At 41.8% G+C, this 62,337-nt stretch overlaps 3 protein-coding genes across 6 annotated transcripts; 2 read left to right on the forward strand and 1 right to left on the reverse strand.

Annotated features, from left to right (window-relative positions):
* Positions 1–14,550: 14,550 nt before the first annotated feature.
* LOC121651162 (mitochondrial carrier homolog 1-like) lies at positions 14,551–25,572 on the forward strand. 3 transcript variants are annotated; one of them, XM_042003109.1, is made up of 12 exons: positions 14,551–14,883; positions 15,783–15,867; positions 15,951–16,057; positions 16,462–16,524; positions 16,640–16,697; positions 18,204–18,255; positions 20,606–20,665; positions 20,755–20,848; positions 22,452–22,499; positions 22,582–22,649; positions 22,963–23,038; positions 23,816–25,572. In XM_042003109.1, the coding sequence occupies exons 1-12, from the start codon at positions 14,731–14,733 to the stop codon at positions 23,888–23,890; spliced, it is 939 nt and encodes a 312-aa protein (XP_041859043.1). In that variant the 5' UTR covers positions 14,551–14,730; the 3' UTR covers positions 23,891–25,572. The 3 variants fall into 3 exon arrangements, 2 of the variants coding, with proteins under 2 accessions (XP_041859043.1, XP_041859044.1); XR_006012401.1 differs by lacking the exon at positions 23,816–25,572 and having other exon boundaries at positions 20,755–20,919; positions 22,963–23,036; XM_042003110.1 differs by lacking the exons at positions 20,606–20,665; positions 20,755–20,848 and having other exon boundaries at positions 16,462–16,531.
* A 1,369-nt stretch (positions 25,573–26,941) lies between these two features.
* On the reverse strand, positions 26,942–28,943 carry LOC121651163. Its single transcript, XM_042003112.1, has 5 exons — positions 28,911–28,943; positions 28,732–28,822; positions 28,607–28,657; positions 27,879–28,073; positions 26,942–27,773 (listed from the first exon to the last, which is right to left on the reverse strand). Exons 2-5 carry the CDS (start codon positions 28,793–28,795, stop codon positions 27,379–27,381), a joined length of 705 nt encoding a protein of 234 aa, XP_041859046.1. The 5' UTR covers positions 28,796–28,822; positions 28,911–28,943; the 3' UTR covers positions 26,942–27,378.
* Positions 28,944–35,948: 7,005 nt separating this feature from the next.
* Positions 35,949–57,170, forward strand: LOC121651160 (renin binding protein). Of its 2 annotated transcripts, XM_042003108.1 has the most exons (12): positions 35,962–36,016; positions 37,902–37,953; positions 38,042–38,147; positions 38,231–38,306; positions 38,382–38,457; positions 47,096–47,274; positions 48,987–49,214; positions 49,879–49,960; positions 50,046–50,221; positions 50,307–50,438; positions 51,428–51,515; positions 56,445–57,170. In XM_042003108.1, the coding sequence occupies exons 3-12, from the start codon at positions 38,047–38,049 to the stop codon at positions 56,516–56,518; spliced, it is 1,212 nt and encodes a 403-aa protein (XP_041859042.1). In that variant the 5' UTR covers positions 35,962–36,016; positions 37,902–37,953; positions 38,042–38,046; the 3' UTR covers positions 56,519–57,170. The 2 variants fall into 2 exon arrangements, with proteins under 2 accessions (XP_041859041.1, XP_041859042.1); XM_042003107.1 differs by lacking the exon at positions 37,902–37,953 and having other exon boundaries at positions 35,949–36,016.
* The last annotated feature ends 5,167 nt before the right edge of the window (positions 57,171–62,337 follow it).

Raw genomic sequence — 62,337 nt, forward strand, 5'->3', positions numbered from 1 at the left:
TTGCATAAGAGTCATAATATCCCTGCAGACATGGTCAGTTTTAGGATAAGTTGCTGAGTTGCTGCTGTCAAAGTCAAGATGAAGCAGTAAAAGTCCCACTTTTATTATTTGATATATTTTTTATGTTCTGTGTTGAGTTAAATAGCGTATAATATCAGTTCTTCTATAGTTTCACTAGAATTTGCAAAGAAAATGGAGGGCATGTCTGGTTTTTCTGCCTTGGCTTACAGTCAGATGGCAGCTTGTCTGGGCCTGGAGCAGAGCCAGTAAAAGTCAGTCTGACACTAACCCTCTAACTAACATTCTGTCACTCTGTTTTTTCTTTTACTTGCTTCCTCCGATAACATCCTCTTGCATTTATTTCCTGAATCAGCCATGGGTGAATGGGTACTAGAGCACCGTTTGGGATAAGTAACACCTCATGGAAAAACACATGTACACAATGTTGAAGTAATTACCTGTAGCACAGTCATCGCTGAGGTCACTGGATCCGCTCACACATTAAAAAAATGTCTCTATGTCTGAATAATTTTGGCCACTGACTGCCACCATTTCTATCCCCATCTTCACCACTAGATGTCAGCAGTTCTTACACACTGTACCTTAAAATAGAATCATATTTAAGATGAGATTTATATTAAATGTTTTAACTATTACTTTTTAAAGAGAAAACAGTTGTAAAAAGCTTTTTACTTGTCTAGTGTTTGTAAACCAAAAGTTCCTGCATTTTCTTAAACACTTTACAATAAGGGCCACAAAATTGGCTTAGTTACTCAGTGATTAATGAGGAATGACTCATTGAATAAATGAGAAATGACTCAGTGACTAATGAGAAATGACTCAGTGAATAAATGAGAAATGACTCAGTGACTAATGAGAAATGACTCAGTGAATAAATGAGAAATGACTCACTGACTAATGAGAAATGACTCAGTGACTAATGAGAAATGACTCAGTGAATAAATGAGAAATGACTCAGTGACTAATGAGAAATTACTCAATGACTAATGAGGAATGACTCAGTGACTAATGAGAAATGACTCAGTGACTAATGAGAAATGACTCAGTGACTAATGAGGAATGACTCAGTGACTAATGAGGGATGACTCAGTGACTAATGAGGAATGACTCAGTGACTAATGAGAAATGACTCAATGACTAATGAGGAATGACTCAGTGACTAATGAGGAATGACTCAGTGACTAATGAGGGATGACTCAGTGACTAATGAGGGATGACTCAGTGACTAATGAGGAATGACTCAATGACTAATGAGGAATGACTCAATGACTAATGAGGGATGACTCAGTGACTAATGAGGGATGACTCAGTGATTAATGAGGAATGACTCAGTGACTAATGAGGAATGACTCAGTGACTAATGAGGGATGACTCAGTGACTAATGAGGAATGACTCAGTGACTAATGAGAAATGACTCAATGACTAATGAGGAATGACTCAATGACTAATGAGGAATGACTCAGTGACTAATGAGGAATGACTCAGTGACTAATGAGAAATGACTCAATGACCAATGAGGAATGACTCAATGACTAATGAGGAATGACTCAGTGACTAATGAGGGATGACTCAGTGACTAATGAGGGATGACTCAGTGATTAATGAGGAATGACTCAGTGACTAATGAGGAATGACTCAGTGACTAATGAGGGATGACTCAGTGACTAATGAGGAATGACTCAATGACTAATGAGGAATGACTCAGTGACTAATGAGGAATGACTCAGTGACTAATGAGAAATGACTCAATGACTAATGAGGGATGACTCAGTGACTAATGAGGGATGACTCAGTGATTAATGAGGAATGACTCAGTGACTAATGAGGAATGACTCAGTGACTAATGAAGGATGACTCAATGACTAATGAGGAATGACTCAGTGACAAATGAGGAATGACTCAGTGACTAATGAGGAATGACTCAGTGACTAATGAGGGATGACTCAGTGAATAATGAGGGATGACTCAGTGATTAATGAGGAATGACTCAGTGACTAATGAGGAATGACTCAGTGACTAATGAGGAATGACTCAATGACTAATGAGGAATGACTCAGTGACTAATGAGGAATGACTCAATGACTAATGAGGAATGACTCAGTGACTAATGAGAAATGACTCAATGACTAATGAGGGATGACTCAGTGACTAATGAGGGATGACTCAGTGATTAATGAGGAATGACTCAGTGACTAATGAGGAATGACTCAGTGACTAATGAGGGATGACTCAGTGACTAATGAGGAATGACTCAATGACTAATGAGGAATGACTCAGTGACTAATGAGGAATGACTCAGTGACTAATGAGGGATGACTCAGTGACTAATGAGGGATGACTCAGTGATTAATGAGGAATGACTCAGTGACTAATGAGGAATGACTCAGTGACTAATGAGGAATGACTCAATGACTAATGAGGAATGACTCAGTGACTAATGAGGGATGACTCAGTGATTAATGAGGAATGACTCAGTGACTAATGAGGAATGACTCAGTGACTAATGATTCAGTAATTTTAACCTAAGCTTTGCATCCCTGTGAAACCAACGAGATTAGCTGCTGGTTACTGAATGAGTGCTTCATAGTCAGTAAGTCATAAAATGACGGGAAATCTAATCAGGAACTAATGATTCATTAATGATTGAATAGGTAATGATAAATTATTTATTCCTTAATGAAGGCTGTTTCACCTCGTTTCTGGTGGGTCAGGTTAACCAGCTGAACAACTGTACCACATCTATAACTACTTCCTTTTACTATGTAAACGCTAATTTTAATCACCAGTAGATCTGCAGCACTAAAGTGAAGGGAAAACTCAGAATGAGTAGTTAATGAGTACTGAATCATTACCTCATCATCAATTCACCATTAGTTAACCTTTCTGAGTTCTTTATTGAGGTGAATCATTTATTGAAGTCAGGAACAAATTCCAAACTATGCACATTGTGCAAAACTAAACTGAATCAGAAGCGGGGAATGGGTCAGCTGGTGTAAATCCTGCAGTCAGTGTGGACGGTTCTGGTCCGGCTCCGAAGCTGCAGCCTGTGCTGGTGTCGTCTCGAAGCTGCAGCCTGTGCTGGTGTCGTCTCGAAGCTGCAGCCGGTGCTGGTGTCGTCTCGAAGCTGCAGCCGGTGCTGGTGTCGTCTCGAAGCTGCAGCTGGTGCTGGGACAGCAGTGGAGGAGTTCATGCTGTCCATGAATCAGGCAGATGAAGACGCCTCACATGCATATTGTAAGCAATACAAACATGTATTTATATTGTTTCGTTGGTACTCAAACAGATCAAGGTTGTTCTTATTTGGCTTTTTTTTTTTTCTTTTTCTTTTTTTTTGAACAGATGAAAGCTGGGGATCAAACCACCAACACTGTGACTGGTGGACAAACTGCTCTCTACAGGGGCCGCCTCGTGTATCACTACTGAACTTCAATCTGTAAAACTATTGCAAACTTGTTGTTTCACCGTGTTTTCATGATCTAAAAGTTGAGGTTCTGATGTCGGGCGAGCGTTTTATCAGTAATTCTGCTTGCGGTCTGTAGTTCAGTGTCTGTCATGAAGATGCATCTTTTCATCCTCTTCAATCCATCACCTCTATCATGTCTTATAAAATGTGTGTTCATCACTTGAAACATTTGAACAGCGAGTGCTTGTTCAAGCTGCTTCATATCAATTTGCGCTCCAGACTTTATTTCACGAGCCACCGCTCAGACACACCAATGATTTATACACCAAAAACAGCAGACAATCAGAACCTGCATTTAAACCTCCTTCTGAAAGACTCAAATTTCTTTTATAACCAGTAATTTAAAAGAAATGTCCATGATAAATTTACATTGTCACTTTTTTTTTACTGCATGCAGACAGAACTAAATAATTTTTGCAGTCATTATTTTGTGTATTTGATGCAGTTTTTATTGTATGTGTGCACAGTTTGAAAGAATTAATTGAGCAGAATTTTATGGCACAAAGCCATGCAAGCATTAATGATCCAACAAAAACACGCAGCAGTCCACACCTGAGGATGCCACGACCTCACACTGAGTGAAATTTATTTAAAATTACTCATCCAAACCCTGCCCAAGTGATAAAACTCATGAGCTGCATCTCATTTAAAAAATGTCTCAGAGATTAATAAAAGATGAGAAAAGGAGAGCCTTTAATTTAAGTGAGTGAAGAAAATATAAACATTACCCCGCTCTGCTGAATTAAACGAGCACTGAGAAACCATCACTTTTATTTATGTGGAACAAACAAAAGCACAGATTAAATTTGGAGTTGTAAAGCTTAAATTTAACATCTCTGTTTACCCGACGTCCTGCTGGGATTAATCAAGCTATCAAAATGTGACTGAGTCAGCAACATTAGGAACATTCAACACAATCACTATTTGAAACAGACCGTTTGGGCTTTTAGTAACTTTAACTGCAGACCTGAGCCTGGCAAACCAGACCAGTCATGCATCTATTTAACTGGCATGTCATCACCCAGACCCAAGGGGAAACTGGTGCCGTCTGAAATGCTGCCAGGACAGGATCCCAGCAAAGGTAGCAGACAGCTGCATGGCGTGAATGTTTAACAGAGTTTCAGCTGAGATTTATTCACCTGCTGCACTGTTTTTTAATTTACTTTAGGGAGTTCATTTTTTTTTTACTGTAGAACAACTCACTTCTAAGTCAAGAGTTGGCATTAGTTTGGTTTGAAAAACAGGATTTTCTAAACCAGAGACAAACAAGGTAGCGTGCAATCACCAGCCACGTTATTAGGTCCACCTGTTCCTTTTTAACACAAATCTCTAATCAGACAGTCACATGACGCCAGAGGGGCTGGTTTGTGTTTGCAGAAACTGCTGATCTACTGGGATTTTAAATCTATGACAGTAAGAATTAAAGCAGTTCTAGAAGAACATTTGGTTTAGTCCAGTACTAGAAGGTGGATCTGATAAGGTCAGTGTGTTTATATTACTGTTCCTTCAATAATAAAACACAGGTTACTGGTGCTCATCAATCTAGAATAATCTCACTCACTGCGGACAGGGCCAGTGTGTTTCCGCTGCAAGTCATCATCACAAATCAAAACAACCAATGTGAGACTATAACAGAGCCGAAATATTAAGAGAACACACGATTATCTACAAGATTATCTGTGAGAGAAACTTACAAAGTCCAGATAAAGACGTGTGACTGTAACAGACAGAAAGCCAAAGAAATACCATAAAAACAGATGAAGAAAGAAAATTCTGCAAAATGTTCATATACAGCATAATACATAAAATAAGCTGTCTTTTAATGATCAAAGACTGTAGTGTTGACGATATTATAGTGTGAGACTAGATGAACCAGGACGGGGCACTGAGCTGTGAGAAAAAGACGACTGAATCTTGAAGCCTCTTTCTTTTTTATTTCAACCACTTCATCACCTCTCGGGCAGCAGCAGTACGAAATAACTGATGAACACGTCTGCAGTGTGAGGGCTCATGAGTGTCTGTGTGAATGGAGGCAGTCAGTAGGCTGAAACCAGCATCTGCCATGACAGTAAATCAGCCGACCCACAGCCTCTGCCCATTAAATGTTCAGAGTACACAGGACTGTTTGTGTTATGAGTTCCCCTCCTTCTACTGTTCTGTTTTCTATTCTGTTTATTCCACACAAATCACTTCCACGCCTCATGACAAGCATCTTATTAAAATCAGGAAATTAATGTTAATTTTATTTTTGCATCGCAGACCTGCAACACATTTCAAAATATGGGATGGGGGAGGGCACCTTTGGGCTTGAATTGAGGTTAAAATAGTGGTATTATGTCAAATCCAACAGGCGATTTTAATCATGGTTTGTCATAAAAAGGTGAGTCTCAGGATAGAAAAGGTTCACCAGTCTGTCACCAAACGTGTGAGAAAATCATTTAAAAGTTGAGAAACAGTGTTCCTTAAAAAGTTTGCAAGTGATTTCAATTGTCATAAAAAAATCCTGTAAATCAAGGTGCTGTTTGAAAGTTGTGATTTACCTTCACATTCCCCCTCTAGAAGCTTGTCTTCCATGAGAGAAACACAGCCAGTTTAATACCATTCTTATTGAGCTTGTTATTACTGTGGTTATCATCAACCACATGTAAAAATCCGACCTTGGCTGAGTTGACTGAGCCAGACCTCACAGCACAGATGTGCAGAGTAAGTCCACTTTCAGGCCAAGAGCCCCATCTGCTGGAATTAAACTGCATGCTGACATAAAATGCTGAATAATGAGATGAATGTTGGCTTCAGTTTTTCCAGATCCAGATATTTGTATCTCATGCAGTCCTATAGCAGAATAAAAGGTTTTCTGCCCCATCTGTCATATTTTCCAAATATGGGTCAATATTTAATAAATTCAGCAGAGTATCGATAAAGACCCCAACTGTGGGGTCACCATGGCAACAAGCCCTTTTAAAAACTTGCACAAATTGTCAGTAAATGAGTATTTGGTGGATTATTTCTTTACTGTAACAATGCTTCGTGGCAATAAAGCTCAAACCGTTGGAGAGTATGTTTATTTTCCTTTTAAGGCCCATTTATGCTCCACGCAGAAGACGGATATGCAGACGGACAGTTTGTCCTTCTTCTACATTGATTACATAATTTCCGTTTTCGGGGAGCTTAGCTATCCGTTGCTTGACGCAGACGATGGAGTAATACCGAACCGAAACCGAAAATCGTAGGGGCAGTGCTGAGCAGAGTAGCTGACATGTGACCAGAGAAAGAAACAACTCTGAACTCTGAAATTATTTATTGAACTATCCTGTCCAGCATGGTAGCAAACAGAATGATGGTCTGGCTGCTATGTTGTGCCAAAGAAATTTGCTTTGCCAAGAGGAATAAGACTCCTCTTGATAACCTTATTTATTTATTTATTTATTTGTTTGTTTGTTTGTTTGTTTGTTTGTTTGTTTGTTTGTTTGTTTGTTTGTTTATTTTGATTATTATTATTATTATGCTCTGGGATTATTATCAATCCCAGAGCACAAACCCAAGCCACTCCACCACGAAGACTATCCCGGACCCACCCAGAGAGTGGCAGAGGAAGGCCCTAGCCAGAGCCCCTGCGGTCACGGGGAACAGGCACCAGTGGGCCAAAATCAGTAGCCACCGACCCAGCCAGGCACCAGCCATTCAAGGACGACCTGAGCAAAGGGCCCAGGGCCCCAAAAGCCCAGAGCCAATTACCATGTCACATTCACCCAAGTCACCTAGTAGATACATTGTGGGGCTTGCAGGAATATTACATTTAAACCATGTTGACATGTCTTCACATACCTTAGATAATAGTCTATAAGTTTTTGATAATAGTTTTGGGGCATTGAGATTTCTGCTACCCTAATAGGTAGCTGTGAGTTTAATTGATTAATGGTATATTTTTTACATATAATAGATTTAAGATGGTGATGTTCTAAAAAAATGAGTGCTGTTGATTCTATATTGTGAAGTCAGAATATTAAATAAGAAGAAGTTTCCATTATCTATTGTGTTCTAACTGTTTTGTTTCTTTATTTTTCCATTGAGTGAAATTAATCCTCTTTTTGTTTTGCAGGATGTCAGGGTTGTTCCAAATGGGTGTAAGCTTACATGGAAAAAGTGAAGACGTGGTTATTTTTAAAAATTCTCACCAAGCCATTAAAGAGGAACTGATATTAATGCTTTTAAAACACTTATGTGGTTTGATGGCTGAGCTGAGGAATGGCAGGTCAGAGATATCTAGATCCTCACACAATGCTTACTCTCTCTGTCTCTTTCTCTCTCTCTCTCTCTCTCTGCCTCTCTAACTATATATATATATATATATATATATATATATATATATATATATATATATATATGGTACCCAAGGCTTGCTCCTGTGCTGCCATGATTAGTGCCTCTGTGCTGTCCTTTAACGCAGCCCTCTCTAAGCATTGGTAGGACTTTTTTTTATAGCCGCCCCTTCAGCTATCTGTTGGTAGTACATCCCATGCAGGGGCTTGTCCTCCCATGATGGTTTCTCCATTTCAATGAATGAATGAATGAATGAATATATGAATGAATTTTTTGTTTCCGCTCAACAATTACATCAGCAATCATTGACAGTGAAATTCTTAGATCCCAGGTTCTCCTAACAAAGCTAAAAAGAATATAAACCTCAATAAAAATAGTCAAACACAAAAAGCAAGAATACTGCAAATAAGTTATACAGTAAAATATATAATAAGCAATAAGAAGATGTTATTTAAAGGTGGCGATGCTGCTAACACCATTTAGAAGTCTTATGGCCTGCGGTATGAAGCTGTCCCTGAGCTGGTGGGACTGGCTTGAATTCTGCAACTCGATTGGACAAACCACTGCTGAAAGGTCCATGACACTTCAATTTCTGTCTATAGGAAGGCAGCAGCAGAACTGAGGCGTTATTAGATTTTCAAAAAGGAGATCGAGGGAGGGCCTTATACGTGTTTGTGTAAGGGGTGTAAACATGATGGAGTGTGTTCTTGCCAGCGTAGAACAGCTGATGTGTTGGTGGTATCTCGGCAGGACTTTCCTCAGGTTGGCGTTTTTAAAATCCCCGGCTACAATAAACACAGCCTCCGGCCATGAAGTCTCTGCCCTGTTCAAACAGTGTGTGACGGAACACACACTACTGTCATGACAACCGATGTGAACTCACATGGAAGATAATAAGGCCAGCATCTGATTATGAGGTGCTCCAGGTCCGGAGTACAGCCCGTAAAAATATTTCCCACATCTGAGCACCACTTGTTCACTGTTATGGCTACTGCCAATTGCTGGCAGCTGCAGCTCGTTACTGCCATTAACTGCCTGTGTGGAGGCTCTGTCTGGAGTGGCTGGAGCCGGCACACCTCAATCTCCTCCCTTCTGACTGGTTAATCATCGGACCAATCAGGCTGCAGCTTAGAAGAAGCTTATGCTGAAAAGGCTGCAGCAGAAGCCAGTCAGGAGGGGGAGAGCCGGAATGGCTCAGGCCGCTTTCCCGCTCATGTTGTGCACTGGGTGTGTGTTGTGGTAGTACCTTTGTCACCGTGGGTGTTTTGGTGCTAACTTTCATTTACGATTAGTTTCAGTGTTGGGCTAGGTTAGCGTTTGTTATGTTGTGACGACGGTCACTTTTGTTTATGGTTTTATTTGGTTTTAGGTTTCACCCCGAGTTGCAGCTATGTTGTGGGTTGCACTCGGTGGATTTAGGGATATGTTTTGGTTTGTTTCTTTCAGCAGGTCCGCTAACCCCAGCACTTGTTTATTTTGTGTATTTTCTGTTACAGGTTTTCACTCGCCGTTCACGGGTTTTAATAAAAATGTGCTTATTATAGTTCACCATCTGTCCTCAACGTTATTTTTTGTTGCACCCAACCATACCCCTTATTTTGGGTCGTAACATCACCATGAAACAGACACCACCTCCCTTGCTCTTTCATGAATGTAGAGTCTGGTCCAGCCAATAAACGGAGAGTTCCTCAGGAACAATGGCCTATTCTGGGATCGAGGGGTCGAGCCAAGTTTCCGTTAAAGCAAAAACGTCACAGATGTTAATCTCCCGTTGAAACGCCATCCTGCTCCGAAGTTCATCCAGATTGTTGTTCAATGACTGAACATTTGTCAGAAGAATACTCGGTAGAGGAGGCTGATAGCCCCGTTTCCTCACCCGGACCAGGACTCCAGCTTGTGACTATCTTCTCCTCTGCTGCCTCCGCCGCTCGGGTACAACAACTGGTAGGCGCCGCCGTGGAGATTCCCCGCTGTAAGCTGGTGGCGGTGATGCTAAAAATCTTTTTCCACCACCGACCTGATGCAGAGTAATTATCTTTATCATATTGTATGATAGGGCTTACTATAGCAGGTTGCATAACTAAGAAAAAAAAGAATAATAACAGACTAAATAAGGAAAAAAAAATAAAGTTAGGAGAGAGAGCTTGAGATGCAGCAGACATCCTTGCCGCCATCTTCAATGTGCTTAATTTGACATTTCAACATTCCATTCTCCTCCAGGTTCCATTGCCTGAGACATTCACTCAGTGATTCATCCTTTGGGGCCGTCTTTCTGAAGTATTCATGGAGCTTGTTTCATCTTGGATAGTGGCTCTGATGCTCACTAGTCCTCGATCTCCCTCTTTGTGCTTAGTGTGTAGTCTCTGGACACTGGATTTGGGGTGGAACCCTCCATGCATGGTGAACAGCTTCCATGTTTTAACATCTGTGGTCTGAACTTCGTCCTTTGACGAGCTTATTATCCCAGCTGGGTATGTGATCACTGGCAGGGCATAGCTGTTAGTTGCCCGGATCTTGTTCTTGCCATTGAGCTGACTTCTCAGGACTTGCCTTACTCCTTGCAGATAGCTGGCTGTGGCAGCTTTCCTTTTGGCTTCTTTGTGGCTGCCGTTTGCTTGCGGTATGCCAAAGTACTTGTAGCTCTCCTCAACATTCTTTTGCCCTCTGGGAATGTCCTTTGTATGGACAATCTGCCCTCTCTTTGCTACCATTATGCCACATTTCTCCAGTCTGAATGACATTCCTATTCCCTGCTGTAGATCCTGGTGGTGTGGATCAGTGAGTCAATGTCTCGCTCACTCTTAGCGTACAGCTTGATGTCATTTATGTAAAGGAGGTGACTGATGGTGGCTCTATTCCTGAGTTGGTAGCCATAGCCAATCTTGTTGATTAATTGGCTGAAGGGGTTCAGGCCTATGCAGAACAGCAAAGGGGACAGAGTATCTCCTTGGTATATCACATTTGATGGACACCCAGAGTTTATCATGAAACAAATCAAAGCACACACACTTAATCATATTCTCTCACGCACAAGTACCACCCCCCACCTCTTGACCCTACTCTAAAATAAACTGTCTCTAACTAAAAAATAACAGTATAAACAAACATTTGTCTTGGTACAAGGTGAGCAAACTATATCCTAGGTGTCCACCCACCCTGAGAGCCAACCCAACCAGCGACCACAAATGCCGTCACCATGGGAATGACCCAGATTAGGCCAGACTGGGCCCACACCACTGCCATAAGGCTGCATTGCAGGGCCTCGACAACCCCTACAAGTACAATCCCCATGACAAAAACCATGCAGCCAGAGCAGGCATAGCTGCCAATGCAGAGAACCCCTATAAGGAAAACACTGGAGTGGAAAAGATAAAACATAAAACAAAGCTGAATTCAATCTAAAACTGTAACAACAAATGAGACCAATAAAAGCTGAATTAAAATAAATAAGTAAATAAATAAAATACAAAGTTTAATAACTAATCAAAAGGTAAAGATAGTGTAACGTTCAGCAGGACGTGTTGAAAAACAGATTCTGAGTTATTCTGCAAACAGCTGCTTTATTGAACAAATAATGGTTACTGTTGGCTATAACCACACCGAACAACCAGCAACAGCAAAAAACAACAAGGCAACCCATCAACCCCTTTCCAGTCTTTCTCTACTTCGCCCCTTTACTTTCTGATCCCACTACATATCCGTCTTAGCCCCACACACACTCAGTGTTACAGTCTGCCAAATCCATAGAACATCGAACATGTAACATTATAGATTAATTTAAAAGTGAATAAATTACGTAAAAATTTGTTACAAACTAAGCCAAAAAGATAGATCTTGAGCCTCTTTTTAAAAAGATCAGTAGTGTCTGCAGCTCTGAGGCGCTCAGGCAGGCTGTTCCATAGACAAGGACCGAAGTGATGGAACAAGGCCTCACTTTAGGAACAACTAACAGGCTGGTCCCAGAGGACCTCAGGGTCCTCAAGGGTCCTCAGGGTCCTCAAGGGTTTATAATGGCAAAACAGGTCCGATAAATAAGAAAGCCCAAGATCGAGTTAAGTTAGCATGCTTATTTATTTATTTTTAAGGTCTAATTTTCATTTTCCCCACCCATCCAAAACCAAACACAGACTATTTTGACTGTATAATCACAAGCCCTTATTGCAATGAAACTTGTCACGTCACATGAAAAACTTACCATTAATAGTATAATATACTTTTATGTGTATTATCAGGACAAATATTCAAGGTCTGTAAACTTTTCATAAACCCATTTACACAATTTTAACACACAATAACAAAAAGGTTCATATGACCACTATATCTGCATCAAAGGATTATTTTCTGTCTTATCACTCATATTTTGCGATACGGTCTGTGTCAGCTGACGTCACACTCGCAGTCGATCGCCATATTGGTTGCACCCTCGTTGTAAACGACTGTTTATCGTCTTTGCTGCGTTATAATCTTTGATAAAATGGGAGTCTCATGTTGTGTGAAAGACTGCCATTCTAAGTCACACAATTTAAAAAAAAGGTAGAAAAGTGGACACAGCGTTAGATTTTTTTGGGTTTCCTACCTTTAAAAGAGGCTTTGGACAGCAGGTTGAGGATATCACTGAGACGTCAGATGGTCTGGATCGCAGCGGTGAGAGGGAATCATTTCCAACACCATCTCCCTTCATGCGTGTTTGCTCTCTGCATTTTCATAAAGGCAAGTAGGAGAGTTTTTGTTGTTTTTATTGTGTAAGTAATGTTAATGAAGATACTTTATTTGGCTTTTTAAAGTCACTATATTCACATTGGCTAACTTCACTTGTAAATTAGAGGCAAAGAGGGAGGGAAATAGAAAAGGGTTCATCTGTTTGTGTTTGATCAGTTTTTATTTTATTTAATCATTTTATATAAAAACATCACAAAGGGAAGGATTTTAAAGATACAGGTAAATACCAAGAGTGCTCTGTGAGATCTGATGGGATGTTAACTGGTTGGATTAAGTGGTTAAGATTGTGAAATGTAATGGAAGCATCCAGTGTTAACTAGTTTTTTAATAACACCAAAAATGTGATTGCAGGTCAACCAGCTTAAGAAATGATGGAGGCTGGTTTAGATTGTGCACCATCCCTGCTTCTAGGACACACATCAGCTACACCCACAAACGCTGCACGCTCTGCAAGACGAAGAAGACGGATCAGCTGAGGAAAGAGACGCTGCAAGCAGCAGAGATGGAGTCCACCAGGATGCAGACCCTGGAGAGCTACAGACCATGAAGAGGACACCTGATGCTGGAGAAGATGGTGATCAGCTGATCAGAGGAAAAGACACATGATGACAATGATGAAGATGATGTGTGTGTACAGTCAGACAGGTGGAAGTTTTTTTATATTATTTGTGCAGCAAAAATGTGCTTTTTTTGTTTTTGTACATGGCTTAAACATGAATAATAAAGTGTGTCAAAGGCATTTTTAAAGTATTTTGACTTTTAGTTGCCTCGTAAGCACATAAATAACCAGTGTCAGTTTTAATAATGAAAATTACATTAAATTTTAATTACATTTAAAATCTTGTGGAGATAAACACTGAATAGAAACATGATTGTTAACCAGATGAGAAGCTGGACAGTTTCACTTTTTCATTTAAGTTTTTATTGAAATTCTCAGTGAGAATAAACAGTAGCAGCACAACGGTAAACAGATAAAATTTCAATAAAAGAAAATACAGAATATGCACACGTAATATAATAAAACACTGAAGTTGTGTCAAAATATCTTCAAGTAATGTAGTGAGAGAATTTTACATCTTTGATGGCAATTTCAACACTGAAGCAATATAATGTGCAATTATGCTAAAAACTGCAAAATATGTGCAAATTTATCAACAGGAGGAGCAATGAGAGCAGATCCAGATGTCTTCTTTATCTGCTGCAGGCTGTAGACCTCCATGATGACCAGAGCTTCAGTGGAGAGTCGGTCAGGTGCTGGGAGTGCAGGACCTGTAGACACACACTGGCAGACAAACAACAACCGTTTACAACCATGTTCAACCGTTTGCTTTATTTAGCTTCATTTATAAGGACGTTTATATTATTACAGTTTCTGGTTTACAGGCTGATGCCAGACTGACGTGTTAGCTGAGTAATTATGTTGTATGAACATGTGGTAGGATTATTAGATCATTTAAAACTTTTTCTAAGTTATGTAATATAAATATGAAGCTTCTTTTGCAACATTGTAATTCACATTAACCATTTATGCTCCGAGTTTAAAGAAGTAAAGAAAATCAGACAAAACAAGTAAAGTAACCCTAACCAGCATCATAACTTCACTAACAGCAGGTGAGCTGTGACCTTTATAACTAATTCTGCAGCGTATTGATAAGGTCATTACGGTGGGTCGTTGGTCACCATGGCCAAAAACTTTTAGAATCGCTTATTTGTTGTCATTTTATTAACAAGGTGAGACAGTAAACATTTGAGATTTACGCCACTGTTGTTCAAACGTTGTAACAGTCTGCCTGTCCTGTCACATAAAACAGATTTTCAGGAATTTTCTAGCATTAATTCTGGCGTCTGCTTACAACTGGCCATCCTGATAACAAACGTCTGTCTGTGTGAGATTAGTTTTAGACTTCCGCGTTGGTTTATTCGCGGCACGTGCTTAACCCCGCCCCTTTGTTTTGGTACCCCTAACAGATGACGTGCTACTTTTTTTTTTTTTTTTTTTAGCCCAAATAGGTTATGAAACCAGAATAAAAGAGCGTCTCTGCTCTTTTACGGGAACACAAACAGTCAATACGGATCACAGCTTCATCCGGCTCTGTAGCTGAAGCAGGGGCTTTTATACTGAAATCTCAAAGCGGAAGTTGTACCTCTGGCAGTTCGGGTTTGACGCCAAGTGATGAACCGAGTCTCTTCCTCGCGCTAATTTAACATGGAAGCGCCTGAAAACCTGCCCGTTGAGGCTGTCAGCATCGCTCAAGATGCTGCATCGAGCCCCGTGGAAGTGGACGCCGCTGTGCTGCTGCTGGGAGCGGGAGTTACAGCCATCACACACCCGCTGCTATACGTCAAGCTGCTAATACAGGTAGCTGATGTAGCTAGCTGACGCTGCACGCGATCACAGCTGCTGTGTTGTGTTTAAAACCCACATTTAACTTGGCTTGCTCTTAATTCAAATCATGGCTACACAGATGCAGCAGGATCAGTGTTGTTGTTTTCGGTCGGTGTCTCAGTGGATATGATTTTCCTCATCAGTCTGCATCATCCATGCACCCAGCCTGCGGTCTCAGGCAGCCTGAACCTGCTCCGTGTTAAATCTAAATCTCTGCTGCAATCCAACATAACTTTACCTGAGTATGGGGGTGCTGTGGATCTGACCTCCCCACTTGTAAAGTGGGTAGACGGTAGCAGAAACTGCTGTTTTAGTATTGTTTTTCCTGTGTGGAACACACAGCTGCAGGGATGTTTGTTTATTTACGTAAACAGTACATACAATATCTACATATATGTATTGCTCAGCTTAATTAAAATGATTTGTTTGCATATTTTTCTATTGGTTTGAGCTTGATTTATTGCTGGTTTATGTGCTTTTTATTTTTTATATATTTTCTTTTTATTTTAGTCTGGTCTTAGAGACAGTTTAGTTTTTTCTCATTATAGTTTACTGAGTTTAGATTGGCAGGCTTTATATTTATTTATTTATTGTACTTGACAAACTGAATTAAAATAGAGTTCACACGATGAAGAGCTTTGAATACTTCCTGAATCCATTCTACTTTGATTGGTCACAACTTTCAAACCCAGTCAACATTCCTGAAACTGGATCATGTTTGGGCTGATAAATGCCTTTGAGCCTTTAGTGCATCAGCATGGATCTGGAGGAGCCGGGGAATGATATACCACTGACCTTTCACATTATAATCCACTGTACCAGGTGGATGCAGAAATGAAGAAGTGTTTAATCTCAGTCTCTCTTTTTTCCAGGTAGGACATGAACCTCTTCCTCCAACTGTGGGCACCACCATGTTTGGAAGAAGAGTGCTATACCTGCCCGGCTTCTTCTCCTATGGTAGGTAAATTGGTGTTAATGAACATGTTCCTGTCTGACTGGACAAATTAAGAGCAGCTGACTGGAAATAAATTTATTTTCAGCACAGCATATTGTGGAGGTGGATGGAAAGGGGGGTCTGTTCCGCGGCCTTTCCCCTCGCATCATATCCAGTGCCATCTCCACCGTGGTCAGAGGGAAAATTAAACAGGTAAGCAAGGACTGAGACAAATGTTTGGACTTAGATCTGTCCCAAAATGTTTGAATGAACCTGAAATAATCATGCAATCCTTCAAAAGAATGCCAGTATTATCAAGTAGTAATCCCGAACTGGAACCGTTACAGTTTGACACAGTAAACAGCAGCAACAACTTCTCTGCAGGTCCACGCAGCTCCCTTAAAGATCTCTGTCTCTTTGGAAATGCAGATACAACCAACGTGCAACTAGCCCTTTGAGATGATGCAGATTTTTAAATGTGTGCATGAGAAGCCGTTAAATAAAAGTAACCTGACCTTCATTTGGGGGGGGCACTGCAGTTTCTGTTACCGTCCTCATGTTCATGTCACAGTTCGTTTTTAATCTGTGATGTGAAGGTTTATTTATTTATTACTCAGCAGGTGCAGCTTCGATCAAAGAAAGACGAACAGCAGACTTCCCTCGGGAAAGTGATCAGAGAGGTGAGAGGTCAGCGGCTCCCGAAGAAATTAAATCTGCTTCAAACTTCTTTAGTTTACATTGTAAGTGAAGTGGTACAAAATTCTGCTTTTACGCGTCTTTAAATTGTTTTCTCAGACCTCACACGAGATGATCATCCAGTGCCTGTCCAGAGTGGCAACACATCCTTTCCATGGTATGTCCTCAAAGTTTGTCCACCATAAAGTGTCCTCTGAGCTTGTCCTGAATCCTGAAACGATCAGTTGGATGTTGATCACAGTTCTGTTCACATCAAAGCTTCACACGTCTGTTTGTTTCTTCCTGGTTAAATGAAGTTTTCACCAAGTTGTGTAAAGTGCAGTGAGGCCACTTATTACTTTACTTAATTCTCCACCATATATCTATAGAATAAATGTATTACAACTAAGGATGCGCTGACACCACATCTGTTCAAACCAAGTACAAGTAATGATATAGTACTAAAAAATCCCATTAAAGTTTACTGGTAAGGAGCGTGGAGCAGAATGTCAGACGGACGACTGGCTGGTTAGTTGTGGGATATATCAGATGTTTCATCCTGCAGCACCCTCTAAATGTCAGGCTGGAAAACTGTCAGTCTTCATCAATAAGGAGGATAAAGGGGTTTCTGGTGGGTTCGGTACCCATCTCTCCCCGAGATAAGTCAAACTTTTAATATGACATGAGTAATAACTTTGTTGTTTATGTGTTAATAAAAACTAATGTTACAAGGGCACAGATGAATCTCTTTGCCTTAACATGTTAATTTTGACATCTCTAATTTTTTACATTGGTATCAGGAACACTTTTATATGAATACCGAGTACGAGTAAGCAGGAATCGGCCTGATACTATTTTGGTATCAGTGCATCCCTAATTACAGACTTCCTCACCTAATGACCGTAGAAAGTAGCATAAAACCAGTCGAGTATAAAGTCGAAATTTCGATATTTATTAAGGAGCAGCTGTTAGCCGAGAAGCAAACTGAAAGCCTCACACAGAGCTCTGATGTCTGGCTTTTGAGTCCAGTGTGAAAATCTTTAATCAGCTCCAGTTCTTTATTTCCATTAACGGGAACACGATGCCTGGGTGCACGCGCTCATTTTTATACGAGATGCTGCAAATGATGCCGCAAGAATGGACAAGGCTGGATTTTCCTTTACAGAAACTCATTTCCCGACATTAACGTCTCAGCTGGAGGCGCTGAAATGTTCATGAACTCAGACGGACGTGTTTTACCGCCGGCTGAGCAGCGTTTCCATCCACAGTTCACTCCAAAGTAATGAATACGTCATCACCAGACGCTGGTCCAGAGCAGCTTGTTGATTATACTGTAGTGCCACCACTTTATGTTGTCATAGCAACAGGCTCCTCCAACGGGAGGTTATGGTATAATCTGGCAAAATCACGCCTGTAATGACGTGTTTTTATTATTGATTGCTGATGAAATGCAACATTTTGTACAGTAAATCTGTCATTTGGTAAAACTTCTTGATAAAGTTGGACAAATAAAACCATTTAAAGTCTCATAGAACCGATAAAGTCAGAAAGTTGTGTCTTAAATGATTAAACCTCATCCATCTTTTTCTGTCTCTGCTGTGGTTTTCCGTCCTATTAAAGCTAATAATACAGGAGACATAAAGGTCATCATTCATCTTATCACCTGTTTTCTTTTCTTGGGCAGTCCTGTCAGTTCGCTGTATGGCCCAGTTTGTTGGCAGAGAGGTGAAGTACAGGTGAGACATTTTATAACCCTTACATTTCTTTTTATTACAAAGCAAGAACTGTAGTAAAACTTCCCATGAAACAGCAAATTTAGGCCTGAATATTTATGGTTTTCCTGAAAAATTACAAGCAAAATTAAACACTCATCAATAATTCAGACAAACATAAAAGACTGATCCATAATTCAGAGTTCCTACTTTCCAGGAATGAAATCTGCCCACGTTTCACAGGTTGAACATTTTGATGTGAAGCAGCAGAAGCAAATTATCCCTCTATGTGAATATTACCTTTAATGCTGATAGTTGACATGAATCTTGAATCGAAACTGTTAAATATTAATATTAGTGCCAAAGATATTTAATATTTAAATGCTATTATAACTAACCCTGTCACGTATGAAAATATTCCTGATTCAACGTTTTAAAAAAAGAGATTTTAAAAGGTAAAATGTCCTCATGTTGTTGACTATTTTCAGATCTACACTCATCAGCCACTTTATCAGGTCCACCTTCTAGTACCGGGTTGGACCTTTTTCCTCCAGAACTGCTTTAATCCTTGGTGTGATGGATGTAAGCAGGTGGTGGAAACCTTCCTCAGAGGTTTTCTCCATATTGACAGGCAGTGTTGGGAGTAACGAGTTACAGTAACGATATTACTTTTCTGGGTAACGAAGTAAAGTAGTACATTACACTTAAAATATCGGTAACAAACTGACTTTACTAGACTACAGTAACGTGTTTTTCTGCGTTACTCGAGCCGTGTTTGCCTGTGTGTAAAGTTCTGATCTGTTTTAAGTGGTACACGCATGCTGCTGCCTGTGTGTGTGCTTGCCTGGACACGTTGCCATAGAGATCGATTTGCGTGATGTAGCTGATTGTGAGACAAGTGTGGCCATTTCTTCCCAGACAGGGACGCTGTTCTTATGGTTTTAAAGTCATTTTGTTTACAGTAAACACTCTGCAGACAGGCAGCGATGGTTCGGCTATGATGTTTGTCCATGTCGACACGGTGAATTAAGAAATGGTAAAGTAACAAGTAGTGAAGTTACTTTTCAAATGTAGTAACGAGTAGTTTCATTACAATTTACAGAAGTAATGAGTAACTAGTAACTAATTACTTTTTTAGAGTAACTACTCCAACATTGTTGACATGACAGCATCACACAGTTGCTGCAGGTTTGTCGGCTGCATCCATGATGAGAATCTCCCGTTCCACCACATCCCAAAGCTGCTCTACTGGACTGAGATCTGGTGGCTGTGGAGGCCGTTGGAGTCCAGTGAACTCATTGTCATGTTCTAGAAAGCAGGTGGAGATGATCTGAGCTTTGTGACATGGTGCATTATCCTGCTGGAAGTAGCATCAGAAGATGCTCCACTGTGGTCATAAAGGGATGGACATGGTCAGCAACAATACTCAGGTAGGCTGTGCTGGTTAAACCAGGTCACGTTGGTACTCAGGGGCCCAAAGTGGGCCTAGAAAATCTCCCCCCACCATTACACCAGCAGCAGCCTGAAGCGTTGATCCAAGGCAGGATGGATCCATGTTTTCATGATGTTTCCAGCAGATTCTGAGCCGAGCATCTGAATGTGGAGCTGAAATGGAGACTCATCAGACCAGCAACGTTTCTCCATCTTCTATTGTCCAGTGTTGGTGAGTGTGTGTGAATTGTAGCCTCAGTTTCCTGTTCTTAGCTGGCAGGAGGAACCCGGTGTGTCTTCTGCTGCTGGAGCCCATCTGCTTCAAGGCTGGACGTGTTGTGTGTTCAGAGATGCTGTTCTGCAGCTCTTGGTTGGAACCAGTGCTGATTGGACTTCCTGTTTCCTTTCTATCATCTCCAACCAGTCTGTCCATTCTCCTCTGACACCAACCAGACATTCTGGTCCAGACAACTGCTGCTCACTGGATATTTTCTCTTCTTCAGACCATCTCTGGAAACCCTGGAGGTGGTTGGTGTGTGAGAGTCCCAGTAAATACTCAGACCAACAACCATGCCACGTTCAAAGCCACTTAAATCTCCTTTCTTCCTCACTATGATGCTCAGTTTGAACTTCAGAAAGTCGTCTTCATTGTGTCCACATGACTACATGCTGCCCTGTGATTGGCTGGTTGGATATTTGTGTCGACAAGCAGCTGAACAGGTGGATCTGATAAAGTGACTAATGAGTATTTTTCCAAACATTTTGGCTAAAAAAACGTTTCATTTAAAATTTGCAAGGGAAGGTCCATGTAGTCTAAAGGATAGAAGAACCATTCTTTCCATATCCTACATGGAAATTCCTTTCCCGTTCCGATGATCGGAATATCGTATTAACTTCCATTTAATTATTCTGCTTTTATCTGTGTTTGACTACATGTTTGCAGGGGGATGTTCAGTTCTTTTATCAAGATTTTTAAGGAGGAGGGCATAGCTGGATTTTATGTGTAAGTCAAACTCCATCTTCACATTTCACCTTCACCTCCATCTTTAACTCCCACACCCACCAGTCCGACCAGTGCTTGTGTGTTCGTAGGGGTCTCATACCGCATGTACTGGGAGAGGTCCTGTTCCTGTGGTGTTGTAACCTCCTGGCACACTTTATTAACACCTACGCTGTCGACGAAAGTGTAAGTCCACCAACTTCATGTGAGAGATGCCGAGCTAACGGCACAGGAAACACTCAACACCAAGTCCAAACGTGTTTCCAAGGAGACGTAATAGCCACTATTAAACCGACCATCTTCCTAATAACAGTCTGGTTCTCCTCTCACAAAAAAACCTCAGTAACTGGATTTTATGGTATTCACAAAGACAACAGAAAATTCTAATTTGATAGAATTTAAACTTTATTTATAATAATTTGAGCAGTGCTTCAGCCGTCAAACTGAACCATCTATCAGACTTCATCATTTTCTCCACTGAGGGTCAGAAAAGTGTGAAGGAGAAGTTAAATCATACTTTACTGATCCTGAAGAGTTTCTATGGAATTAAGAAAAGAAATAAGTAGAAAACAGTTCATTATAATTTACCAAAACCTTTTTTGTTTTAAATAAATTTTAAGAAAAATATTCATGAGAAAATTAAATGGAGAATAATTAAAGTAGATAATTATATTTTATTAATTTGATCAATTAAAATGTTATTAAATGGTATTATTAATAAATGAATTACAAATCGATTTCCCACCAAAAGGCAAGTGTAAGTAAAACCTCTGCAGCGTTTACTGAGGCAGCAGCGAACAGTTTCCAGCTGTTTATTCCTGGTCATCAGCTGATTCCAGCGCTGGAATAAACGCGCCACTGGTCGCTCTGTGGGAATAAAACTCAGAGGAAATTATCGTAAAGATTCGTGTTAGCAACAAGTTCACTTATTCAAAAGTTTTTCCATTTTAAAAAGTTCTTCCTGTCCGACGGACACAAACTTCACTCAGAGATGGAAATTCAGTCTTAATATTGTTTATTCCAAACATGATGACTTCATTTCTGTTTTAATAATCAGTTTTATGCTATAAATGAGCTCCTGTATCTTGTATCTGTTCATGATTTCCAGCTGTGAGAAACATCAAATACACAAAGAGCCAGGAAAGCAGCGTTAATGTAGACCTGCCTGCTCTGAAGAAGATAGACTGTTTTATTAAATTACTAATACTTTAACCCCTTAATTTATTTACAGTGATATAAAAAAAGCAAAATAAATACAGTAAAAATAAGAAAAAGCATAACAAAAGAAACTAATTGAATAAAATAAAATAGTTAGCTGTTGCATAGGTTATTATTGAACAAAATAATTAAAATAAATATATGAATTAAAATAAATTAAGTTAATTTATAAAATAAATTAATTTGATTAAAAAAAAAGCTAACATTTAAAAAGTTTCCGAAGCTTTTTGGGTTGAATCTGCATTCTGTCTCATGACCAGCAGGGGGCGCCGCCGCTGTTCTAACAGGCGTTAAATGCATCACAGTCATGTGTAATTACAACATGAATTAAACTGGCAAGACATGAAATATCTGGAATCGCTTCCGTTTGCAGTCAAAGTCAGAATCACTGCAGGTTGTTTTTGTCCCAGACGTTTCTGGTTTAAGGTTTTAAAACTGATAATAAAGGAGGGTTTGAATTAGCACAGGCTAGCAGAATAAATTCTAATGTTAAAGTTAATGTGATCCACTTGAAATCAAATCATTTGCCATCAAGTCTCCTCTGCGTGAAACTTGTGTTTTTCTGTTTCAGTTCAGCCAGGCCTCGGCAGTAAGGAGCTACACTAAGTTTGTGATGGGCGTAAGTTCACCAGTAAAACTGTCATTTTTCAACATTTTCTCTGATGAACCAGCAGCTGTGTTAACAGAGTGTGTTTCTGTAGATTGCAGTGAGTGTTCTCACCTATCCGTTCATGCTGGTTGCTGATGTGATGGCAGTCAACAACTGTGGGTGAGTTATTTACTTCAGTCTAGCGGCTCATTCTAATTCAGTTTTACTTATATAGTACTTTTCATACCAAAGAGCAGCACAAAGGACTTTACATAATAACAGAAATACCAGTCCTGTTTTACGTAAACACACTCCAACCCCTGGTAACAGGCTTGATGCTGCTGTGAGGAAGCCATATCTAGAAAAAAAAACTTGTTTGTAGAGAGGTGGATTATGGGTGATTTTAGTCCGGATCACATGTGTTTGCAATCAGCATATCCAAATACGTCTCCTAAAATGCTTGAGTCTGATTGGTTGTGCTTTATTGTGTCAGTCTGGCTGCAGGTCTTCCTCCTCGCTCTCCTGTCTTTAAGTCCTGGCTGCACTGCTGGAATCATCTAAACCACAAGGTAAACTGGAGACTCCCTCAGTTTCCTCCGGTTTGTTGAGATTTTCTTTATTTTCACCCTCATGCCCTCCTCTGGCATTTTTATCAACTTTTTTTACTTGTTGAACGTTTCGGCCGTCTTGCAGTGACGTGACATTTTGTATGAACTCGTCTTTCTGGACAAATTTTTAAAATCCAGTGTCTTTTTCTCTCATGTGTCTTTTATGGTAAATGGTAAATGGTCCGTATTTATATAGCGCTTTTCTGTACCTGGGATGATACCCAAAGCGCTTTACATTATACATCACATTCACCCATTCACACACTGATGGCGGAAGCTGCCATGCAAGGCGCTCGACCACGACCCATCAGAGGCAATTAGGGGTTCGGCGTCTTGCCCAAGGACACCTCGACATGAACTCGACTTGGCCGAGGATCGAACGGGCAACCCTTGGGTTACAAGACGACCGCTCTACCTTGCTGAGCCACGCCGCCCCTGATGAATTTTGTGTCCTCTGGTGAAGTTTTTAATCATCAAACATCAGTATTTTGTTCTGCCTTTTTTTTTACAAGTCATTTAAACACCTACCAACCTGATCTAAACCACCAAACAATCATTTTTAGGATTTTAACCTTTTAAATGCCAGTTTGAATATTTGAATTACAAATAATTAAAATGGAACAGAAAAATATTGATGTTTGATGATTTATAGCAGTTTTTGTGCGTCGACACTGACGCTCACCAGAGGGTCCTAACCGTGAGGAGGGCTCAAGGGTTGATGATGTCATTTCCTGTCAGGGTCACCTCTTCAGAGGATCCAGCTTCTTCTTCCGTCGGGTGCCCATTGCCTCGTTGCCATCCATGGAGGAGTGACGTCGTCGTTATCCCCAGCCGCCGGGATGTCCTTCCTCGCCCTGCTCAGAAACATGCCCCCTCCCTCCGCTGCCAGCCAGACATCCAGATGTAGCCGGCAGCACCGCTCATGGAGTGCCAAAGCAGCTTCAGTCCAGTTCAGAGGACTGACGAAGGATCTGGTTCTTTCCAGAAATCAGGGATTGATGCAGAATCAGTTCAGAAACTTTTTGTTTTTGTTTAAAACTGTGATCAGACATGCAGCTGAAGCTCGGTGCAGTTCAGCTGCACAGAGGCACAAATTCATCCTCATGTGGCCTCAGCCAGTTTTTACTTTTGTCCCGCAACTTCTTACCTTTAGAGCCAGTAGGCAAAAAAAACTTGCAGAAATATTCTCATTTATTCATCAACTAAACCAGCCCATGTTCAGATGTGCCAGTTGTACATATCTTTAACCTCTTCTTGATGAGACCTAATATTTTTTTACTCCTGTCCAAAATAATATACCCATATATAGTATATCTTCACAACTACAAGGGCTGTTTGTATAATCTTGGTGTCTACACGTGAGAGATTACTACAGAAGTGTCAGAATCAAGGCGTGCGTTAATTCACCCGGAACGCAGTAGAGCTGCTTGGTAGAGTCTTTTAGCTGAGTTTCTCCTCTCATGTTGCTATGCTACATGTTAGCATTGGTTCTTCTAACCATGTGCAACGATTCTCTGGACTGCTAGCATCTCATGCTGCCCCCTGTACAGGAGGCTCTCGTCAAGAAGAGGTTAGCCTAGCCAGTCGTCTGCCGCCTTAAAACCACCTGTAGCTGAGAGAGCGAGATCCTGAGTGGAAGTGGGGCGAGATGGGCTTCCATCCGCATCAGAGTGGCTGATTTCATGACCAGTACTGCCAACAATGAGAAGCTTTGTGGAAGTTTTTAGTCGTAGATTTATGAAAGAAAGGAACACACTACGTCTCAGGAGTAACAACAAAACTTTCAGCCAATCAGGGCAGAGCTTTGTGGCCACAGGGACGCTGTACCCGGAGATCTGCTGCAGTGCCCGACATGTCCCGTCTGCAGCCGCCTTCCACCCACACTGTTTTTAACCAGCATGCATTGCTTCCAAACCATCATGCATCACTTAAGTTCAAGTGAAGCTAGATGGTCTGTGTCAGAGTAGCATGCATGAGGTTGGAGACCCGAACTGTTCCAGCAGACTGTGATCAGAACATGCTCATCACTGACTCTGTGGTGGTTTTAATGCTGCTCATCAGTTTCTGTTTAACTTATTGGTGTAATTTGGGTTAATCAGCTTGTTAGTCTTACTGCGAGTTTGCAGTGTTGACACACAGATGAGTCTCCCAGTGTGATCTTTGGTTGCAGCCTCAGCCTTTGTAGCACCATCAGGCCTCTCCTGTTTGTGAGGACAGAAGGAGTCTGATCTGCTGCTGCTTCACATTTTATGTCCGTCAGGTGGAAGCGGACTGGTTTCTGATTATAACAGAGCTGTGCTATTTTTTATTTTAAAAGATTTAACAATGCTAGAGTATATGAGATAATATATGTGTATATGTATTATATAGGGTGCATGGAAGATGAATACATATGATGGAGACTACTGAAACGCTGTATTACAAGCCTGTGTCCATTGGAGATGGGTTGAAATGTAAAATATGAATGAAAACCAAATAAAATGATCAGAAAATCATTTAAAATCTGAAAGGCAACATCATTAATTGTTTTTTAAGTGTATGCGCTTATTTTAAATGTTATGTCAGTAACATGTCACAGCAACAACACATTAGCATGACGGAGCTTCAGAGAAGCTAATTTTTTTCAGAGGTGAAGATGGAGAGATGTTGATCACAAACACTCACTGGCAACGATATCAGGTCCACCTTCTAGTACCAGGTCAGACCCCCGTTTTCCTCCAGAACTGCTTTAATCCTGGTCTGATAGATGGAACCAGGTGGTGGAAACCTTCCTCAGAGGTTTTCTCCATATTGACCTGACAGCATCACACAGTTGCTGCAGGTTTGTCGGCTGCATCCATGATGAGAATCTCCTGTTCCACCACATCCCAAAGCTGCTCTACTGGACTGAGATCATGATGAGACACTTTATTCAGACATCCTAAACATAGAAAATAGTAATAAATAAACAATGACACCATATAAATGTCTAAAAAAGAGTGGGGAGAAGCCTAAGCTTATTTAGCCCACCCCCAATAAATAGGGGGTGGGTCTGGTGGCTGTGGAGGTTTTGACTTTCAGTCTTGCCCTAACGCACAGAGATTCCTCCATATTCTGTGAATCTGTTGATTATGATACACTGTAGACCAGTGGTCACCAACTCTGGTCCTCGAGCTCTACCATCCTGCAGGGTTTAGTGTTCCCCTGCTGCAACACACCAACCCAAATCAATGGCTCATTAACAAGCTGCCGAAGTTAATGAGAAGTTGTTGTTTTTCATTCGAATCAGGTGTGATGCAGCAGGGAAACACTAGAACCTGCAGGATGGTAGCTCTCTTCTTCAAAATCCTTCAAAGCCCACACAGTTTTATGTTAAGGAACATGTTTCTGACATTGTTCCACCGTTTATAGACCCAGTTTATCTCTGGTGAACCTTTGCCCATCTTTACAGAGACTGCCTCTCTGAAACGCTCCTTTTATACTCAGTCATGTTTCTGACCACTTTTATCAAATGCCCATCCAGTTTCTGATTTGTACCTGTTACTTTTCCAGCCTTTTGTTTCTCCTGTTCCATCTTTTTACAGACGTGTTTCTGCCATCAGATGCAAAATCAGCTCATATTTCCTATGAAATGGTAAAATGTCTCAGTTTCAACACGTTTATGTTCTATGACGAAATAAAATGTGGGTTTGTGAGATTTGCAAGTCATTGCATTCTGTTTTGGGCCTGTGATAAACTGACACCCTGTCCAGGGTGTATTCTGCTCTTACCCAGTAGCTGCTGGGGTAGGCTTTAGCCCCCACGACCCTGCATGGGATAAGCAAGTATAAATATGGATGGATGGATGGATGGATGGATGGATGGATGGATGGATGGATGGTGGGTTCTGTTTTTATTTGTATTTTACAAAGGGTCCCAACTTTTTTAAATTGGGGCTATAATCACTTTGTACACTTACACACTGTGTTTGCTGCGTGTTAGACAGCTCATACATATTCACACAACCCCATTTAAAAACACAGTCAAGTGTCCCTTTAAGAGCCCATTTGGACTTTCAGGTTATGTTCAGCCCAAACAGGACTGTTTTCAGTTCTCTATTTGGTGTCAGGAAATTCTTAAACTTCCTTTACTGTGTGTTGAAATAACTAACTTTAAATGATGCAATTTAAAACTTCAGTTTCCAAATCAGAAAAAGTCTGAGCTCTCTTCACTTTTCAGGTTGCGTAAATCATACACTGCTGTAAACACTCACAGCCAACAAGAACCTGGATCCGACTTTTCCAACAAACAGCTCCAGTTTCAACATTCCTCTTATCAGGAATTCAGGTTGTGGCATATTTGACACACTTATCTACAGCTTCCATCAAACCCCATACACAGAGGATCGTCACCAGGATGAGTCCTGCGGCCACGTAGACCAGCGTGGTGGTCCAGAAAGCAAACAGGTACACGGTCCTGCTGCAGTGAGGCGCTGCAGCTGGCTCCTGATCTGAATGCTTTCTGTTTGTCTTCCTGTTTGAGCTGCTGGGGCCCGAAGTTTGAGTAAGATTCCCTGAAGTCTGGTTGTGGCTGATGCTCCAGGTCTGGTTGAGGTTCAGAAGGTTCTGGTTCCCTGAGGTGAGGCTGAATTTGCTGTCAGGTGCAGGAAGACTGGAGCTGTTGGAGCTTGTGTTCCTGTCATAGTTGGGTGGATATATGGAATAAACCTGGTAACTTCCTGAGAGCAGAGACACAAAACAGCTTTATGAAACAAAGCAGCTTCATCACCTTTCAGGCCTTTTACAGCCTCATACTGGTAATAACGTAGAGATGTTCATCTAACCAAAGAGGAGCCAGACAAAGAAGAATACGGACAGGATGATGATCCACACAGTCCAGACCACGTGAGTCGGAGATGCCGGGCAGAGGATCTTTGGCAAAGCCAAGGAAGCCATCATCACCAGGGCCCAGATCCCGAACACCATCACATACACTGGGATAACTGGTGCTACTGGACACTCATGCATGTACACCAAACCTGTTTACAAAGAAGTGTTTTATTCCTGGGTTATCACTGAACTTCCTTCCATCTGTTATCCCAACCGGCTTCATCCAGTTCAGTCATCCACAGAAACAGTCTCACAGCTTCAAGCTGCTTTTTTAGTTTGAAATGCATTATTAGCACAAATTAAACAGCCTGTAAAGCTTCTGACAACCTTCAGATTCTCTCCAACTGGGAAGAATCTGTAAGTACTGAAGACAATCAAATCTCTAACTTCCCAACACAGCTTCTCAAAAGACAAACACATGCCAACTCGAAACTCCAGTTTCAGTAACTGACTCACAATCTCCTCCCTGGGCTCTGCTTCAAGAAATATGAGTATAAAATCTCCTCCTTCAACCACCAGGAGAAGGTCTCCTGGAGGCCAAATATGGCATCCTTTCAATCAGAAAAGATTCTAAACTTCTCTTATGAGCAGAGAGGATTTTCATACCAAAAATAAAGATGCACCACTAAACTGTAGTCAACACATTTCTGCAAAACTCTCAGAACATATAAAACGGACTTACCTAAAGTGATCTGTGCAACCGGGAAAGTTAATCCAAGTACAGCGAGGAACCCTACGGAGAAAGTTTAAAGTCTGTGTCTGTAAATGAAGTTTCTCTCCTTTGATTCATTTTTTTACAGTACGTACCCGCCGTGCATATTCCTGAGAGGAGAATGCTACATTGACAGATTCCCTGCATATTTCCTGCCATCGTGTCTCAGTTTGTCTGAAAGTGTTGCTGCAAAGCAGAAAGAAAAGTCTGTCAGCATCCAGGTAAAACACCAGGTAGCTGGAAAGTTTGTGTCTGCTGTTTGAGATCAGCTCACTGTTCAGGAAGGCGGGATGAGCCACTCTTTTTCTGTTAAGTGAACTCCAGCATGTCTCAACGCTGCAGAGTTTAAAGGAAACCATTACAACACCTCAGAGAGCATGTAAGTGTGGGTTTTCCTCTGCTGAGTCAATATCATTCATGCATCTCCCTTTTCACCTGACTGGTGCAACGCCCTCATTACTGCTGAGGAAGCACCAGCATTTCTCTCCTCTTCTCCATCACTCATGAACAAGACCCCAACTTTTCTCCTCTTCAGGAAGGGACTCATCCACCCAACACTTTTCCAGTTGTGAACTTCAGATTTGAAGGAGCTGATTTTCTTCTTCATAGTCAGCTGTAAACCCACCCATCGCTCAGAGAAGATGACTGAACCACATCATCTGCATATAAATCAAACCCTCCTGACCCTCCTGACCCCCACTAGACCTCATGATTCTGTCCATGAAGACCCCAAACAGGATGAGTGACAGTGGACAGCCCTGACGGAGTCCAGCATACACCGTGAACGAGCCTGATGTTGTACCAGGACTGTTGTTTATTTGTCCTCCACAACATTCTGTAGTTTTGTGAAGCCATGGTGTGGTTGACAGCTTTTCCTCTTCTCCGTGTATCCTTGGTTTCTGTGACATGGTTACTTCATCATATGACGATCTTCTTCTCTGGATCATGCTGCCATTTTGTATTCAATTCCTTCAAGCAAGTGTGACAACAATCCTTTCAGGGACTGGGAGGCAGTCCAGGGTTCAGTGTCTTTCCTAATTAGTCTTACAGTCAGGGGAAGCCTGGAATCGACCTTCCGGTTGGAAGACACCCACTCTTCCTCCTGAGCCACAGACGCCCCATAAAGCAAAATGGTCTATATCTAAATCATTAACATGATAGTTTACTGGTGACTACAAATCTGACAACTCTTCAGACAACTGAGTAATTAATATTACAACATCAAAATGTAATGTCCATGTTTGTCTGAATAGCCCATTTTAAAGATGTACATAGGTAAAAAAAAAAAAACATAAAAAAGAGCTCCAGATGCCAGCCTGATGTACAATAAAAAGATGGTTTTATCACAAAAAGTGACATCATATGCATCTCTGTGAGGTCTCTCAGCTGATCTTTAATCTAAATTTATTTATTTTCCTAAAATAGAATTCATTAAGGCTTGCAAACCATTCCTGTACTCTTGCTTATTGTCTTACACAATGGTTTGCAATACTCTCTTCTGAAACCAATTTTAACAAAAATTACAGTCAGAGGACTTCTATATCTAAGATATTCCATAATTATGATTGACACATCAGACAAACAGATTCTAAACTTTTCTCCGTGATAAAGCCCAGTCTTCCTTCCTACCTTCTGCAATCAGATGTTGCATCTCCTCTACCTGTGTCAGAGCTACTATTACACACCTGGTCTAATTCTGTCACCTTTTCCATCACATTGCAGTTATGTATCTTTGCATACGTTGAACATGGTAAATATATAGGAAAAAAATCATAGGTGTATATTATTATCATTATTATTATTATTAGCATATACTATTGCTGCTACAATCATATGCTGTTATTATTACACTGTCACTTTTACTATTATTATATTATCATCTCACAATTGCCCTTAAGTGTATCTATTCTATTTTTCTACTTATCTACTTCATTTTATTTTGCTTTTTTGTGTATTTTTGTGTATTTTGTGTACTATACCAGAATTGCCTGTAGGACCCAAAGTCAAGGAAACACATTTAATCACCCACAAATGGCAGAAAGAAAACACAGCCAGTTTATCTATTTAACAACAGGTGACTAAACTGCTATGACAAAATAAAATCATAATAAATAATAAACCTAAATTGCAGTCAATTAGTTCCAGAAAACATAAGTGCAGCCTAGCAGATAAGGAATGCAAATGGGTTTGAACCGTCTAAAATGAAATATTAAACATGGTAATTCTTTTTTAAAAAGCTGAGTATTCCATGGGTGGTGGTTGGGGCATTAAAATTATCGACTGAATCAGAATTGAGTATAAGGACCACAGAAGGACCACTGATTTAGTTTCCACCCAGTGGCTGGGACCACTCGTGACAGTGGTCCGGACCATTGACTAGTGGCTGGGACCACTCATTACAGTGGTCCGGATCATTGACTAGTGGCTGGGACCACTCATTACAGTGGTCCGGATCATTGACTAGTGGCTGGGACCACTCATTACAGTGGTCCGGATCATTGACTAGTGGCTGGGACCACTCATTACAGTGGTCCGGACCATTGACTAGTGGCTGGGACCACTCATGACAGTGGTCCGGACCATTGACTAGTGGCTGGGACCACTCATGACAGTGGTCCGGATCATTGACTAGTGGCTGGGACCACTCATTACAGTGGTCCGGACCATTGACTAGTGGCTGGGACCACTCATGACAGTGGTCCTGGGCAGGGACATTGTATTTATAAAATAAAGTGTGTGCCATGACACTCAGATGCATTACAATAAAGTACAAGAATGAAAGTGCAATACATTTAAAATATAAATCACCATAATCAAACATTAAAAACAGTAAATCAATTTAAACGATTGTGCAGCAGATTTTATTTTCTCTTTATTAATACTGCTAATATGTATAATCTTTTGTGACGGACGTCCACTATATAAATGTATAGAATGCACCGGATAAGCCAATCCAGTTATTTGTTATTTCTCTAAATTCCCATTAAAATAAAAATGTTGATAACATCAGAGAAATTTGGATTTAGGTTAACTATAAAGTAGGCATAATGTCAAAAGCCTAAAGGATGGAATATTGTATATCTTTATTGACAGCCACCTCTGACATCAACCCAGAAACGGGTTGACAGAGTGCAGGAAAAAATGCTGTAAGGATTCTATTGCAACCTTACAGAAAGAGCATTTACCTTAAATTTAAATCTACATTTTAAAATGTCTGAAACTGGATAGATTTTATTTATAATTTTATTTATAATTATTTATAAAAACTGGCCTCCAGTTGCAGCACGCATCAAATTCAAAGCTCTGCTTCTGGCTTACAAAACAATAACCCAAACGGCTCTGGCCTACCTCCACTCCTTAATCGAGAGCTACACTCCCTCTACCTCCACTCCTTAATCGAGAGCTACACTCCCTCTACCTTCACTCCTTAATCGAGAGCTACACTCCCTCTACCTTCACTCCTTAATCCAGAGCTACACTCCCTCTACCTCCACTCCTTATTCCAGAGCTACACTCCCTCTACCTCCACTCCTTAATCGAGAGCTACACTCCCTCTACCTCCACTCCTTATTCCAGAGCTACACTCCCTCTACCTTCACTCCTTAATCCAGAGCTACACTCCCTCTACCTTCACTCCTTAATCCAGAGCTACACTCCCTCTACCTCCACTCCTTAATCCAGAGCTACACTCCCTCTACCTCCACTCCTTAATCCAGAGCTACACTCCCTCTACCTCCACTCCTTAATCCAGATATACACTCTCTCTATCTCCACTCCTTAATCCAGATATACACTCTCTCTATCTCCACTCCTTAATCCAGATATACACTCCCTCTACCTCCACTCCTTAATCCAGAGCTACACTCCCTCTACCTCCACTCCTTAATCCAGAGCTACACTCCCTCTACCTCCACTCCTTAATCCAGAGCTACACTCCCTCTACCTCCACTCCTTAATCCAGATATACACTCTCTCTATCTCCACTCCTTAATCCAGATATACACTCCCTCTACCTCCACTCCTTAATCCAGATATACACTCTCTCTATCTCCACTCCTTAATCCAGATATACACTCCCTCTACCTCCACTCCTTAATCCAGAGCTACACTCCCTCTACCTCCACTCCTTATTCCAGAGCTACACTCCCTCTACCTCCACTCCTTATTCCAGAGCTACACTCCCTCTACCTTCACTCCTTAATCCAGATATACACTCTCTCTACCTCCACTCCTTAATCCAGATATACACTCCCTCTACCTCCACTCCTTATTCCAGAGCTACACTCCCTCTGCCTCCACTCCTTATTCCAGAGCTACACTCCCTCTGCCTTCACTCCTTAATCCAGAGCTACACTCCCTCTACCTCCACTCCTTAATCCAGAGCTACACTCCCTCTACCTCCACTCCTTAATCCAGATATACACTCTCTCTATCTCCACTCCTTAATCCAGATATACACTCCCTCTACCTCCACTCCTTAATCCAGAGCTACACTCCCTCTACCTCCACTCCTTATTCCAGAGCTACACTCCCTCTACCTCCACTCCTTATTCCAGAGCTACACTCCCTCTACCTCCACTCCTTATTCCAGAGCTACACTCCCTCTACCTTCACTCCTTAATCCAGATATACACTCTCTCTACCTCCACTCCTTAATCCAGATATACACTCCCTCTACCTCCACTCCTTAATCCAGAGCTACACTCCCTCTACCTTCACTCCTTAATCCAGATATACACTCTCTCTACCTCCACTCCTTAATCCAGATATACACTCCCTCTACCTCCACTCCTTAATCCAGAGCTACACTCCCTCTACCTCCACTCCTTATTCCAGAGCTACACTCCCTCTACCTCCACTCCTTATTCCAGAGCTACACTCCCTCTACCTCCACTCCTTATTCCAGAGCTACACTCCCTCTACCTTCACTCCTTAATCCAGATATACACTCTCTCTACCTCCACTCCTTAATCCAGATATACACTCCCTCTACCTCCACTCCTTAATCCAGAGCTACACTCCCTCTACCTCCACTCCTTAATCCAGATATACACTCCCTCTCCACAGTTAAGCTCTGCCAGTGAAAGACGCCTAGTGCTCCCACCACAAGGTGGCGCCACATCAGTAGCTAGACTCTTCTCCTCTGTTGTTCCCCGGTGGTGGAACCATCTACCAAACTCCGTCCGATCTGCAGAGTCCTTATCCACTTTTAAGAGCAAGCTAAAGACTCAGTTGTTTAGGGAGCATTTCCACACTTAGCTTAACTCTTCTACTCAGAGTGAGTTTGAAAGATTTGTCCAGACCTTTGGCTCAACTCAGTACTGAATAAGCTGCGTGCACTTATGTCCAAGATGATATTGTTTGATGAAATTGTGATCTTGTATTTAAACAAAATGACTCACAAAAAAAAAAACTTTTTAAATCTAAAAAGAAAATAAAATTATATGCACTGCCTCTAGCACTACATGACAGCACCTGAGTCCAACTGGATTCAAAGCAGTCTGACTACCACTTAATGATGACGTCCATCTTGTTTGAATTCATGCTTGTGTTGTTCTTACTCTCAAATGTAAGTCGCTTTGGATAAAAGCGTCTGCTAAATGACTGTAGAATAGAGTACAATAATTTCAAAATGTGTTTGCTTGACTTTGGATCTTACAGGCCATTTTATAAAATTGTGTGAAAATTTGTAAAAAATAAATAAATAAATAAATAAATTTAGCGGAAAAATGTTGATAAAATATTTCCATTTATGACAAGAAAGTCCATTACAAAGATAATGCCTTTTTCATTAACATTGGCTTCCTATTAATCGTAATCACTCTATTATTCCATAAAGTGGAAGCATGGGGAGAAAACTTGTGTGAAAATTAGAAAAAAAAAAGCTTTTAACAAATTAATTTTAATGGTACCTACCAATGACTATAAATCTAGCTCTAATACTTCATTTTTCATATTAATTTACCAAACTTCTTTTTTATTCATGATTAATTTAGTTCTTCCATTAAAAATGTTTTAAAAAAAAAAGAAAGAAAAATAACAATAAAATAATATGAGCCTTTCTTATATTGGTATCTGAAGTGTTATGCAGCCATCACTGATTTAAATGTCTCCTACTTACAGGAACCACTCATTACAGTGGTCCGGACCATGGTCTGGACCAGACCACTATTTTCGCAACAACCCCCTCTCCCAGGAGGGAATCACATCATTATTAAGTGTGGCTTTACATTTCCACCAGGTTTTACACCGACTCATCAGAATCTGGAGGATGAATGAGTTTTTATTCTCTCATTTGTTAGATCATTATACTGTAACACACAAATGATCCACAGCAGACATTTACTTCTAATAACCACCCGCTCCTGTTTCTGGACGCTCCACCGACGTTTCATCACCGCTTCTTCTTCGTCTTTTTTTACGCCCCTGTTCTGACTGTCGGGATTCTTGTTTCTGCTTTTGTCAGAGCTCATCTGTTGGTTGTTGATCGTGTCAAACATGTTTGATATTGTCGCAGATCCAAGACTGGAGAAAGATTGACGTTAAACCGCGCAGATTACCAGCTCCATCGGGAGCGCTGTGACTCCAGCAACACTCCTAAGATTTCCTAAAGACTTCCGTTTTTAGTCTGCGACCGTGGAAATCGTTTGGTGTAAGCAGCATAAAGAGTTGTCAGATTTGTGGTCACCAGTAAAATATCATGTTAATGATTTAGATATAGACCATTTTGCTTTATGGGGCGTCTGTGGCTTAGGAGGAAGAATGGGTGTCCTCCAACACTGGGAAAGACACTGAACCCTGCATTCAGCCACTGGAGATGTCAAGCTGACTGGAAAGGCGCTGCATAAGTACAAGTCCATCTACCATAAAGATGAAACGTCCCAAGAACGAAAAAACTGTGTTAAAAGGTTTATTTCAAGTCCAAATCATGACACATTAAAATGACATCTATAACTCCAATACTGACATTTCTGCATAATTTACATCTTATAAGATCAAACTGCATGTTCAACCCAAACCATTGTTTTGTATACAGCGGGGGTTGGGGGGAGTTCCCTTAGTCACGCTACACAAACGGTTTATTTTAATCCTAAACTTTTCCAGGAGCTCCGACACGACAGGAACACGGAGACGTGTCTTTTTATATTTTAAACTTGCCACTTAATGCTAGAATAGATCAGCCAGGAGGAGATTTTGCTGTGATTGGCTGTCAAGTTTGACGTCCTACTCTTTGACTCTGCTGTGATTGGCTAGTACGTTTGACTTCCTCGTCTTCAGCTCTGCTGTGATTGGCTGAGCGGTTAGACTTCCTCCTCCTCCAGTCATGTGCTAAGCACAAGCTTCTGTTCTCCGTTCAGGGAGTTTCTGCTGGACCATCAGGTAAAAACAGTTGACTTTGCTTTTTAATCTATTTACGAAATAAATAAAAACGAAAAGCTTCAACATAAACGGTAAAAGCCCAAGTTGGTTTTTAATATGATCAAAACACGGGCATCGCTTTAGTGTTTTATAAATAAAATTAGAAAAAAAATCACAAATCTATGATGGAATTAACGATTTAAAACCTCCAAAATGCTTCAGCTATGTTCAATTTAACATAGAAAGATGCGACAAGCTAGCAGCTATCTTTAAAATACGACAACGTTTCTAATAATTTCTGCTTCAGGGTTAAATTTTTAACAGTAGTTTCATTAAAGAAACAGATAAATTTACGAAAGCTTATTTAACCACAAAGGAGACTTAATAATTGTGATAACGCCACTTGCAGTGTTTGTATTGCGAAAATCTTACTATGAAATATTATTAGATACGTATTAACATGTCAGTAGTTTTTTTTTTATATAAACTGAAACGCTTATGTAAAATCGATGCTTGTTTTTAATCTTGTAACCAAAGATCTTTTATACTAACAAGAGGACGCACTACGACATAGTAATTCTAGTAATTTTATTTAAGTAAAGTAGTTAGGCTGCAGTTACAACCTGAAGATAATTCAAGGTTTTTCATGCACTTTGAGCAACTGCCAAATGAAGTAACGGAACCTACAGATAGTCAGTTAACAGGTTTAACTGAAGGAGATAATACATGGAGACGACAGGAGAAGCGTTGTGTTAATGGCAGCCTGATGTCAGCACTAAACTGGGGGAATTGGGCCTTCATAATCTTCTCTTGGTTAATTATTTCCACTCATTATATCAAGGACCATTATAGTCATGTGAAAAATACAGTGGAACACTTTCACTTCTAACGTATTATGTATCAGGACCTATGGCATATTTTAATAATCTTCTGGTTTTACACGGTCTTTAAATTAATTTAGCAGCACATACAAGCTCAGTTAGCATCAACAATTTAATGGTCATGGTTTTCCGATGACGTATCAGTCTCTCCCAGCGTTGCTTTCGCTCATGGATGTTTCAGCAGCTGTCTGAAGGTCCCATCACAGCATTTCAGTCAGGTCGAGGTCTGGACTTTGACTGGATCATGACATCACCTTGATTCTTTTTTTTCTGTTGTAGATCTGCAGCTGTGTTTGGCATCATTGTCTTGTCCAGGACAGATTTGACTCTAGAATACTTTGGTATCTAGTGCAGTTCATGGTCCACTTAATGACTGCAAGGTGTCCAGGTCCTGGCTTGAGGAGTGTGTCCCGAGATGCTGTGTTTGGTTTTTTCTACATTCTGACCAAACATGTCCACTTTGGTCTGGTCTGTCTAAAGGACATGGTTCCAGAACTCTTGTGGTTTGTTCAGATGAAGCGTTGCCAGCGTAAGCTGTGCTGCCGTGCAAGCCTTCCAAGCAAACCATACTGGTTTAGTCTGAACATTTAACCCGCTAACTGAGGACTGGAGAGTCTCAGATGAAGCTTGCAGGGTTTTTTGTTGAGGATTTTTATGATCTGACGTTGGTCTGAACTTACTGGGATGTCCACTCCTGGAAGATCATCAGCTGTTAAATGTTTTCTGCTAGTGAATAATTATTCTCTCTGTAGAATGATGGACTCCAAATTATTTTTAAATTAATCTTGTAAACTTCCCAAACTGATGGGCATTAACGCTTGCTACTCTAAGGTCATTGCTGATGTCTTTCCTCCTTGGCATTGTGCTAACATACACCCAAATCTCCTAATATGTAAAACTTTTTAAATGAAAGAGGGTTTATTTTGTTTTTCACATGATTGCATACATCTTTGTGGGGATAAAGTCGACTTAGGATTGCATTTAAAGGTTTCTGACTACATTTTATCACCTCTCTTTGAATGCAGGTTCTTGTTCTTTTTCCACGGTTTCCTGTCACACCGCCATCCTCACAGCTTTGTAAATAATCCAACTAGAACATAAAACAAACATACTGTAGTATCACGATTGACTGACTTACAAACAGGTTTTGGTGTTTTTGTTAAAGGAAGCATGTCTGTGGCGAAGCTGGAAGAGTGTCGACAGCACATTCGGGCACAGCTGGACAACGTTGTGGACTTCTGGCTGAAATATTCTCACGACACCGTGCACGGGTACTGCAGTCACACATCTGTACAGCTGTTAGAAGTGTGCATGCAGCCGGTATCCTTATGATGAATCTCTGTTCTGGTTTCAGAGGCTTCTTCACTTGCATCGGGCGGGATGGGAAGGTTTACGATGAGCTGAAATATGTTTGGCTGCAGGGCAGACAGGTTGGTCTCTGCAGTGGTTGTTGTCTCAAACTTTAAATTTGGTAATCAGACGTTGAGTAAATGCTTCTCTTACAGGTCTGGATGTATTGTCGCCTGTATCGAACTGTGGATCGATTCCGCAGGCCTGAAATCCTGGAAGCAGCAAAAGCTGGTGAGTGAATGTAGAGCGCCGCTCTGCTTCTCTAATCTGTCGAGTCCCAGCAGGTTGAGCTGTAGTTACATGTTTGGAGACAACAAAAACAGCAAAACAGGTTATAGCCCTCAGACCATGAGTCATCATTTCATCACGGCTTTGGTGCTTTCATGTCGGAGCACCATAGATGGGAATTAACATTAACATTAGCTAACATGCTCACAGTTTGCTGCAGATGAAATGTTCATACTGTGAATGCTAATCAAAGCAAATGCATCCTCTAAATGTAAGTGGAGTCCTGGCTGAAGGAAATTATGTCAAATGTAGTTTTGTAGGAATTTAATCATAATATACAAAAGAAAAAAAATCTGTCATGTCTCTTTAGACAAAGTCAGAGTATAAAATAAAACTTAAATCCTCCCGGGGAAATCTGAATATCTGCAAATATTCTTTCCTGAGATTAGTTACCAAGTTTTAATCAGGAGTTGAACTGGATCTCTGCAGCTCACATGTTTCATCATCATGGGGTTCTTAACTTCGCATAGAAGATAAACCCAGCAGAGCTCTCACATCCAAGGACTCAGATCAACTAGTCTGGAGTCAAGAGTACGGGCCAGAGACCGGGCCAGAGACCGGGCCAGAGACCGGGCCAGAGTCCGAGCCACCGGGCCAGATTCCGGGCCAGAGACCAAGCCAGAGTCCGAGCCAGAGTCTGAGCCAGAGCCCAGGATAGAGCCCGGGCCAGAGTCCGGGCCAGAGACCAGGCCAGTTCCCTGGCCAGAGTCCGAGCCACCAGGCCAGAGTCCGAGCCAGAGTCCGAGCCAGAGTCCGAGCCAGAGTCCGGGCCAGAGTCCGGGCCAGAGACCGGGCCAGAGACCGGGCCAGAGTCCGAGCCAGAGTCCGGGCCAGAGACTGGGCCAGTGCCCGAGCCAGAGTCCGAGCCAGAGTCCGGGCCAGAGACCGAGCCAGAGTCCGAGCCAGAGTCCGGGCCAGAGTCCGGGCCAGAGTCCGGGCCAGAGTCCGGGCCAGAGACCGGGCCAGAGTCCGAGCCAGAGTCCGAGCCAGAGTCCGGGCCAGAGTCCGGGCCAGAGTCCGGGCCAGAGTCCGGGCCAGAGACCGGGCCAGAGTCCGGGCCAGAGACCGAGCCAGAGTCCGAGCCAGAGTCCGAGCCAGAGTCTGAGTCAGAGTCTGAGCCAGAGCCCGGGCTAAACATGGGAGAAGCAGCATTTAGCTGTTAAATTGCAAACAATTGGAACAAACTTTTAAATCCAGGTTAAATAATTTCTTTTCTCATGCGGCTCCACATTAAACCTGCACCGTATCTTTTAACTTATCAAGAATGTTGTTTGCTTTTAATAGATTTGATTTTATTTACTTAGCTTACATGATTTTAAGATGATTTAATTTTTTTGCACACCCTTTGAATTATGTCTTGATAAGATTTTTCTCTTTATATTATTTATGTACTTTTTGATGCTTCTGCCCTTGCTGTGATGCTTTTAACGTTCTATATAAAGCACTTTGAATTGTCTTGTACATGAAATGTTTAATACAAATACACTTGCGTTGCATATATCAGTGTATGCAGATTGACGGCTACTTGACGAGTGAATGGAAAAATACGGTGTTGTCAAGGGGGTTAAATCATTGGATTGGATTCAGGTTCCTCCTTCAGCACTCAAATTAAAATGATCTGTGAATCAGATTGAAATCTTTCAGGATGTCGGTGATTTGAGCCCAATCCTAACCCCAGTACCGGAGTAAGTTACACCATGGTAAGGTGATGTGTGCTAATCGCACCATTTCTTAGCTGTAACATGAATAATTACACTAACTGACCACTTTATCAGCGCCACCTGTTCAGCTGCTTAATAACACATATCTATATATATATATATATATATATATATATATATATATATAATCAGCCAATCACACGTCAGCCACTCGTGTAGACGTGGTCGTGTAGAGGTGGTCGTGTAGACGTGGATGTGTAGACGTGGATGTGTAGACGTGGATGTGTAGACGTGGTCGTGTAGAGGTGGTCGTGCAGACGTGGATGTGTAGAGGTGGTCGTGTAGACGTGGATGTGTAGACGTGGTCGTGTAGACGTGGTCGTGTAGACGTGGTCGTGCAGACGTGGTCGTGTAGACGTGGATGTGTAGACGTGGTCGTGTACACGTGGTCGTGCAGACGTGGTCGTGTAGAGGTGGTTGTGTAGACGTGGATGTGTAGAGGTGGTCGTGCAGACGTGGATGTGTAGACGTGGATGTGTAGACGTGGACGTGTAGACGTGGTCGTGTAGACGTGGTCGTGTAGAGGTGGTCGTGTAGACGTGGTCATGTACACGTGGTCGTGCAGACGTGGTCGTGTAGAGGTGGTTGTGTAGACGTGGATGTGTAGAGGTGGTCGTGTAGACGTGGTCGTGTAGACGTGGTCGTGTAGAGGTGGTCGTGTAGACGTGGATGTGTAGACGTGGATGTGTAGAGGTGGTCGTGTAGACGTGGTCGTGTAGACGTGGTCGTGTAGATGTGGTCGTGTTGAGGTGCTCGTGTTGAGGTGGTCGTGTAGACGTGGTCGTGTAGGTGTGGTCGTGCAGACGTGGTCGTGTAGACGTGGATGTGTAGAGGTGGATGTGTAGACGTGGTCGTGTAGACATGGAAGTGCAGACGTGGACGTGTAGGCGTGGACGTGTAGGCGTGGTTGTGTAGGCGTGGACGTGTAGGCGTGGTTGTGTAGACGTGGTTGTGTAGACGTGGTCTTGTAGACGTGGTCTTGTAGACGTGGATGTGTAGACGTGGTCTTGTAGACGTGGTCTTGTAGACGTGGTCGTGTAGACGTGGTCTTGTAGACGTGGTCGTGTAGACGTGGATGTGTAGACGTGGTCGTGTAAACGTGGATGTGTAGACGTGGTCGTGTAGATGTGGATGTGTAGAGGTGGATGTGTAGAGGTGGTCGTGTAGAGGTGGATGTGTAGACGTGGATGTGTAGAGGTGGTCGTGTAGAGGTGGATGTGTAGACGTGGTCGTGTAGATGTGGATGTGTAGAGGTGGTCGTGTAGATGTGGTCGTGTAGACGTGGATGTGTAGACGTGGTCGTGTAAACGTGGCTGTGTAGAGGTGGTCGTGTAGATGTGGATGTGTAAAGGTGTAGAGGTGATCGTGTAGAGGTGGTCGTGTAGATGTGGATGTGTAGAGGTGGATGTGTAGAGGTGGTCGTGTAGATGTGGATGTGTAGAGGTGGATGTGTAGACGTGGTCGTGTAGATGTGGATGTGTAGAGGTGGATGTGTAGACGTGGTCGTGTAGATGTGGATGTGTAGAGGTGGATGTGTAGAGGTGGTCGTGTAGATGTGGTCGTGTAGACGTGGATGTGTAGACGTGGTCGTGTAAACGTGGCTGTGTAGAGGTGGTTGTGTAGATGTGGATGTGTAGAGGTGTAGAGGTGATCGTGTAGAGGTGGATGTGTAGAGGTGGATGTGTAGAGGTGGTCGTGTAGATGTGGATGTGTAGAGGTGGATGTGTAGAGGTGGTCTTGTAGATGTGGATGTGTAGAGGTGGATGTGTAGACGTGGTCGTGTAGATGTGGATGTGTAGAGGTGGATGTGTAGACGTGGTCGTGTAGATGTGGATGTGTAGAGGTGGATGTGTAGACGTGGTCGTGTAGATGTGGATGTGTAGAGGTGGATGTGTAGAGGTGGTCGTGTAGATGTGGATGTGTAGAGGTGGATGTGTAGACGTGGTCGTGTAGATGTGGATGTGTAGAGGTGGTCGTGTAGATGTGGATGTGTAGAGGTGGATGTGTAGACGTGGTCGTGTAGATGTGGATGTGTAGATGTGGATGTGTAGAGGTGGTCGTGTAGATGTGGATGTGTAGAGGTGGATGTGTAGAGGTGGTCGTGTAGATGTGGATGTGTAGAGGTGGATGTGTAGACGTGGTCGTGTAGATGTGGATGTGTAGAGGTGGATGTGTAGAGGTGGTCGTGTAGATGTGGATGTGTAGAGGTGGATGTGTAGACGTGGTCGTGTAGATGTGGATGTGTAGAGGTGGATGTGTAGAGGTGGTCGTGTAGATGTGGATGTGTAGAGGTGGATGTGTAGACGTGGTCGTGTAGATGTGGATGTGTAGAGGTGGATGTGTAGAGGTGGTCGTGTAGATGTGGATGTGTAGAGGTGGATGTGTAGACGTGGTCGTGTAGATGTGGATGTGTAGAGGTGGATGTGTAGACGTGGTCGTGTAGATGTGGATGTGTAGAGGTGGATGTGTAGAGGTGGTCGTGTAGATGTGGATGTGTAGAGGTGGATGTGTAGACGTGGTCGTGTAGATGTGGATGTGTAGATGTGGATGTGTAGAGGTGGTCGTGTAGATGTGGATGTGTAGAGGTGGATGTGTAGAGGTGGTCGTGTAGATGTGGATGTGTAGACGTGGTCTTGTAGACGTGGTTGTGTAGACGTGGTTGTGTAGACGTGGTCTTGTAGACGTGGATGTGTAGACGTGGTCTTGTAGACGTGGTCTTGTAGACGTGGATGTGTAGACGTGGTCTTGTAGACGTGGTCTTGTAGACGTGGTCGTGTAGACGTGGTCTTGTAGACGTGGTCGTGTAGACGTGGTCGTGTAGACGTGGTCTTGTAGACGTGGTCGTGTAGACGTGGATGTGTAGATGTGGATGTGTAAACGTGGATGTGTAGACGTGGATGTGTAGACGTGGTCGTGTAAACGTGGATGTGTAGACGTGGTCGTGTAGATGTGGATGTGTAGACGTGGATGTGTAGACGTGGTCGTGTAAACGTGGATGTGTAGACGTGGTCGTGTAGATGTGGATGTGTAGAGGTGGATGTGTAGAGGTGGTCGTGTAGACGTGGATGTGTAGACGTGGATGTGTAGACGTGGTCGTGTAAACGTGGATGTGTAGACGTGGTCGTGTAGATGTGGATGTGTAGAGGTGGATGTGTAGAGGTGGTCGTGTAGAGGTGGATGTGTAGACGTGGATGTGTAGAGGTGGTCGTGTAGATGTGGATGTGTAGAGGTGGTCGTGTAGACGTGGATGTGTAGACGTGGTCGTGTAGATGTGGATGTGTAGAGGTGGTCGTGTAGATGTGGTCGTGTAGACGTGGATGTGTAGACGTGGTCGTGTAAACGTGGCTGTGTAGAGGTGGTCGTGTAGATGTGGATGTGTAAAGGTGTAGAGGTGATCGTGTAGAGGTGGTCGTGTAGATGTGGATGTGTAGAGGTGGATGTGTAGAGGTGGTCGTGTAGATGTGGATGTGTAGAGGTGGATGTGTAGACGTGGTCGTGTAGATGTGGATGTGTAGAGGTGGATGTGTAGACGTGGTCGTGTAGATGTGGATGTGTAGAGGTGGATGTGTAGAGGTGGTCGTGTAGATGTGGTCGTGTAGACGTGGATGTGTAGACGTGGTCGTGTAAACGTGGCTGTGTAGAGGTGGTTGTGTAGATGTGGATGTGTAGAGGTGTAGAGGTGATCGTGTAGATGTGGATGTGTAGAGGTGGATGTGTAGAGGTGGTCGTGTAGATGTGGATGTGTAGAGGTGGATGTGTAGAGGTGGTCGTGTAGATGTGGATGTGTAGAGGTGGATGTGTAGAGGTGGTCGTGTAGATGTGGATGTGTAGAGGTGGATGTGTAGAGGTGGATGTGTAGACGTGGTCGTGTAGATGTGGATGTGTAGAGGTGGATGTGTAGACGTGGTCGTGTAGATGTGGATGTGTAGAGGTGGATGTGTAGACGTGGTCGTGTAGATGTGGATGTGTAGAGGTGGATGTGTAGAGGTGGTCGTGTAGATGTGGATGTGTAGAGGTGGATGTGTAGACGTGGTCGTGTAGATGTGGATGTGTAGAGGTGGATGTGTAGACGTGGTCGTGTAGATGTGGATGTGTAGAGGTGGATGTGTAGAGGTGGTCGTGTAGATGTGGATGTGTAGAGGTGGATGTGTAGACGTGGTCGTGTAGATGTGGATGTGTAGAGGTGGTCGTGTAGATGTGGATGTGTAGAGGTGGATGTGTAGACGTGGTCATGTAGATGTGGATGTGTAGATGTGGATGTGTAGAGGTGGTCGTGTAGATGTGGATGTGTAGAGGTGGATGTGTAGAGGTGGTCGTGTAGATGTGGATGTGTAGAGGTGGATGTGTAGACGTGGTCGTGTAGATGTGGATGTGTAGAGGTGGATGTGTAGAGGTGGTCGTGTAGATGTGGATGTGTAGAGGTGGATGTGTAGACGTGGTCGTGTAGATGTGGATGTGTAGAGGTGGTCGTGTAGATGTGGATGTGTAGAGGTGGATGTGTAGACGTGGTCATGTAGATGTGGATGTGTAGATGTGGATGTGTAGAGGTGGTCGTGTAGATGTGGATGTGTAGAGGTGGATGTGTAGAGGTGGTCGTGTAGATGTGGATGTGTAGAGGTGGATGTGTAGACGTGGTCGTGTAGATGTGGATGTGTAGAGGTGGATGTGTAGACGTGGTCGTGTAGATGTGGATGTGTAGAGGTGGATGTGTAGAGGTGGTCGTGTAGATGTGGATGTGTAGAGGTGGATGTGTAGACGTGGTCGTGTAGATGTGGATGTGTAGATGTGGATGTGTAGAGGTGGTTGTGTAGATGTGGATGTGTAGAGGTGGATGTGTAGAGGTGGTCGTGTAGATGTGGATGTGTAGACGTGGTCTTGTAGACGTGGTTGTGTAGACGTGGTTGTGTAGACGTGGTCTTGTAGACGTGGATGTGTAGATGTGGATGTGTAGAGGTGGATGTGTAGACGTGGTCGTGTAGATGTGGATGTGTAGAGGTGGTCGTGTAGACGTGGTCGTGTAGATGTGGATGTGTAGAGGTGGTCGTGTAGACGTGGTCGTGTAGACGTGGATGTGTAGAGGTGGTTGTGTAGACGTGGTCGTGTAGATGTGGATGTGTAGAGGTGGTTGTGTAGACGTGGTCGTGTAGATGTGGATGTGTAGAGGTGGTCGTGTAGACGTGGTCGTGTAGACGTGGATGTGTAGAGGTGGTTGTGTAGACGTGGATGTGTAAAGGTGGTCGTGTACACGTGGATGTGTAGAGGTGTAGAGGTGGTCGTGTAGACGTGGTACAGATGGTGCAGCACTGGGCTCTTTGTAGACTTAAGTGATTGATAACAGACATGATTGTCTTTGCTGTTACAGCTGGTTGCTACTGAGCTACAGCAAAGTGCAGCATGTTGTTATCTGGCTCTGAAAAGCAGCACCTGACCCGAGCAGCCGTGCTTTCAGCTCAGTCACCATGAATAAGCAACGTTGGCCTGGAAGCTTAGAAAGGGGTTTCAGTACTACACCAAGATGGTCAGTGAGGGGGGGCTAAGCAGGATAACAACTGTTAAAGTTAAAACTTGATCGTGTCTTCTGACTTACTGCAAGTGTATTTATCTGCATAAATTCTGCCCTCTTTGTTAAATGTAAAAGAAAAAGATAATTGGGAAATTATTCAAACTTTTCCTCCTGAAAGTGGCGACGTATTATATGGAGATTTTGGATGGACACATTGTGCTGTTTGCTTATTTAAGCCAGACCGTTCATGGCCAATTAACCTAACATGCATGTCTTTAGATGGTGGGAGGAAGCCGGAGTACCCGGAGAGACAAAGATCAATGCGTCTGACCATTTTATTTTCCTTTATCATACACTCGCACACACACCAGTGTTTGTTTGTTCTTTTGGTTTTGTAGATGCTTATATGTTCGTATAAAGTTTGTAAGAATAGCAGACAGAAATGTTTAATGTCGTACTAACGTCAGTAAATTAATGACTTATTACAGCTGGTTGCAAAGCTCAGATTCATCCTATGCTGTTGCTCTGTATGCATCATATCTGTCTCAGCTCAACACATAGACCAGCACACACTCCATACTGACACTAGTTTTCAGTTATTCATTGGTTTCGAGGTGGTACCCCATAACTGAGGATTTTCTTTAATAAGTGAAAATCTTAAAAGGGCTCCCAGGAAATGGAGACATGTTCTCTTATATAATACTTTGTCTGTTTAGACTCTTTGCTGTTAGTTTTATATGTGTAACTTAGATACAGCTTAATAAACAGGGTGTGGATGTCAGCATCTGTGTTTATGACCTCTGTAGCTGTAACAGGTGACCTGCCCGTTGCAGCATTACAGTGGCAAAAGAACAAAATAATTTCACCTTCATCCAACGGCTGCATTCAGCTGGGAAAATCCTATTGAAACTGCTTTACTCTAAATAGTTTTAATGTTCAAACCTCAGACAATGTAGAATAGAATAGAATAGAAATACTTTATTAATCCCTTCAGAGAGCCCTCAGGGAAATTTGGGTACTGTGGTAATGTGTTGATGTTAATGAAACCTAGAGAAAATGTGTGGGCTGAGGGCCTGGAGAGCCCCCTAACACGATGCTGTCTTTCTACAAGGTTACAATCAGCAGTTTGATGGATTTGTTCTTCATCACGCTGTCTTCATCTGTGTTTTACATAACATCTGCAGTTTAATGAGAACATGGTTACACACACGTTTGGAACCCAAGCAGCTTCTCTAACAGTTAAAATGAATGAGCTGCTTTAACACGGAGGGGAACCAGCCAAGGTATACGTGTATGTGTGAAACTGACTTCTTACTCCTAACTATAAACTAATGGCAGTGATCTGTTTGCTTCTTAGGAGGAGCATTCTTGAGAAAGTTTGCCCGTGTGTCCAGCAACAGCGGTGAGTGGAAATGTGCCTTCTGCTTAACAAGAGATGGTAAAACAGTCAAAGTTCAGAGGACCATATTCAGTGAGTGTTTCTACATTCTGGCCATGGATGAACTGAGCAGGGTCACTGGTGACGAGGGTATGCAGGTATGTAACAATAACTTCAATAATACTACGTTTTGATCACTTCTCCTTTAAGTTTTACAAATCCTGGTGACTGATCACCAGCTTCATGTTTGAAATGTCATTAAGCCACGAGCACAAGTGTCATCATGTAATTTCATGTTGCAGGTGTAGCCAAGGTGATTTCTAAAAATAAGTATTAGCAAGTCATCTTCCGTGTAAAGCCTCTAAAAGCTTCCAAGTTTAAAAGTGGGCCCAGTCTGGATCTTTGGAGGACACCACAGGCAGTTAAAGGCACTGAAAGCTTTGCTTACTGACCCGGCTGGCTGTCAGCTGATAATAATACATAACACTATGTTGCATGAACGAACATCCGCTCTGTGACCGAGATCATGATGCCCATTTAATGATTTAAACTGAAAGAAATACTAATAAACGTGTTTTTACTGTCTCCCTCTGGGATTGCTAGAATCTTTTTCATGTCGGTTTTTACTGCAACTGTTGCCACTTTATGCACAAGGCTATTTGAAATTTTTAAAATTGGGACTTTTGTGCTTCTTCTCACTTTCTTTTAATTTCTGGGTCAATGCCGGTGGAACATGATTAGTTCCTACAACAAATCTATGGTGCAAAAGTCTTGATCCACCCATGATTTTTTAATATTTTGCTTCAAAGCAGCCAAACTCTCTTGCAGTGTTTTAAAGTGGCCTTGATCAATAATCTCCGGCTTTCTGAAACTCATTTTAAGATTTTCTTTGGACATCGGACTCTAGTTTTACTTAGTTTCAGTCCTGTGATGGTTCCTGACTATTTTCTGAGGAATGTGATTTTGTTTAAGCTACTTTATGACATGAGTTATTTAAGCACAATTAAAGGGATGAACCAGAGTTACAATGAAAACTTAGCAATGAACCAATTTTGAATAGGATTTCACACACTTGATTACCAGCAGGCTGTCACAGAGATGCATCATTTGTTCCCATTTCTTTTGTCTAATCTCTAAAACCAGCAAAGACCAGACAGTCTGACAGACAGAAAACAGGATTTTAGCAGCAACAAGGTTCTTCCTGTTAGCTGGAAACTTGGCTTATCTCAGCATGGAGGCAGAAACTGGACACGTGGAGGACAAAAGAAGAAGAGTCAGGACTAAAAACTGTCTACAGCAGATGAACAGGATCTGAAATCCAGCAAAGACCTGAACCAGGACCTGAGAGATGCATCTGGACCTTCAGCTGATCCGTCTACCGCTGGCTGAAACCTCATCAGAAATGGTCTCCATGGAAACGTAGCTGTCAAGAAGGAAGGGAAATAAGGAGAAAAGACTGAGGTAGGTCACATGACACAAGAACTGGACTCAAGATCAGTGGAAACAGGTCTGATGGAGGTACGAAAACTCCCCAGAAGCCGGACCTCAACAGGTGTGATGGAGGGATGGATCTTCTCCAGAACCTGGACCTCAACAGGTGTGATGGAGGAATGGATCCTTTCTAGAACCCGGACCTCAGTGGGTCTGAAGGAGGGATGTATTCTCTCCTGAACCCCGACCTCAGCAGGTCAATATATGATGAACTGTACTTTTGGCACCGTCTCATCACACCAACCTTCATCTTTGTGTTGCTTCTTGTGATTAATTTAATACAGTGCCAATAACAGCTGACAGTGGTAGTCATAGCAACTACGACACAGATAATGTGGATAAAAGTTCATGGCTTCATGTGTGTTGTGATGTGTTGTAGATGGAGGCTGAGCAGATGATGGAGCAGCTGATCTACTGGGTTCAGGTGGACCCATCAGGCCTGGGCCGGCCCCACTTTCCAGGAGATGTTCCCACCAACAGCATGGCGGTTCCCATGATGCTGTTGTGTCTGGTGCAGCAGCTAACCGAAGGCCGAGGGCAGGCGGTGGCCCAGAAGTACGGAGAACTGTCAAGCTGGTGTGTTCAGCAGATTCTCCAGCACATCCAGGTATGTAGACCTGGACTACACCACTGATGTTCCTCAGTAAAACGACGGGTCAGGGTAACATAATACCACATTTAAGTTGGGGGAATATTGGGTAAAAGCTAAGGTGAGCCAGGTTTGAGTTCCAGAGTAAAGATCTGAGTTCCCGCCGGCTACGTTGCAGAACTTCTGCAGAAATGACTGTTAGATTTCAGCTTTCTTTACCCTGTAACGTTTTATCATGATAACTTCTCAAGCTAGGTTAGCCGCTAACAGACTTCCTGTCAAAGTTCATCACAGCAAAAGACTGGTCATCATTAACAGTGAACAAAGGTCTGCATTGACCAGTCTGGTAAATTTACTCACTGTTTTTCTACAGCACAATCTGTTGTAACCAAACAAACGTGAAAATCCCCTCAGCGACTCGCTTTTGTCCAGTCAGCAGATATGTGAGGACACAAGGAAGGCCGGATATTTCAGAGATGACGTTCATTTCTTGTGCAACTTACAGTGATCATGTGAACATGGTTGTAGCCAATCTTTAGCATTTTTAGATTAGTTTTTTATTAACTAAATAATGACCCCGTGTGTTTAAGTGCTGCTTTTGAACAGCCAGGTTTAGTGAAGTTTTCTTAGATCTGGTTCAGAAACTGGAAAATATTTATGTTGTTTGGCTGTCTTGTTGCAGAGAGCGGGTACGGCTATTTTAGAGAACGTGTCGGTGGATGGAGCCGAGCTGCCAGGCTGCCTGGGCCGACTGCAGAACCCAGGTACCACCGCTGACGTCTGACCGCTCTGCATCGTTTCCTGCTCTTCCGTTTGCTCTTCCTTATATCCTTCTTCTTGCTGACTCAGGCCACGCGCTGGAAGCAGGCTGGTTCCTGCTGCAGTACAGCGCTGAGAGGGCCGATGAGGACATCCAGAAAACCGCCATCGACAAGTTTGTGGATCTTCCGTTTCAGTGTGGCTGGGACACAGAGCACGGTGGCCTGTTCTACTTCCTGGATGTGGATGGTCACTGCCCCACACAGGTTAAAGTTGCTTAATACCAACGTTTTGAAGCATGCATGAGATGAGAAGGATACGAGTCTGATGGCACTTTGTGTATGTGAACAGCTGGAGTGGAGCATGAAGCTGTGGTGGCCTCACTGTGAGGCTCTCATCGCTTTCCTCATGGCCTACAGTCAGACCAAGAAGCCTGAGCTGCTGCAGAGATTCCTTCAAGTTTACGAATACACGTTCAGCCACGTGAGTTGACTTTAGCACAGCAACACAACTGTTTTATCAACTCTGAATCAGTTTTAAAATGTTGGAAAATCTGAACATCTTTGAAACATGCCTCTTAAAACCTGAAAAGCACGATTCACTGATGATTGTGTGTTTGTACCCAAACACTGTCACCCTTATTAATCCTGCCCACACCTGCTGCTTTTGTTTTTGTCTTCATGTAATGCCCCAAGTCCCTTCTTTTGTAATGTACACACAATACAAAAGATACAATAATACAATTAAAAAGAACATAGTTGAAATAATTTTACCATTTGATGGAAAATATGAGCTGGTAGTGAATCTGATGCAGCAACACGTCTGTAAAAAGTTGGAACAGGAGCAAATAAAGGCTGGAAAAGTACCTGGTACAAACCAGAAACACCTGGAGGAGCATTTGACAACTAATCAGGTTAATTAGCAACAGATCAGTATGAACTGAAAATGTGTTTCTTTGTTGGTAAAAGAAGGTTGAACAGTCTGAAAAAGGTAGTCCAATCATTCTTTACTTCTAGTATTAAAGTAATCTGAGCCATTATTGACAGAAAAACTCTGAAAATATGTCATTAAACCCCTCAGAGAATAAAAAAAAAGATGTTTTGTACTGAACCAGTGATACAACAGCACCACCATGAGGTCCAACTGGGAAACACAACATGACCTGTTTCTGTTCATTATCTGGTAATCCAGAGGTTAACAACAAATATTAATAAAATGAAATTAAAGAAAATACTTAATCTATTATTGAAAAAGATATAAATTAGAACATTGTTGAACCAGGATCACTAGAATCCAGTACTAACTTTGTGTTCTTTGTACTTTTATTTTTTTTCCTCCAGATGATGGAATATACAGATTTCCTGCCTTTTCTTTCACAGTTTTTACAGTTTTTGAACATTTGCTTGTCCTGCGTGACGATGTAAAATGCTGTGTGTGTGTGTGTGTGTGTGTGTTTGTCTGATTTTGAGCAGTTTCCTGATTCTGAGAGTGGCGAGTGGTTTGGCTATTTGACACGAGAAGGGAGAGTAGCGTTGGATTTTAAAGGAGGTCCATTTAAAGGTAAGAACTCCTACCGCCTGTCATCAGTGATGCCATGTAAAGGATGACAAGTCAGATTAAAACTCTGTCATTTTAATATTCTGGTTGCCATGGTAACATCAGCATGTGTGTTATATGATATAAAAAACGAGACCTCTCACAAATGCCTGTTTATTACTTTTATCATGTATCACTGAAGTTGAGTCCTTGGCACCTATGTAGATACCACTACTACTACTACTAATAATAATAATAATAATAATTATAATAATAACATATACTTTAATAATCCCAAGTGGGAAATTGTTTCTCTGTATTTAACCCCTCCTGGGAGCAGAAGGCTGCCAAATTATGGTGCCCTGGGAGCAGTTGGGGGTTATTCCTGTGAAGTTGTTCCTAAAACTCAAGTCCGGTTGCAGCCATGAGCCTGTAGAGGAGGAGTTGACTTGTGTGACTGTGGTATTTTTTTTCTTTTAATTGTGAAATATGTTTTATTTCAACAAGCCACAAATGAGCCCATCAGTAACATCTTTTTACTGTGATAAAGTTGCCCTTACAGTGGGGCAAAAAAGTATTTAGTCAGCCACCAATTGTGCAAGTTCTCCCACTTAAAAAGATTAGAGAGGTCTGTAATATTCATCATAGGTAAACCTCAATTATGAGAGACAAAATGAGAAAAAAAATTCCAGAAAATCACATTGTCTGATTCTTAATGAATTTCTTGATAAATTCCTTGGTAAAATAAGAATTTGGTCAATAACAAACGTTAATCTCAATACTTTGTTATATAGCCTTTGTTGGCAAAGAGGTCAGACGTTTCCTGTATTTATTGACCAGGTTTTCACACACTGTTGCTGGTATTTTGGCCTATTCCTCCATGCAGATCTCCTCTAGAGCAGTGATGTTTTGGGGCTGTCGCTGGGCAACACGGACTTTCAACTCCCTCCAAAGATTTTCTATGTGGTTGAGATCTGGAGACTGGCTAGGCCACTCCAGGACTTTGAAATGCTTCTTACGAAGCCACTCCTTCGCTGCCCGGGCGGTGTGTTTGGGATCATTGTCATGCTGAAAGACCCAGCCACGTTTCAACTTCAATGCCCTTGCTGATGGAAGGAGGTTTTCACCCAAAATCTCACGATACATGGCCCCATTCATTCTTTCCTTTACACGGATCAGTCGTCTTGGTCCCTTTGCAGAAAAACAGCCCCAAAGCATGATGTTTCCACCCCCATGCTTCACAGTAGGTTTGCTGTTCTTTGGATGCAACTCAGCATTCTTTCTCCTCCAAACACGACAGGTTGAGTTTTTACCAAAAAGTTCTATTTTGGTTTCATCTGACCATACGACATTCTCCCAATCCTCTTCTGGATCACTCAAATGCTCTCTAGCAAACTTCAGACGGGCCTGGACATACTGGCTTTAGCAGGGGGACCCGTGTGGTCCTGCAGGGTCTGAGTCCCTGGCAGCGTAGTGTGTTACTGATAGTAGCCTTTGGTACTTTGGTCCCAGCTTCTGCAGGTCATTCACTAGGTCCTCCCGTGTGGTTCTGGGAGTTTTGCTCACCGTTTCGTGATCATTCTGACCCCACGGGGTGAGGTCTTGCGTGGAGCCCGAGATGGAGGGAGATTATCAGTAGTCTTGTATGTCTTCCATTTTCTAATAATTGCTCCCACAGTTGATTTCTTCACACCAAGCTGCTCATCTACTGCAGATTCAGTCTTCCCAGCCTGGTGCAGGTCTACCATCTTGTTTCTGGTGTCTTTTAAAAGCTCTTTGGTCTTGGCCATAGTGGAGTTTGGAGTCTGACCGTTTGAGGTTGTGGACAGGTGTCTTTTATACTGGTAAGGAGTTCAAACGGGGGCCATTAATACAGGTAACGAGTGGAGGAGAGAGGAGCCTCTGTAAGAAGAAGTTACAGGTCTGTGAGAGCCAGAAATCTTACTTGTTTGTAGGTGACCAAATATTTATTTTACCGAGGAATTTATCAATAAATTCATTAAGAATCAGACAATGTGATTTTCAGGATTATTTTTTCTCATTTTGTCTCTCGTAGTTGAGGTTTAACTATGGAGAAAATTACAGGCCTCTCTCATTTTTTGGTGGCTGACTAAATGCTTTTTTGTCCCACTTTACATCCAGAGGGAGAAGAGAAAAGCTGAGACAGAATAGAGTGTGTACATGAGTTACAACGATAAAAATCACAGTGGAAACTACAAGAAGAAGAACTCTAAATGGAGGTTTTGATCAGCAGCTGATGTTTGTGATCAGACTTTCTACTAACCTTTTTTTATTGAAAATAATCCAGATTATGAATAATAAATTGAATTATACATGTTTCTGTACATTTATTGATGTTTTTCATGAAAATGCTGAACAACAGTATTCTCTGTATTCTCTTTTGCAACAAGGAACAACACATTTGAAATGACTGATTTCAGATTTTAGCAGATTTTTTAAACATTGCTTAAATGTTTAGATGGTCTCACCTCCCTTCAGCATCCTGCCTCTCCTACCCAGCCTCGTGTTCACTTCGTCCAGCCTCCACCACATTTGTGTGACTTCATTTGGATTCTTTCTTAAAACAGCTTCTGGGTGCAGTGGAAAATGAGTTTGAGTTAGTTAACCAATGCTTGTCAACAAATTATCTGTTCACTTTGGAAAAACAAAATGTGTTATATTTGCAAAACGTTCAACAAATAGTTACAAAATAATTAAAATAAATAATCATGAAATTGACATAGTTACAGAAATTAAGTTTTTAGGCGTTATTGTAAACCATAATCTAAACTGGAATTCACATATAAATTATGTCAAAACCAAGATGTCAAAATCTGTTGCAATACTGTACAAAGTAAAGGACTTTTTATCTTCTATAACTCACTGATTGTTCCAAATATGACCAGTTGTGTAGGGATCTGGGGAAACATTTATCACACAAACAGAAATTCAGTTTTCTTACTGCAAAAGAAAAAAAGAAGGCCATATGTAAATGGTAAATGGTCCGTATTTATATAGCGCTTTACTGTACCTGGGATGATACCCAAAGCGCTTTACATTATACATCACATTCACCCGCTCACACACACATTCACACACTGATGGCGGAAGCTGCCATGCAAGGTGCTAACCATGACCCATCAGGAGAAATTTGGGGTTTGGTGTCTTGCCCAAGGACACCTCGACATGAACTCGACTTGGCCGAGGATCGAACCGGCAACCCTCGGGTTACAAGACGACCGCTCTACCTTGCTGAGCCACGCCATATGTAAAAAAAATATACTGTGAACCAACAAATCCATTCAGTTACACATACTCACATACTCATTTAGAGATCTAGTGGATTACAACACTATTCAAATCATGTATAAAGTTAACAATAATCAGGTGCAATTCTGTATCCAGAGGCGGTTTAAAAAGAGGGAGAAATGTTATAAACGTAGAGGAAATGAAATGTTTAGCAAACCCGACGTACGGGTGTGTATCTGTGTATCTGTGTACTGTGTATCTGTGTGTCTGTGTACTGTGTACTGTGTATCTGTGTATCTGTGTATCTGTGTATCTGTGTACTGTGTATCTGTGTACTGTGTACTGTGTATCTGTGTATCTGTGTATCTGTGTACTGTGTATCTGTGTACTGTGTACTGTGTATCTGTGTATCTGTGTATCTGTGTACTGTGTACTGTGTACTGTGTATCTGTGTATCTGTGTATCTGTGTATCTGTGTATCTGTGTACTGTGTACTGTGTACTGTGTACTGTGTATCTGTGTATCTGTGTATCTGTGTATCTGTGTATCTGTGTACTGTGTATCTGTGTATCTGTGTATCTGTGTATCTGTCACTGGAGTCAAGCTGTGGAACAGCTGTTCTGATGACTTAAAAATAAGCTCTACTTTTAAATCGTTTAAAAAGAAATACATAAATCATATAATAATGAAGTATCATGAAAAATTAAATTCAGAAGATCTTGTTGTGGGTAATATTTGTACAAGTTGCTCTTACTGTCAGTTGTGGTGATGATGTAAATCTTTATTTTCAATGTTAATTAGTTGTTAATGGTAATTTGGTAACATTGTTTTGGTAATGGGGGCGTTTTATAAGCTACTAGCTTTTTTTCATCTTCTTTCTGTAATTTTTTTAAATGTTTTATTTACTTTCACAGTACTGAAATAAATAAATAAGAAAATAAACATCACTGTAAGGGCAGCCGGTGGACGGATGATGCGTCATGGACGGTGTTCATGGGAAATGTAGTGGAAGCCCTGCAGGACAAATCACCTGCTGAACGGACCAATAAGTTTTAAATTTAAACCACCAAAATTCATTGTAACCTGCATCCCATCAGTGTGTGAATGTGTGTGTGAGCGGGTGAATGTGATGTATAATGTAAAGTGCTTTGGGTATCATTCCAGGTACAGAAAAGCGCTGTATAAATACAGAACATTTTCCATTTAGCATGTGTTAATTTAGTTTATCACTTTTTAACTGTTCAGATTTTCTGTCTACAGACAGAGCCAGCAACTTTTACGTAACACTCGAGAAAAAAAAAAAAAAAAAACTCATTATTGTTTTATTATTATTTTATTATTGTTGTTGTTTTTTTATTATTGTCTTAGGAAATACATTTTAGCTCATAAGTCCAGTTAAATGACTAAATCAAATTCCTACAGATGATTGAAAAAGAACAAACAGCAACAAACCAGGTTGTTTTTCTCTTTGCATCAGTCGGTTTCCATCTTGTGCTCGTTTATCAGGACGTTTCCAGTTAAACGGCTGCTGGACGTCATGCTGCAGGAGGATGTTTATCTGACATTGTTTCTATTAATGCAGCCTTCCCAACACCTGGAACCTCCCAACAATGATTTTTGTCCCTTTATCTTGCCATGTTTAGGACCCTCTGGAAAAGTTTTCTTCTTTGCTCATTTTAAATTCTTGTCTCTTCTCTTCTTCAGGCTTCTTTCACGTGCCTCGCTGCCTGTACATGTGTGAACGCATTCTGGACGATCTGCTGGAAGCGAAGGTCTGAACATTCAGACATCAGCATTTCTGATTAAGGGATTTAATCTTATTTGTGGTTATGTTCAGCAGATTAAACCACAAAGAAAATCAATTATAAAGCAAAATTTCACAACTTAAAACATGAATCACTATGAAATTCCGCACCTTCACCTCTTTACAAGCATCCTGTCGGAGCTGCAGAACTAATGCCAAACTGGCCCTCTAAAGGTTTTCTGGCTAGACTGCTAATATTTCAGCTTTTATCTCTAAATGTGAGAATCATTCCATACTGAGCTTCTCTGAGCTGCTCAGTTACTTAAATGTCCAAAGAGCTCCAGGATCTGTCTTGGAGCTAACACTTAAAACTCCCAGAGTCATTTTTATCCTGTTAAGATTTAAAACTTAAATCCATTAAAAATTAAATCCATGCAAGCAGTAAAAACCCTGACACCTGTCATCACACAACCACTGAATGTTAAAATGTGCCTTTCTTTATGATTATTATACATTTATCCTTCACTATAATTAATTCCACTTTATAAGTACAAGAACTGCTCTGCTAATGAAAGAAAGGGAACATAATGTATTCTAGTTACCTTGAGAATGACAGAAAAGGCATCTGTAGTTGCCAGAAAAAGATTTTTTATGTTATGAATGATTAATAAATATCTTATGATGTATTCAAATGAAGTGCTTGTTTTCATTTGTAATGAGTGTTATGACAGGTGAGTGGCACTAGCACTGCAAGAAAATAACCTGGTACGGATGAGTCTGAATCTGAATGAGGTCTCAGGTTTACTTTGGAAATGAAGCTCCAGCAGAAGAAGCTGAACACTGAGCACGTATCAACCGGTCAAATTCCTCCACCGCCCTGTCCCATCAGGACGTCCTGCACAGACAACTGAATTCCCTTTACCCAAGAAAAGTATCAGCCACAATCAGGTCATTTATTCAGAAAACATTTGATGTTTTTCTGGTTTGGGTCCTGCCAAAGATGTGCACGTGTAAACACAGATTTTTACAAACGGTTTAATGATGACGGCTGTTTCTCCTTCAAGGTAAACCTTCTGTGGCATGTTTTAACTAGTAAACACAACCCACCCTGTTCCAGCGCTGCAGTTTTCCCAGCTGGATTTAAACCCACACAGACTTGTTCTTCATAAAGTGCAAGGAGGACTACAGGAAGAAGTTGGAAAGTAAGCTTCAGAAAAACAATGTGAGGGATGTGTGGTCAGGAATGAAGAAGATCACTGGCTTCGGGATAAAGGAGGATCAGACCGATGGAGGTCTGGACAGAGCGAATGAACTGAACATGTTCTTCAATAGGTTTAGCTCATCTCCTGCTTCAACCCCAACTAGCCACACACCCTCCATGAGCCCACAGCTTTCCTGTCACACCTCCACTCTGTCACCCTGCAGCTCAGTCAAGGACCTGGACACAACCTCATCTCCCTCCACATCAGGACTTCCTGAAACCTCCTCTGCCTCCACCTCCACTCTGTCTGTCTCCTGTAACCAAGTCATGCAACAACTGGTGAAACTGAACCAGAACAAGGCTGCAGGTCCAGATGGTGTCAGTCCCAGAGTTCTCAAGACCTGCTCAAAACAGCTATGTCCGATTCTCCAGCACCTGTTCAACACCAGCCTGAGTCAGAGAAGAATCCCGGTGCTGTGGAAAACATCCTGCCTTGTTCCAGTGCCTAAAAAACCACAACCAGCTGAACCAAAAGACTACAGACCAGTCGCCCTGACATCTCACGTCATGAAAGTCCTGGAGAGACTCTTACTGGCTCACCTCAGCAAGCAGGTGAACACCTTTCAGGACCCATTACAGTTTGCATACCGTAATGGGCTTGGGGTTGAAGATGCCATCATATACCTGCTTCAGAGAGCCCACTCTCATCTGGACCAGTCAGGCAGCACTTTGAGGGTCATGTTCTTTGATTTCTCAAGTGCTTTTAATACGATTCAGCCTGCTCTGCTGTGTGAGAAGCTGCAGAAATTCCAGGTGGATCCCTCCACAACCACCTGGATTTACGAATACCTCACAAACAGACCACAGTTTGTGAGACTGAAAGGTTGTGTGTCTGAGATGGTGGTCAGCAGCACTGGAACACCACAAGGGACTGTACTTTCACCATTTCTATTCACGCTGTACACCTCAGACTTCCAGTACAACTCTGAGTTCTGTCATCTGCAGAAATACTCTGATGACTCAGCAGTTGTTGGGTGTATCAGTGATGGACAAGAAGCAGAGTACAGAGAACTGGTCGGTCAGTTTGTGAAATGGTGCGGTGACAATCATCTCATCTTGAATACCAAGAAAACAAAGGAGATGATTGTTGACTTCAGGAGGAACAAGAACACACATAGAAGTGTTTCCATCATGGGAGAGGAGGTGGAGGTGGTGGAGGAATACAAGTACCTTGGAGTTCAGCTGGACAACAGACTTGAGTGGAAAAGCAACACTGAGTACATTTACAAGAAAGGTCAGAGCAGACTCTACTTCTTAAGGAAGCTGAGATCTTTTAACGTCTGCACCAAAATGTTGCAAATGTTCTACAGGTCTGTTGTTGAAAGTGCAATCAGCTTTGCAGCAATCTGCTGGGGCAGCGGCATCAGAACCAGAGACTTGAAAAGAATTAACAAACTGATCAAGAAAGCTGGTTCTGTGCTTGGAGTAACTCTGGAGCCGCTGGAGTTGATCATCAAAAAAAGAATTCTGTACAAGCTGACGAAGATAATGGAAGATCCTTCACACCCTCTACACAACGCCGTGACGAAACAACAGAGTGTGTTCAGTGGGAGGCTTGTTCAAGTCCGATGCAAGACAGAGAGATACAGAAGATCCTTCCTTCCAGCAGCTATCAGGCTGAAGAACAAAGCCCTTAATTAATTAATGTGATTGTTTTAAAAAAAAAAAAAAAAAAAAAAAATTACTACTACTACAATATTGAATTTCCCTTTGGGATTAATAAAGTATTTTTCATTCATTCATTCATTTCATTTCATTTCATAAACTGGTTTACTGTTACACCACACAAGATTGCCTCAGAAAGGAAATTTCAGGTTATTCAATTATTAGAAGTAGTCCAAGTAGAAACACTTCAGTCTAATTACAGTTTAAGATTGTTTTCCCTTTGTCCAGTTTTTTCTGTACTTCATGTTTTCCTGTTCTTGTGTTTTGAAAAAGGCTGAAAAGTCTGCTGAAATTTTCCATAAGAAACATGCAGGATCATGAGGTGAGACACACAGAGGACTCCTCGATTTGAACCAGAGGAAAGGAACTGGACCTGGTGGGGTATCCGAGTGGTTGCGAAAGGAATGTGCAAATCAGCTAGTTAGCCATTCATACATCTGACCTTGTGACTAAAACAGTTTTGATCAAGGAGGTAAACAACTCACTGACAACGGCTTGAACAACCTACACATGTGACACTATGTGTCCTTCAGCCGAGACCTCCCACCAACTGGTTAGTCCTGAAGAAAACCTTTCAGATGAGATCTGAAACATATCCAAGAACCACGAAAAAGACATCCATTTGCCTTTATTCAAGCTATCAGGATTACCATGACCTGGATGACAGAAAAAAAGAAAACGAAACAAAAAACAAAAAATAAACCTCCCTCACAATGTTTTTATATGTATGTATGTATGCATGTATGTATGCATGTATATATAATAAATTTTATTTGCAGACACAGGTCCACAAAACACAAACCTACAACATACAAATAACAAACAGAAATAGTAAAAAAAAGAGAAATACCAAACAACATTAGTGCACATTAAAAAACATACAAACTGTAAGACAGGTGCTGTCTCAGTGTAGAAGTGAATGGACAGCAGCTTTTCAGAGGGCTAACTGGGGCTTCTACATTCCTGTTTTCTGCCTTTTCGGTCTGCGTCAGACACGTGACTGAACTAGCCGACACGCCCCCTCGCGCCATGTTGGTTGCATCGTCGATGGAAAAGGAAACAGTATTTTAGTTAGTAGTACATGTCATGTTTTGGTGTGTCTGAGTTTGCAGGTCAGGGTGAGCAGGTTACCATGGGGACTGAGGGCGGAGTCTGGAGCCACAATTGCTGCCACCTGCAGATCATCAGCAGGCTCGTTATCTGGCTCTTCTCCCTGCTATTTAGGGGCAAGCAGGAGCTCCAGCCATCGCCAGATTGTCACACTTTACTGCGTGGTAACCAGGCCTTATTCTAAGTCTTACCTTGTGCCTTGTTCTCAGTAAAACTTATCTTGGCATCTTTATTCCTCAGGCTTAGACCTTGCTTCCTTGGATCACCACAGCACCTTGGATAAGGACTGTCCCTCATGCCAAGTCGACTGCCTGCCTGCTCGCCGCGGTCCCCGACCGTGTCAGTACGTTTTAAAACCGTTTACTCAGTCGCCAGTATGGAGAAAAAGAAGAATGATGAGAGGACACCGTACAGAGACAAGCTTATCATGGAGACCCGGGGTCAGTATTTGGCCAAAATGTCAACATTTAATAACATAGATCCTTACAACCCTACAGCTAATAAATGGAGCTTCGATGCTACATTACTACCTCCAACCTCATCGCTGGACATAAGCTACCTCGTTTATGGTATCAGTGTTTACACGTATGAACAGTTCAGAAACTACAAATCTCTGGACGCTCACGGACATTTCAGGAATGTCTTGGTGCAGATCTGTTCACACTTCCACCGCAGGACTGAACAACACCCTGTCACTGCACAGCTCACCTGCTGCTAGTGAAGTTATGACAAATGTAAGCAGACACCAGAATTAATTCTAGAAAATTCCTGAAAATCTGTTTTATGTGACAGGACGGGCAGACTGATACAACGTTTGAACAGCAATGGCGTAAATCTCAAATGTTTACTGTCTCACCTTGTTAATAAAATGACAATAAATAGGCTTCTAAAAGGATTCTAAAAGTTTTTGGCCATGGTGACCAACGACCCACCGTAATGACCTTATCAATACGCTGCAGAATTAGTTATAAAGGTCACAGCTCACCTGCTGTTAGTGAAGTTATGATGCTGGTTAGGGTTACTTTACTTGTTTTGTCTGATTTTCTTTACTTCTTTAAACTCGGAGCATAAATGGTTAATGTGAATTACAATGTTGCAAAAGAAGCTTCATATTTATATTACATAACTTAGAAAAAGTTTTAAATGATCTAATAATCCTACCACATGTTCTTACAACATAATTACTCAACTAACACGTCAGTCTGGCATCAGCCTGTAAACAGAAACTGTAATAATATAAACGTCCTTATAAATGAAGCTAAATAAAGCAAACGGTTGAACATGGTTGTAAACGGTTTTTGTCTGTGTGCCAGTGTGTGTCTACAGGTCCTGCACTCCCAGCACCTGACCGACTCTCCACTGAAGCTCTGGTCATCATGGAGGTCTACAGCCTGCAGCAGATAAAGAAGACATCTGGATCTGCTCTCATTGCTCCTCCTGTTGATAAATTTGCACATATTTTGCAGTTTTTAGCATAATTGCACATTATATTGCTTCAGTGTTGAAATTGCCATCAAAGATGTAAAATTCTCTCACTACATTACTTGAAGATATTTTGACACAACTTCAGTGTTTTATTATATTACGTGTGCATATTCTGTATTTTCTTTTATTGAAATTTTATCTGTTTACCGTTGTGCTGCTACTGTTTATTCTCACTGAGAATTTCAATAAAAACTTAAATGAAAAAGTGAAACTGTCCAGCTTCTCATCTGGTTAACAATCATGTTTCTATTCAGTGTTTATCTCCACAAGATTTTAAATGTAATTATAATTTAATGTAATTTTCATTATTAAAACTGACACTGGTTATTTAT

Source organism: Melanotaenia boesemani, chromosome 13, assembly GCF_017639745.1.
Source record: "Melanotaenia boesemani isolate fMelBoe1 chromosome 13, fMelBoe1.pri, whole genome shotgun sequence".
NCBI lineage: Eukaryota > Metazoa > Chordata > Actinopteri > Atheriniformes > Melanotaeniidae > Melanotaenia > Melanotaenia boesemani.

Bases quoted from the DNA above. Each gene is read 5' to 3' on its own strand.
- LOC121651162 (XM_042003109.1), top strand. From the start codon at position 14,731: ATGGAAGCGCCTGAAAACCTGCCCGTTGAGGCTGTCAGCATCGCTCAA. The intron at 15,868-15,950 runs GTAGGTAAATTG...ATTTATTTTCAG, and splicing joins GCCCGGCTTCTTCTCCTATG to CACAGCATATTGTGGAGGTG. The intron at 23,039-23,815 runs GTAAACTGGAGA...ATTTCCTGTCAG, and splicing joins GGAATCATCTAAACCACAAG to GGTCACCTCTTCAGAGGATC.
- LOC121651163 (XM_042003112.1), bottom strand. From the start codon at position 28,795: ATGGCAGGAAATATGCAGGGAATCTGTCAATGTAGCATTCTCCTCTCA. The intron at 28,074-28,606 runs GTAAGTCCGTTT...CTTTGTAAACAG, and splicing joins GGTTGCACAGATCACTTTAG to GTTTGGTGTACATGCATGAG. The intron at 27,774-27,878 runs GTTAGATGAACA...CTCTGCTCTCAG, and splicing joins CTTTGTCTGGCTCCTCTTTG to GAAGTTACCAGGTTTATTCC.
- LOC121651160 (XM_042003107.1), top strand. From the start codon at position 38,047: ATGTCTGTGGCGAAGCTGGAAGAGTGTCGACAGCACATTCGGGCACAG. The intron at 38,148-38,230 runs GTACTGCAGTCA...TTCTGGTTTCAG, and splicing joins TCTCACGACACCGTGCACGG to AGGCTTCTTCACTTGCATCG. The intron at 38,307-38,381 runs GTTGGTCTCTGC...CTTCTCTTACAG, and splicing joins TTTGGCTGCAGGGCAGACAG to GTCTGGATGTATTGTCGCCT.